At 36.4% G+C, this 72,089-nt stretch overlaps 1 protein-coding gene across 2 annotated transcripts; it reads left to right on the plus strand.

Annotated features, from left to right (window-relative positions):
• Positions 1-706: 706 nt before the first annotated feature.
• On the plus strand, positions 707-49,943 carry LOC138306168 (neuronal acetylcholine receptor subunit alpha-5-like). 2 transcript variants are annotated; one of them, XM_069246562.1, is made up of 7 exons: positions 707-1,623; positions 22,618-22,772; positions 34,932-35,086; positions 35,486-35,940; positions 40,114-40,200; positions 48,269-48,387; positions 48,658-49,943. In XM_069246562.1, exons 1-7 carry the CDS (start codon positions 1,566-1,568, stop codon positions 48,982-48,984), a joined length of 1,356 nt encoding a protein of 451 aa, XP_069102663.1. In that variant the 5' UTR covers positions 707-1,565; the 3' UTR covers positions 48,985-49,943. The 2 variants fall into 2 exon arrangements, with proteins under 2 accessions (XP_069102663.1, XP_069102671.1); XM_069246570.1 differs by lacking the exons at positions 707-1,623; positions 22,618-22,772 and adding an exon at positions 32,294-32,725.
• Positions 49,944-72,089: the final 22,146 nt, after the last annotated feature.

Genomic DNA, 72,089 nt, shown 5'->3' on the forward strand with positions numbered 1-72,089 from the left:
GGAGTAATAGCCGGTTACTTACTGAGCACAACTTATCACCGATAGGTCGGGAGTAATAGCCGGTTACTTACTGAGCACAACTTATCACCGGTAGGTCGGGAGTAATAGCCGGTTACTTACTGAGCACAATTTATTACTGGTAGATCGGGAGTAATAGCCGGTTACTTACTGAGCACAACTTATCACCGGTAGGTCGGGAGTAATAGCCGGTTACTTACTGAGCACAATTTACGGTAGATCGAGTAATAGCCGGTTACTTACTGAGCACAACTTATCACCGATAGGTCGGGAGTAATAGCCGGTTACTTACTGAGCACAACTTATCACCGGTAGGTCGGGAGTAATAGCCGGTTACTTACTGAGCACAATTTATTACTGGTAGATCGGGAGTAATAGCCGGTTACTTACTGAGCACAACTTATCACCAGAAGGTCTGTCTGTCCAATTCCATTGGTTCTAGTAATAGACGCTGTGTGTACTGCAGTCAATTTGTCGATAGTAGCATGCATTATTTCAAATACCTAGACGTATATTCGTTTATAATTTCCATATATATGATACGTAAATAGTTATTTTATAAACACGCTGCAATCAATGTTTGTTCTATCAGAACTTATGTAAATGGTAGCATGGCCCGCCGATCTCTGTGATAGCATTACCAAGCTACGGCATCTCTCCACAGTACTCTAAGGCGGTACTGGAGGCGGAAGTGGACAATCAAGCCTTGTAAACTTACACGGCGTGAATGTTTTTAAACATTCGGACAGATGCCGCCAATTTCAAGACGCCACACGCGCTGCGATCACAGCGGCAGGTACAGATGCTGCTAGAGTGGCGCGAGGGCAGAGGAGGATGTTGGACGAGTGGTTTCTCGTCACGGATGATGTGTGAAGTTTTTCGCCTTTGGTTTAATTTGTCAGAAGTGTTATAATGAAGAGGATGGAACTATTCTCTTTTGTTTTGTTTAATTGATGGGTTACTTACTAGAGAACAGTCATGTTTCTCAGTCTACTCTGTAATAATTTGGATACCAATGATCAGTTTTATTTTTACGCAAAGAGCAATAGAGGGTTTTAAGTGCTTTCAGTTCTAATTTGTTAAAAAAATTAAACGTATTGGCATATATTTACATATCTTACAACAATCTCCAACATGAAACAGGGAAACCATTGAGATCCCCAACGTGAATCATATTGTTCAGGTGCTATATTTAGAAACACGAGACACTCCGGAGTTTCAAGAGGTCTATCGACATCGGACTCTGATGCTGACGACAGCGATTTGTACAGTGACCCGGTCCCAAGTGGCACTCGTGTTTTCACCAATGGAGATCGCCATCATGCTCAACCGGAAGGTCACCATAGATACTGAATCGTAGCCACCAGGGGGCGTTTTTCATGTGACAGAAGCCAGAAGTTACATTAAGAAAGTCGGTGTTACGTGAATTTATAAGGGGCGTTTTTCGTGTTCAAGATGAATTACTTTTGAATCTGGTTATCGGAATGTACAGATAAGTGGAATTACATTTCTCCTCTTATTTACACTAACTTGAAAGTGACAAGACGATGACGTTAATATGTGCCTGGATTGTTATTTTGACAGCGTTAAGCTATGGAACCAGAGGTAAGCTTTGTAAAAATTTTGTTTGAAGATAACTAATAAGGAAATCCAACTTTCATCATCACACCATTTCAGCAATAGGTTTGCCCCTAAGAACGTTCGAAATCAGAGTCATCTGACATACGTTTTTAGTAAGACGGTGTGCCAGGTGATTGTATTAAGACCTATGTGTGTTTGGGGATGTAAATCGGTGTTTGGCTTCTGTCCACCTTTGGCTAGATATCACAACCATCATCAAACGGTATAGGTTCAAACAGCTTTATACATTGGCATGACGCTTTAATTATACTTACGATATATTTATTTATATATCAATAATATTTATAAGACATTCCTAGCTGACAATTATATAAAGGATATATATATGACGGATGGGTGGAACAGCACATAAACATTACGTATTTCTGGGTTAAGGAGGGATCGTACCACAGTTATGATAACCTAGGATATTTATACGAGATCTACACGCCGGTATTTACATAGCAACACACCGTGTAGTAATTATAGAACAATCAATCAAATAATTGATGTTGTTTATATACAGACGTCTCGTGCTGTTTAGCCCTTCTTTGACGGCCTTGGTGCCATAAGCTTAGATAACGTTAGAAGCTCCTCTACACGGTAGTCCTGAAGGGGGCGCCACTTGTTTGGTGTAGGGTTCAGTCACATGCTCTCTTTGGAGGCCAATCAACCGTGGCCACGTGCCGAGGTTCTGTGCATTTTTCTTTGATCTTAAGGGTGTATGTTGCAGAGGTGAGACGTCTATAAAAGTTATTTTTTTTTACGATGTTCACCTTCATTGGAATTTCTACTCTTGCTGAAATTGACATGATCATAGAATGGTGTATATTTAAGTGTTCTTGGTTTTAAGGAGTTCATACATCATTAGTGAAAAGTTCAAATGAGTTTGTTGTATGGGCTGGGAATATCCCTGTGTAAGATGTGTAAGAAGTCTGGCTGGTGGTCCAGTTGTGACAAAAACGAAAGTTACATTCCTAATTCAAATTCCAACGTTTATGTCACCGTAACTTCAAACGCTAGGTTTCTGTAGCTAAGAAATGTTATAGTGTGCGACCACATGCTTTATAATTTTACTTCGAACTTTTAAGAATTCTGACAGAGATTGAACAGTTTTGGAAACTTTGTATTGATTCTAACCAACACTTGTTTATAGAAATACATTAAAGAAGACTGTATGTTTCTTTATAGAAAAACATGAAAATCTTTTTAAATTGGGAAGAAAAATGGTATTTGTTGAGAATAGAATTTGAAAGGAGAAGAGAAGAAATCACTTACTTCACGGAGTATAAAACAAATATGAATGCATAGCATCAGGTAGGCTAGCTTGTAGACTTGATGGGGTTAACCATAGTCTTTGAAATGTCAAAACGGCTTATAACGTCAGGTATGGTACGCAGTAACTGTGATTTCGACATTTAACACCAGTCCATAACTCTGTGAAACTATGCGACATGTTTGGAATAAAACTAGATTGCCAAGTTCGCGCCGACAAAGGTTGGCCTTTAAACAGAATATAACCTAAGAAAACTTTGTAAACTTTTATTTATAGAAAACAGAACTAGAAATGCCGTCACCTATGCACTCTTGAAATTAACGCCTCCCATGGATGTGTTTTATAGCATGACCTTTCCCTGACTGGGCGGGACTGAAACAAGCCAGATACCTACTATAAATACACGTCATGCACCAATCAAACCCGTAAATACTCTAAATTCTGACTTAACATCCCTGTACAGCCACTCAACAACATTCCCATGTCTCTTTTAAAACCCTTTCTTGTAAGAAAGTGTCATAAAACTGCAGAAATTTCTAACGATTTGACTGAACGTGTTTCCTTTAATGTTTTCAATTTCGCCCTTGCAACCAAATGCAGTTTCTGAACAGACAACCTATGTTTTTATACATGGACTCGTGGGTGTTTACTTTCATGGTTTTAGATTTCGTACTTAACAGAAAATAAAGTGTCTCGAATAACACATTTCAATTAACTTTAATGTAGTTATCGGCACCAGTGGTATCTAAACCCAGAATCCTCTGTTACGCGTAAAGGGTGTAATCTCAGAGTCGCTGTCTCTCTTGAAGATGTAGGCATATTCTATCAATCATCAAATGGAGTCGCTTGCATCAAAGTCCCTGCAGAGTTTAATTCAGAAAAAAAAAGAGAAAAAAACTAAAGATTAATTTTATTTCATCTGACATCTATCAATCATCACGTGCGGAGGTAATCTATATTCTCTGGCGGCCCGGGTGATGTGAGTAGTAATGGTAAATATGGCCATGCATCTATATTGTAATTTGAAACGGACCTGATAAATGGCAAATCATCTTCAGACGAACACATTATTATATTTATGAAAGCCGATATAACATGTAAACATTTTATTTGTGTCGGTCAGCATCGATAAGGGAAACATCCGGGTAAGTAGTAAATGATGACGTAATGCTTCTTATGGTAATACAATGGTATAGAGAGGATTTTGTTATAGTTTACGTTCACATAAACTACGAATGGATATGAAGGAAAATTGACGGTCTATATGGAAGTGAAAATGTTCATGAAAACTCATGTATACTACCCCGTAATCGTATACGTATTAAACAATACTCCCATCTTACACGTCATACTGTACCATGTGTTTTTAAAACTACTATATATGTGATCGACATTCAGTATAACATCTTTATTAGGTGGAAGCCTGCATTATAACACCAAATTTTAAGGAATGACAGGAAGTACGAAATTTGACGACTTTTTCGTAACTTCAGAAAAACTACTTGGTTTCCATGGAAATAAAGCTAATCAGGAAAGTTGAAAATAAAACTGAAAATTAAACATTTAATGGTGTTCGTTGACTTGAACATTGAGTTATATTATAATGATAATGATTTCTGACACGTGAACATTTTGTTTTTAAGGTCAGGCTTGTAACTTAATTTACATATTGACTGACATATTAAATAGTACTAACTGTCTGTTCCTAGGAGGAAATCTATCAAACCAATGTACTTCAATATTGACGGCGGTGAAGAGAAGTACAAGCCGGCTAATAGTGTTGACGGATTTGTTTCAAGTTGTGATTTAGGCTCGTCGTGGTTTACAGAACAGGGTGAACTTTGTAGCATCTCCTCTTATAGACAGTAGTCGATATTACACACCATATCTAATTGTCTCTATGTCTCACTAATCTCAAGTTATTGGTTCGCTTCCCGGAAATCTGAAATGTAATTCCACATTTTAAGACAGACAAGCATTAACTTCCCAATATGGTTTGCACCCTCTTTGTCTGACAGTGAGAGACACAACTGGTGAAAGCCAACGTATTTTATTCAATAGTTGCTCCCGAGAATTGTAGAGAAATAAAGTTGTTTACAAACTAGAGGTTGTTAAATTTTCCTTGGGGATTTGTTACGGTACTGTGTACTTGTAGGAAGAATAGTATTGGCTACGATGCTTACAATTACATGTTTTAGTGTCACTTATTGGCCTAATATGAGAAATTTGTAAACCTAGTGAACACGTTTTATTATAGAAAAACACAAACCTCAAGTAAATTGACTTATTACCATGGAAAAATAAAAGTACGTTTTCCCTAAAAGCAACCGTTTTTGTCCCCATCATCATGGAAATTTGGCGCTACCATTCACCATTCTGGCCATTCACGATAAATATATAAGGGACATTTAAGTACTTCCAATATAAAGGACATCAAAATAACATATATAACAATACTGAAAGACAAGGAATTGCTGGACGTTGGTCTCCTTCTGTGTTCTTTATATCATCTAAAAGAACCAGGCAGCATTATAACAAATGATGTCTTCGAAACATAATCAAATCGCTCACAGCTCTCACAGTCTTCTAGACGGCAATGCATTAATTTGGTTTCCGCATAAAAATCGACCAATCATTTTAAATTAAATATTAATGCGTTGACATGATAACAACTTCCAGATTCCAATTGACGGTAATAATTGTTAATCGTTAAATGTTATAAATGACTTTTGAAGAAAGTTGAAATCGCCAAAAAATACAAATAAGATAATCAAAATAAATGAAATGTGGGTTAAGATAAAGAGAATGTAACGGTACTCAGGGGCCATGTTCTCTGCTTCAATATAGCGCATCATATCATACACTGTTTTTAAAAAAGTATAACAAGAGTTTATGTTAATTATTTAGACGATTTGGGATCGAATTCCTTCAAGGATGCAATCGTTTCAATGTACATGACGTGTATAAGGAAAGAGAACATAATGAAAAGTGGAAATCCAAATTTAGCCTTGATAAAAAGAAAATATATATATAAAAAATAGAATTGATACCTATATAACAATAAATCAGAACCATGCTGTCAGGATAAATAAGCGTCCTGACGATACACGTCACACAATCTAGGCCATATTTGGTAATGTAAGCGTTTCATGATATTTTTAACTAGTGTGATCCGATATGGTAATATATTGACAGTATGTTCTTATGATACTAATTATAAGCTGTCAACAGCATGTCTTACGAAGACGTAGTATTCTTACGAAGACGTAGTATTCGTAACAGGCGACTATTTGATGTTATCATTTCTCTGCCATATATCATCCTCGATACTCGAGGGATTATATACAGTAACGACAGTGTTGTATTCTCTTGGATATCAAGGATGGCATGCAAATTGGCGATATTTAATAATGTAACTGTATTCAAATACAACGTCAAAAATAACAAAAATATAAATTTGTAGAACGGCTTGTTTTCTAGACATATTAAGTGTCATTTGTATACAATATTTTCATGTGTAAACATATTTGAGATCTTCCACTTTGTATATTCCTTCTATTTAATCCCCAGTGGGTTAGGGATGACCTCAGGCCCGAGGTCACACAGATGATGCTACAATGACAACGAGACATGGTGTGAGATTATCATATATTGATAAGTGTAGCACTTGTCTAGAAACAGTAATAAAAAGTACAATACTGCAATACTCTTATCAGACTGTATCATGCTTACATAGACACAAACAAATTAATCGTCATATGATGTGGCATATGCGCTGTTGATTTTTGTCATAATTAGAAAATATTATCCTACGCACATTTCTAAACATTCAGGTCTTATTTGTGTTACTGAAAATCACTATTTATTTATTTGTCAGAGTAATTTCAAAAGTATGATTTCCATTGTTTTTCTATATTTGGCACCAAATGAGTTGTATATTTGGTTCTAGTTTATCGGTAAAACTAAGCCTAGCAATACTTGGTTGTAGATTATTTTTGCCAAGATGATATTTGTGTCTTACATAGCGTGCAAATAGTCAATTAAAAAGGTATCGCTGTTGCAACGAAATGACGGGGAAACGAAGAAATATGAAACATAGACAGTTTGTCTGTTGCTATGAACAATAAAAAGAAAAAAAAAAAAAAAAACTTGCATGAATGTCGAATCTTAAGAGTCAAAGTCTTTTATGCCTGAAATTTACTTTTTTGTTTCTGTTTAAGTGGAATACGAGACGTGGATGAGGACGCCATGTTGCTGATACTGTCGGATGACTTGACTTCTCTAAATTGTTTTTACGTGGAACAAAGCTTAAAATACATCTGTACCATTAATTCAATATTCAAAACTAGATGGTAAAATGCTCAATTTTAAAAACAAAAATCTTTTAAATTCATTTTGATGGCAAATATTACGGCGAAATCGATTGAAACATTGAAGTCGATTTTACTTAAAATCTGTTTTAAATAAAATCCATTAAAGCAAAATTGCGAAGATAATTGGTTTGAAGTAACTTTAAACATGCAAATGTAATAGGATTGAAGATCCATATAATACTGTACGAGAACGACTTTTCATATTCTTACATAACACTACATACAAAACACAAGGCAATTCGGCACATATCACCTATCATGTCTATCTTTAATTGTAACTAAAAATGCCATAAAAGAATGGGTTCGTATAGCTTACATCTCTGAAAGTTAATACATTCCTTAATCATTTAAGCATATTAGCTTTTAAATGTGAAGGAAATACTTGTTAAGACTGAAAACACTAAATGCTTCACCAATGAGATTGAGTTTACGAGATTAAACAAATAAAGTGCTGTTAGAGAGAGATTTATTAAGATATTGGAAGATGCATTGGATGTAGTTGCTTAGCTACAATATCTCTGAAGAATATTTGAAGTAGAGATTTGTTTCGCAGCAGACACCATGAGGAGTCTGTGAGTGAACGTGATGATCTCACTCCATTGTAAATCAGAAAGCATCAGAGCTATTAACACTATTAGATTATCAATGTGGACGAATTCATTTTCTAACATACAAATATATGTTATACAAAAGCTACAACTATTAACGAGAAATACTTCAACACAAACATGACAGCTGAACCATCACATTAATCATATACATCGCAACAACACTGAGATAAATGTGCTGGTGATTTCTATATGGAATTACGAATGTATAACTCCTCTGATAATTCTTTATTAGGAAGCCCTTTACCCAAGGAGAGCCGCTTACTATACTTCCGGTCTGACTTAATTAACCTACTACAATATAAACTAAGCTACAGATGATGTAATCGTACTATTCTATATTACAATCCGTCTAGTTTCATTGTACAGTAATGTTCGCAGAAAGGCATTAGGCGTTACATATCGGATGAAGGTACAATACCAATACAGACATGGAAAAGCTAAGCACAATAAAATCAATTACATGTATATCATTTTTACAAACAATAAATGTTCGGCATCTTCCTCGTGATTACTAAACAATTATATTATTGATTATTATCTTCCTCGTGATTACTAAACAATTATATTATTGATTATTACTACTTACTTTATAACAAGTACACAAACATTGACTTTAGAAAACTATCGGTATTTCTGAAAATTGCGGTTGTTGCTGAAAATATATTCAGAACTATTGTAGGTTTTATTTTCAAACTTTTACTTTTAAAAACTGACAACACTTGTCAGCCTATCGAACAATGGGCATTAGCTATCGTGACACCTACTGACTGTTCTCCAATATTTGGGACTCTTTACTGCCTCCAAACACGCCATGGACAATTACGAAATGTATTCGGTCAATTTCATTTTTATTATGGTTCTCATTCCGACAACATATTCCTTACTTATTCCATGCCGATATCGTATCTATTCCCCGGGTCACCAAAGTATATATAAGAATAGTCAAGCATTGATGGCCTTGTTGACACGATGGCCTTGTTGACACGATGGCCTTGTTGACACGATGGCCTTGTCGCCACCTCGTATTGCACCTCGATGGTATGTATTTATAGTAGTCATGGAGACTGATCTACTCGACATGGTGTCGTTTTAATACCAATGGACATGTGGGAAATGTTTAAAGTTCTCGTGGGTATTTTACCGGAATCAATATAACATGGTACTGTTTTATTAACTGTAAATTAACAAAAAAACTGTATGTTTGTCTCCACCACTGACAAATATCATTTTTCTCAATAAAAACAATAGCAGACGAACTAGTATTTTCTTCAGTTACAATAGTTACTTACTTCACAATATTACCACCATTTAAAACGTTGAGCTTCTAATTTTATTTCAAGATAAAAATATCAAAAATAATTACTTGCATCCCGAAAAAGTCCGTGGCACTAATGAAGTACTGATTGTGCATGCACCAAAAGCAAAACAAATTATTTAATTTATTTTTGTGTTAATTAGACATATATATACATGATTAATAACCAATTATTGGTTAAATGATGAGTATCATTTATGCTCTGTCGGTGGTGGAGCATCTTTTACAATACGAAATGTGGAACATTCACATGGACGAAAATTGAAATAATAACATATTTATGGAAACCGCCAGTTTCCTGATAGTCTTCATTTAGGCAAATATTAAAGGTAGTCTTTTACTATTACACTTGTTATTATTTCTAAATACTGAAATAATCCTCTAGTAATATTCTAGTTATATTTGCCCAGCTTGTTATCTGTATTAGACTTTGGCGTCTCTCTTTGTCATTAGATGGCTGGGCCATGGAGATAGTTTTGAACCATATGAAATTTCATTCCGTTTTAGTCGACGTGTATAACAACAATGGTGATATTCCTTTACCGTTGTACTTTAGAAAGCTTTACTATCATTTTAGTTTTTCTTTCAGAAGTTTAGTATATTACAAGCATTTTGTCCTTGACCTGGTACATAACGACAGTAAAGCTTACCGACTTTCAGTGAAGATTTGGTAAGAAAGAAGCGTTTTACCGGTAGTCCCATTTACACCCCAGCTGTGAAAACATCTACTGCCTAAGCCGATACTAATGAACATTTCACAGGTGAATCTCTAGGTGGCATTATCTCACCTAAATGAGGAATTCTCCGGGATGTTAAAAACAGTGAGACAATACCCATACCTAGCTTCTGTCTTAGATCTAACGTAAATCGGCATTCCCCTTTGTGTCAATCACGATTTCCTTGGGGTATGTTTGTTACAGTTTGATCATAATGTTCGTATTGTTACATCAGACAGTTGTAACGTGTCCTGTTGTTATCCAGCGGTACAAAGCATGTATCTGTGCGCCTACGAGTGATATCGAATACAACAACTATGTATTCTCTCTGAGAAAGTTTATAGAAACACATCATAAAGCCCGTATCATTAGGTACAGGGGATGTGACGATTTACCCCATTAACACTATGATATCTTTTAGACCTGATTCCATGGTATACTCTGAATTTCCAATTTAAGTAGTAATCAGTACAACAAAAAAAGTGTATATTTTGTTATTTAACATAGCATCTACGGAGCCGTATCTCTTTGACAATTTGTTATAATAGTGGTTCAATTTTGTGAAAAGTTCCAAAAGAAAAACTTCATAACCTTTGGTCGTTGTATTTGTTGTTATGTTGTACTTCATATCTTGGAACATTGATATGTATACATGTGTCATTATTTCGCAGATGACAATTTATTTTGTTCCACGTTTTGGAAATGTTAACGTAACATGCGTGTTTTATAGAGTCGAATGGCAATAACATTACTTATCTAAGTTCATTTATTGACGACCGAATCTTACGATATTTTAGTAGCACAGTTCTCCACTGGCGTCATCCCATGGGTCGATCTGTTGCATGGAACCTAGGACATTAGTTCCTGTGTTCGAGGTTTAGGGGAGATAGGAAATTCATTTATCATATTGGAAATACGACCATGGACACATGGGTAGTGTAAATATAAACTGAACAGTTTTATCATGGCCGCACGCGGATACCTCATGTTTTTGGAAGTAGCAGGAATTCTGTAGTGCGGTCGACTGTTAGACTTACTTAACACAAGCCAAACATGCAATGATAGTTGATAAGGATTTTAAAATCATAATTAGTTTTGTGGGAAAACACAGCATGCATTTTGTGGTACGTGTAAAACGTTTCCAATATGCCACTGAGAGTAATTCCGCACACTGTTAGACGCGTGCGTTTTAGAAATTAGTTTTGACCTTCAATGCGAAAAGGTCGTTGGTCGGATTTATCTAGGAACATTTTAGCTTTAAGTGAACCGGGTAATTATAGCTGTGCTATTTATCAATGATGTTGATAAATATAGTGTATACATGAAATACAGCGATATGTACAGCATCTTAAAATATTGGTTTCTACTGAGCAAGAAGGGGATTTCATTTCTTTATAAGACGTAATCCTATATATGGATGAGGTTATGATGTTTGATTGAGAATAAACATTGGTTATTGTTGTCCCTTTTGTATGTAGTTATGTATGGGTTAGACATTATTTATATCAGTGATGTTATGTTGGTGGATAAACCGGGGCTCTTTACAGTCAGAATTAAAACTCGTGACTGGTGCAATAATGTTTCATATTTTTGTCATGTCTTTCTGATCTCGTTAAATCAGCATCCTTGATGGCATGTGTGATTACGTCAAAATTTCATTGATTTGAGAAAACAATTCTATCCTTGATAATTGTGTATGGGCAAGATTTGTAATGCACAAGGTGGCGTGCAATGTTATCTCTAAATATATATTAAGCTAATAAATAAACATAAAATGCTTCATCACAACAGTGGCGTCGCCCTGGGGACCAGGATCACGTGAGTAACAGTGCTGTGTAGCTAAGGAACTAAGTGGTCCTTGAACTGTGACCCGGATATGATTAGTAAGATAAGTACTCTCTGGGCACATGTCGCTGCCATCAGTATACATAACTGATTAATGGCTGTCATGCTTATTCATTTTTCTCAAGGTCTGTTTAGTTTTTATGCAAGTCATTTTGCACGGACGTAATCCTATATTTTCCTTGTGGTTCTTGTGTTACGTGACCCCTAACAACCGACTTCACGATGGATCAGAGATAAAATAAATCATTATGTAATGTGGGTAATACCATACTTAACAGTATGTAATCAATAAGGACACCACTTGTTCCACGGAATTCTGTTTGGTTGCTAGCTAGTCATTGTCACTGACAGAGACGTTCTTCTGTTTTCAGCAATGTCTAAATAGAGGAAATATTATAAGTCGATGATTTCCGCTTTCATAATCTATATTTTTATTCAAACATATCAAAACAATTTTATAAAGACTGGTGATTTGGGATGAGAATGCAGTAAGAATAATTTATCAATTTGGTACAGAACCGTGGTATTGAGGTGTGACTAAAGCTATGGTCATTGATTAGAAGAGCCATTTAGCTTTATAAATGTATGTTATTTAAACAAAAGTTTATATTGTTGCACTGTAAAGTTCTTCAGCTAAAGCGGGTTTGTATGTTTGCTAGGTCCATTTCTGTTTTGCCATGGCTACAACCTTTGGAACGTGTTTCATCAGGATCCCCAGTGCTGTCTCTCAAAACAGAAATTTACACCACAAAATTGTCCTGTTGGTACTTTTTTGTATGTGCAATTTACTTACAGAAGATACGGTTATCGGCCGAGTTCTGTCCCGTAAAACCCTAATAAGTTTGTAAGTCCATTAGCATGGCAAGCTTAGCAAGGTAATTCCAGCATGCATTTAGCTTCAGGTGTCATGCTTCCAACAGAAGACAGAAATGTATCCTCTCAATCAGAACAGTCACACCAGTTTCTCAATCTTCAGGACAAATCAACAAAAGCAATGATACCGACAAACCAGTGTTGTGGTGTAATTAACATAGTAACATCCAGGGTCGGTACATGGACGTGACAGGTAGTCGGTGTCATTAACATTAAAAAAAAACCAAAAGGTACTACTTCAAGATCGAAGAGATGCAGATGTGTTAATTATGAAATCTAGACAAAAATAACTTGATATTTGGTGCGTGTCGGTCAAAGGTAGTACACTCTTGCTATATTTAATTACACTAATTGTGGAGTTGTATGCGTCGCCAACTGTCTACACCTACTCTCCTTAATCTTGTTCCTCCTTGATCTTCAGATTCGCTTAATTGCTCTGTATACCAAATTTTATATCAGACACATGTTCGGATGTGACACATTGATGGATGTGTACCGGAGTAAAGTGCTTTGTGGTGAAGTTCTTGCGTGGGTGTTTCATATTGAAGGTGCTCCTGAGTTTATATCATTAAACAATTTCTTCTGCTTTTTTATTGGAAATGTTTTCACCAGTTTTTTTGTTTCCGTTATTCCATCCTTGTCCTGCCTTTACTATAGTTCCCCATGGATTGTATCAAATCCAGGATGACATCTGATTGTTTGACAATAACTGTATTGTCTTTCTATGACCAAAGTCACCATCCGTAATGTCCTTTAGAAATAGACAGACGGTATTGTATAACTGTATGGTCTTTCTATGACCAAAGTCACCATCCGTAATGTCCTTTAGAAATAGACAGACGGTATTGCATAACTGTATGCAGGACTCCGTAGTTACATCGGGAAATAAAATTGGAGCCTAAAGTACATTAATTAAACAAAGATTGCAAAATACCTTTGAGGCAAATCTGTTTTCTTTTTAAATTATTTCGAATTTTCAAGGAAAAATGTCCCTGAGTTAATAAACATTGTTTATGAACTTAAACATCTAGCGGTATCAAGCATAGACTCACTCAGTGTTTCAAAATGCTATCAGAATTCTATCCAAGAGTCACAATGAGATAACATTTTTGTTTTGTCTTACAATGTACTTATCTCCGTAAGTACGACTTAATAGAGCGGAATCACGGCTAATGCTTGTCTATGAACCTTTGTCTAAGTACCGGATGATTCCCCTAACTGACACGAATTATGTCTGAGCTTAGGGGAACCGCTATGTTCAGACTATTTGATTGATTTTAGTGTATTCTAAGGACATAAAATTTTCGTCCTCAGAAATCCTAGAAAAACAGTCGTCGTAGACACAGTTACTTTTAAGTCTGCGGTATTTACGGTTTTAAGTGATCTTCGTTGGAACAGGGTCCTAACATTGACATATTCATGACCAGAGCGGCGTTTGATGATTATTTACCGATTATTATTTCCTTAGTCTGTCAAGAGTATAGATCATATAGATTGGTTACCAGCCTGTGTAAACAGAAAGTAGACACTGATCTGTCTCACCTATAAACATTAATGCAAATTAGGTAATTACCATACATGTGGTGTTCCGAAAGTAAATGTTCAAAAATAGATCAAGCCTTTAATCGTCTACGTAAAACTGGTGTTCTAAAATTGAAATTTATTGGATAGGATAAGTTTATTTAATTGTGGTGTGTGTGAGTGTGATTAGAGCATATCTATTTAAGTTACAAGTAATGCGAGATGAGATGTGCTTTCAATCTAAGTTTGCCGCAGGACGTATGTATATAGTTACAGTTAATTGTCTCAAAGGAAACTCCGTACTTAGCCTCAGAGCAGTAACAAAACCCATTAAACTCGTGCGTCTTACAACACAAATGTCAACCATCAATAACCACGGCATTGCATTACTGTATATGATGCACCTAAAAACTGGGTTTAGTTGATTGCTTGACTTGCATGACGAATCGTCCCCGTCTGCCTGTGGTACAATTACCTGAGAGGTCTTCCAAAGTAGTCTTTAAAGTAAGACATTAATTATAAGTAATTAATGTGTACTATATCGTACAAACCTGAAATATATCTGTAACAAGCGATAACAACATTAAAATCATGTACAAACATCATACGAGGTGTTCGCATTCACAGTGCTAATGAAGTGTAGTACAAATTGCTATATTCTATAATGCTCCGTCATATGATAGAAACACTATGAAATGCTTACCACACTTTTTGGCCAGTTTAGTAGGCGATATGGTTAATTATACAGTAATTCATGACCTATCTGAAATCCTGATTATAGACCAATAATTCAATTTTGCTTGTACCGAGCATTTTCATTGGCTTAAACATTTACTTTATCAGCCCATAAAGGAAAAAATGGCGTCGCCGTTTGTAACGTCGCTTCTGATTGGCTGAGATGACGGCGTAATAATTTCATAGACAAAAGAGTCCCAAAATGAATTTTAAATGTTGAAGAGAATATCTTTAGTAAATTGAATTATAAGGATTAATTTGAATAGATTTTTTATGTTATGGAGATATAACACAAAAATCTGAGTGTACTCTCATCATAAACCGCTTCGCGGTTTATTTAGAGTACACTCAGATTTTTGTGTTATATCTCCATAACATAAAAATCTATTCAAGTTAATCCTTAATTAACTTTAACCTATCTACCAAAGTTGCAATACAGTTGTAACATTAATTTGATGATCCACCTGTTAAAAATCCCCTACAGTAATATTTTACATCATATTAAATATGTAAGAGACTATGCATCATGGCAATGCTAACTCGGTATCTCTGGATCAGCCTATTTGTTCCTGTCAAATTATTGATTTCAAACAGCACTTAATGAAGACGCATCGTGTTTGTGTAATTAAATAGCCAATAATCCCTTGCGCGGCCAATTTAATGCCGAAGCTCTGAACGTCGTTAATTGTGGGGAACAAACTTATTTGTTTTCTCTTCAATCTTCAACTTTTGTCAAGTCTAGAACAGAAGTCATGGACGAATATTAGAGGCCCGATCTTATGTTTTGGTATTATTTGGGGGGTAGGGTGACGGGATGGTAGTGGGGGGGGGGGGGGGTTAGGATGGCGGGATGGTAGTGGGGGGGATAGGGTGGCGGGATGGTATGGTGTGGGGGGTAGGGTGGCGGGATGGTAGTGGGGGGGTAGGGTGGCGGAATGGTAGTGGGGGGTAGGGTGGCGGGATGGTAGGGGGGTAGGGTGGCGGGATGGTAGTGGGGGGTAGGGTGGCGGGATGGTAGTGGGGGGGGGGGTAGGGTGGGGGATGGTAGTGGGGGGGGGGGTAGGGTGGCGGGATGGTAGTGGGGGGGGGTGGAGGGGGGATGGTAGTGGGGGGGTAGGGTGGCGGGTGGTAGTGGCGGATGGTAGTGGGGGGGTAGGGTGGCGGGATGGTAGTGGGGGGAGGGTGGCGGGATGGTAGTGGGGGGTAGGTGGCGGGATGGTAGTGGGGGGTAGGGTGGCGGGATGGTAGTGGGGGGTAGGGTGGCGGGATGGTAGTGGGGGGGTAGGGTGGCGGGATGGTAGTGGGGGGGGGGAGGGTGGCGGGATGGTAGTGGGGGGTAGGGTGGCGGGATGGTAGTGGGGGGTAGGGTGGCGGGATGGTAGTGGGGGGTAGGGTGGCGGGATGGTAGTGGGGGGGTAGGGTGGCGGGATGGTAGTGGGGGGAGAGAGGGGTAAAATTATGATTATTGTTGATAGGATGCAATACGTACTTTAAGGAGAGGTTGATGCTATTAACAGTTATAGTGTTAAGATCGCCATCATCTCCTTTGATCATTTGTGTTTGCGCGAAGGTGATCCGACGTATACCTTCTCGCCTTCAACCTCGAAGTCGCGAATTACAATCCCACTTGTGGCGGATAACCGGTACCGACCATATGCGTGGGTTTTTTCGGTCCACTTGTGGTATAAGTCCTGATATGATACTGGCCGTACGTGGACGTAAAAACTCCGTAAATAATGACTTACATAGCTTGTATACATGTCCTATACAATGAATTGGTATCAAACAATCCCTTGTTTTTCTCCTCATTTTAATCAACAGAAGCAAGTAAACAACTAAAGTCAACAAGTATTAGTGACTGTCCAATGAAGTGTATCTAACCGACACAACCTACACACAATAGTGGGATCATTTATCGTTGGAAACAGAGAAACCAGACATAATAACAGTCTTTGTTTGTTAATAACAGAGTTCCTCACAACACGTTTTAATTGAAGCAGGGTATCCCCAATCTTCCATATATTATCTTATCTTTGGTGGTGTTGTTTGGAGTTAGCACACGTATATGTGATTTTACCGTGTTTGGAGCGGTTTTTAGTTCGCTACTATGTTGAAGCTCTTATATAATATTTACATAAAACCTCGCTATAGAATGTGTTACTGAACACCATCAAACAATGAAAACCGTGTACTGAATTACATGCACAGAGGACTGTCCTGTATTTTGTTCCGTATTGTACTCAGGAAAATATCATGAGTATACTTATCTAGAGTATTTGTGATACAATAGAGACAAGGAGGGGGGGAATGAGTGAGTTCCCATAAACGTTGGTTTAACATATCTTTAATTTGGTGTTGTCACTGGTTTCCGTTGGTTTCCGTTGATTTCCGTTGATTTCCGGCGTATTGCAATGCTGTTAACACTCATCAGACCTATGCATGTCAATCTGCACTCCAACATAGCAGTAAACATCCATTCTACTTTCAAGGTGGTCAAATCACTAGTACTATGCTGCTAGATGAAAAGTATACCAGATTTATCACCAATAGTTTCTACAAACATTTTAGATCTCAAATTTAACAGAATGGTAATATTACTGTCTCAGGTCTATTATGGTCAATGTTTCATGCTGATAATTAAATGAAATTATATTTATGAAATAAATGTAGATTGTACGTGTCATCCATCATCAAGTTTCCCTGCCTCTCACTTCTAACTTTGTCAATTTCTGGTAACGTGTGGTGTGGACCCGTTGATGTAATTACAAGGCCAGTTATAATTAATGAGGGCCACAAGTCTGTACCACCCTAAAGGTCACAGACAGTCCCTAGGGAGGGAGTCCTATAGCCATTCAAGTAGTTCACAGAGAGCAACAGAGCACGCATATTCAATACAAATCGTTTCTCAAGTTTGGGTGTGAGATACTTCAGCAAGCCGACAGGAGTTCTCTGTAGGTTTGGTCAAAAAGCAATTTGTACCAACACGCTATCTTGAAAAACAGTTTGTGACTTCGAGATACATTTAGATAATATCAGATTCATGACAGCGGGTTGTTTGGAAACATCCATGATATATGTTATGAAGTTTCCGATGTGACATCTAAATGTTCTTTTAAGTTGTATGTTGTAAATTGGCTTCGTTTTATTGGCGATACTCACTAAACAGATTTATTTCAATTTGTTAAAATGCAGTATAGAGATAGCATACAAATGTGTAAAATTAACTCCTCGCTTCTCCATTTGTGGTTTTATGATATTTTATCTTTACATTAACGCCCAATGTAAGTTGGCAGGATTACAATCAATTAGAATATTGTAATAGTATTTCTTTAAATGATGCTGATACATTAAAGAGAAGGATAAAATAATAGAGACGAGTTCAACGTTATCTGTTAAGTTATAGAATGGTAACAAGTCCTGAATAGTAGTTTGCAATATACCTTCATGTCTTCCATATCTACCCTTTCTTACTTCATTCACTCACGTATACATTTACTCAACTTTATAAACTACTCGTCACCATAAACGGACATTTACAGAACTATTGTATTCTGTTAGAATTAATATAACTGTTACAACCGGAAACAATACATAAAATCACACATTTTACATGCCCCCAAAATGTTTGATGTTTCTTTGTTTATTGATAAAATTTGTGGTAACTGTAAATGTGTGCTACATGTAAAACTTTTCCTGGCACAGTTGGTATTCCGTAAATTCGGATATTCTGCTGGTTTTCGCCACAATGGGATGGCTTTTCTTTTGTGTGTTTAAAGTCGTTTTCGCGGGCTCTGTGCCGGCGTTTCTCGTATCCTAAGTCTGTTCCCCCAATTCCTTGTTTTTCAAAGCGACAGGAAAATCCCCCGATAACTTATTGATTTATAATCAAAATTAGACATCTTGATCTCTTATGCAACCCTATCAATATTGAAACGATACTGATACGAATGTATTTAAATATGTTCGAGTTTGTTGATATAAAATCCTGAACATGTGTGGTTTCTATCCAGCAAGCCCTGCACAATATATTCACGTTAGTAACCAACAGAATTAATTAATAAAATAAAAAAAATATAAATACCTTTATGAAAGGCAGACAGAGAACATTACGGGAATAGAACTACGTGTACGTGATCTTAGTCCTGTTTATTGTAGGTATTAACATCCCAACTGATGGCGTATTACAGAATAGGACTTTGGAATTTTTTGTAACATCTCAATTCTTTTTGTACATCTAAAATCTCCATTGGATGATTCACTAAGATTTGGATACAATAATGTTCGTGTGTTGGCGATATAGTTAGTGGTTGAATTGAATTGGAGGATTGCATTTTATACGTTTACTTCAGATTGACTATAATTAATACTTGCTGTTACATTGGATCATTACCAAATTTATTTCCGGTAATTTCAATACTTTCTCTGATCAGTCTCATTACTTTTAGTATAAAAATTAATCAGACTATTTCTACAAAAGCTATAGACAATGTAAATCCAAATGTCGAATACAGTAGAGGACAATGCATGTCGGTTAGATGGAAAGAAGAAAATATACATTTAGACATGGATAAATTAAATGAATGCAGTGAAATGATAGATGAAGAACTTAATGTTGACTTTAACAGCCAAAATGTGGTAAACGAATGTGTAAATAACATATGTCACATAATCAATGATTGTACTTTACCGTTCTGTGAGTGTAGAGAAAACCCTGTTCGTAATACGGTAAATAGAAAGTTTTCTAACTCAACAGAGGACAAACCATGGGTTACTCCTCAATGCAAACACCTTTATAAAGAATACCGGAAAGCTTTGTCAAACTTTAATAAAGACAAATCTGATGAAACGCACCTCAGACTATTAACTGCTAAGCGTAATTATAAAAAAAATTATAGTCCTGGTCACAATCTTGCATAGTTCCGATTTTCAAGAAAGGATGTGTTAACGAGACAAACAATTATCGAGGTATATCTATTGTAAGTTGTTTCGGTAAATTATTTACTACTATTTTGAATAATAGAATTATGAAATGGGAGAAAGAAAACAGTATTTTAACAGATGCACAATTTGGATTCAGAAGGGGGTCTTCAACTTTAGACGCCATATTCGTATTACAAACTTTAATTAATAAGAAACTAAGAAATAAGGAAAGACTTTATTGTTGTTTTACAGATTTTCGAAAAGCATTCGATTTTATTGATAGAGGAAAGTTATGGAGTAAACTGATTAATTATGGAATTAGGGGAAAGTTTTTAAAAATCATATTTTCATTATACGAAAATGTTAAAGCCTGTGTAAAACTCGATGGCCATTTGAGTCAATGCTTCCCGAACAGAACCGGACTCTTACAAGGAGAAATATTGTCACCTGTACTTTACTCAATGTATGTTAATGATTTTGAAATGAGTTTTATTAATGATAATTGTCCTAATATTGAACTACAAATGCTTAATTTGTTCCTATTAATGTATGCTGACGACACGGTCCTATTTGCCAATAGTCCAGAAGGTTTGCAATGCATGTTAAATTCATTATTAGATTATTCTAGACGCTGGAACCTGGAGGTTAATGTCGAAAAAACGAAAATTATTGTTTTTAGAAACGGTGGTCACTTACGAAGTAATGAATCATGGAAATATGACAACATGAATGTAGAAATTGTTGACACGTTCAAATACTTAGGTATGCTTTTTAATTACAACGGCAAATTTACAAAAACACAGAAACATCTTGCAGAACAAGGTAAAAAGGCATTATTTGCATTAGCATCTTCCTTTAAAAATCATTGTTTGAATGTTGAAACATATTGTTCAGTTTTTTATTCACATGTAAGTAGTATTCTATGTTATGCAGCCGAAATTTGGGGACTACACAAAGCACCAGATATAGAAAGGGTACACTTGAATTTTTGTAAGAGAATTCTAAAAGTTAGAAAATCTACAAGTAATGATTTAGTATATTGTGAACTAGGTCGCTTACCTATGTATGTAGTTAGAAAACTAAGAGTGTTTAAATATTGGTTAAAGCTCAGGAATACGGATAACTTGATTGTGAAAACTTGTTTCGATGATCGCGTGAACGAAAATGACGAGTGGATAAGTAATATTAAGAATGAATTAGCATTATTAGGTCTCGGTTATATGGTTGACACTTACATTCCTGACAACGTTGCTTTTCAAATAATAAAACAGAGACTAGTTGATAGCACTAAGCAAAACATCTTAGCAAAAATATCTGCCTCACCAAAAGGTTCATTATACCAACACTTGATAAACAATCATTGTGTCCAATTTTATGTACGTTAATCTATTGAGGTCAAATACAAACATGTAATAACCAAATTTAGATTATCATGTCACAACTTAAATATTGAGGTTGGTAGACACCATAACATTTTACGTAGAAATAGAATATGTATTAAGTGTAACCTAAGAGATGTAGAAGATGAATTTCATTTTATTCTGATGTGTCCTTTTTATAATGATTTAAGGTTGAAATACATAAAAAAATACTATTATAAAAGACCATCTGTTTTCAAATTAATACAGCTCCTAAGTATTAATAATGTAAGAGAATTATCCAATCTAGGTAAATATCTATATTTAGCATGCAAAAGGAGGAATTGAAAGCCTTATTAATATATATTTAGTATATAACAAATGTAATATATATATATAAGTGTCCTTGTTAATTATCTTTCATTTATTAGATTTGAGTTTGAAATCTGTCAACTGTCTCGCATTGAATTCATAATATATTATTTTACTATATGAATATTATTATTACTATTATGCTAACAGCTAATGGTTGGAAAGACTAAAAGCCATGTTTGTTTGCTTTCTCTGACTTGATCGATGTCTAGGTCTATGCTAAAATAACACTTGTGATATAGGGAAAACACATTTTGCATCCCACGATCCGACCCCGGGCTCACCGCCACGTGGTTGTAGGAAGTGTAGACCCCCAACTGTGTCTGCGGGAGGTGGTGAAGCAGCGAAAGGTCAGAGGTCAAACTCGTGAAGGATTGTTTTCCTTGTAGATTAACCGTATCCATTCCGGTCCGACAATCCGAACAATGTTCTAACCGTGCCTCTCATACGCGGATGAACATGTAGGGAGTATTAATAACATCATCGTGTTTCGTGCTGTGGTTTAAGACAATATTTTGCTTATTCAAACTGACAATATACAGACAGCATTCAATATGGCAGACCATAATGTTGATCATTCCTTCCAAGTCCAGTTTGATATTGATATTTACATACCCTTGGAAACTGCTACGAAATTAAACAATCAAACAATGAGACAAGTAAGGAAGTAAATTTTAATACCACAAACTGAATAACAGCAAAAACAGCCAACCAAAAATGATGCAGACGTGAAATTCTCAAAGAATAATTAGTATACACAAAATGGCAAAAACGAATTGCAATAAAACATTGTTTTTAAGATGTCATCTGTGCCTTTGTGCTTCACTTACAACGGGCAGTCAGTAAAAACACGGTGCATTTGGAATATATTGTGCTTAGAATTAAAACATTTTGATCAATCTAAAATTGTTGAACTTTGTGATAGTTACGAAGTTGATATTGTAGCAAAGTTAATGTCGAACTTTGCTGTGATTGTGTATGGATATAGAATGAACTTCGACATTAACTGTTACAATGCCTAACTTTGGTAATTGATGAAGTAACATCTACCTTTCTGTCCTCAGGTATTGTGTTGCCGAACTACACGTTCGTTAATGAAGAAGAGCGCCTAATCACCGACCTTCTCGCCAAATACGACAAACGTATCCGTCCAGTGAACGCCACTTCAAGGATGATAATAGTGGCCGTCGGGCTAGCCATCACGGACGTCGTCGATTTGGTAAGTCTCGGGGGTCGGGGTGTTGGGGGCTAGCCATCACGGACGTCGTCGACCTGGTAAGTTCCGGGTGTTGGGGTGTTGGGGGGCTAGCCATCACGGACGTCGTCGACCTGGTAAGTCCCGGGGGTCGGGGTGTTGGGGGGGCTAGCCATCACGGACGTCGTCGACCTGGTAAGTCCCGGGGGTCGGGGTGTTGGGGGCTAGCCATCACGGACGTCGTCGACCTGGTAAGTCCCCGGGGTCGGGGTGTTGGGGGCTAGCCATCACGGACGTCGTCGATCTGGTAAGTCCCGGGAGTCGGGGTGTGGGAGGCAAGCCATCACGGACGTCGTCGACCTGGTAAGTCCCGGGGGTCGGGGTGTTGGGGGCTAGTCATCACGGACGTCGTCGACCTGGTAAGTCCCGGGGGTCGGGGTGTTGGGGGCTAGCCATCACGGACGTCGTCGACCTGGTAAGTCCCGGGGGTCGGGATGTTGGGGGGCTAGCCATCACGGACGTCGTCGACCTGGTAAGTCCCGGGTGTCGGGGTGTTGGGGGGCTAGCCATCACGGACGTCGTCGACCTGGTAAGTCCCGGGGGTCGGGGTGTTGGGGGCTAGCCATCACGGACGTCGTCGACCTGGTAAGTCCCGGGGGTCGGGGTGTTGGGGGCTAGCCATCACGGACGTCGTCGACCTGGTAAGTCCCCGGGGTCGGGGTGTTGGGGGCTAGCCATCACGGACGTCGTCGATCTGGTAAGTCCCGGGAGTTGGGGTGTGGGAGGCAAGCCATCACGGACGTCGTCGACCTGGTAAGTCCCGGGGGTCGGGGTGTTGGGGGGCTAGTCATCACGGACGTCGTCAACCTGGTAAGTCCCGGGGGTCGGGGTGTTGGGGGCTAGCCATCACGGACGTCGTCGACCTAGTAAGTCCCGGGGGTCGGGGTGTTGGGGGCTAGCCATCACGGACGTCGTCGACCTGGTAAGTCCCGGGGTCGGGGTGTTGGGGGCTAGCCATCACGGACGTCGTCGACCTGGTAAGTCCCGGGGTCGGGGTGTGGGAGGCTAGCCATCACGGACGTTGTCGACCTGGTAAGTCCCGGGGTCGGGGTGTTGGGGGCTAGCCATCACGGACGTCGTCGACCTGGTAAGTCCCGGGGGTCGGGGTGTGGGAGGCAAGCCATCACGGACGTCGTCGACCTGGTAAATCCCGGGGGTCGGGGGTGTTGGAGGCTAGCCATCACGGACGTCGTCGACCTGGTAAGTCCCGGGGGTCGGGATGTTGGGGGCTAGCCATCACGGACGTCGACGACCTGGTAAGTTCCGGGGGTCGGGGTGTTGGGGGCTAGCCATCACGGACGTCGTCGACCTGGTAAGTCCCGGGGGTCGGGGTGTTGGAGGCTAGCCATCACGGACGTCGTCGACCTGGTAAGTCCCGGGGTTCGGGGTATTGGGGGCTAGCCATCACGGACGTCGTCGACCTGGTAAGTCCCGGAGTCGGGTTGCTGGGGGCTAGCCATCACGGACGTCGTCGACCTGGTAAGTCCCGGGGGTCGGGATGTTGGGGGCTAGCCATCACGGACGTCGTCGACCTGGTAAGTCCCGGGGTCGGGGTGTGGGAGGCTAGCCATCACGGACGTCGTCGACCTGGTAAGTCCCGGGGGTCGGGGCGTGGGAGGCTAGCCATCACGGACGTCGTCGACCTGGTAAGTCCCGGGGGTCGGGGTGTTGGGAGCTAGCCATCACGGACGTCGTCGACCTGTTAAGTCCCGGGGGTCGGGGTGTTGGGGGCTAGCCATCACGGACGTCGTTGATCTGGTAAGTCCCGGGGGTCGGGGTGTGTGTGTGTGTGGGGGGGCTAGCCATCACGGACGTCGTCGACCTGGTAAGTCCCGGGGGTCGGGGTTTTGGGGAATAGTCATCAAGATCGACGTTAACCTGGGGGTCCTTAGGGTCAAGCAATCACTGATAGTGTTAGCCTAGATTTTTTTCGGTTTTATCATTACTAATATCGTTGACTGTGAAAGTCCGATCCAGGAGTTGATCTAGCCATCCCAGATGTTGCTTTTAAAACTTCTAAAACTTCTTTCTTGTTTCGAGTTTTGTGGGTTTTTGAGATGTCTTACATGGACTTATCATTTTGTTTTATGCAATAAAATTTATTGAAAGAAAAACATGACCAGTGTCATTGCAAACTCCCACTGAGATACACGTAGGTGTCTCTGATATCGAGGATAATTGCTGGACTGGACTTCAGAATCTTTCGTATTGTCAAAAGAGATATGTTGTTGTCGGGCTCAGTTTAAGGTTAATTGAAGGTTAATAGCTAATGAGGCATAGAAATAAATAATATTAAATAGAAAATAAACTAAACAAGAATCTATCATAATAATCAAAGTTATTGAACCCTTCGAATTATTTCTTTTGTCGATTTCGGGGTCTGCTACCTGTGTGAAACTTAAATATGAATTCCTGAAGACAATATGCATGTATACCTCATATCAATTATATTATATAATTAACATGAAAAACAGTGTTAACTTGTCCTTTAACTGGATGACCAAGTTTATATGCTCCGGTTCAGCAGGAAATCTAAGGGATAACCTACGTTACAATGGATGTGGTAACAGGATGTTCATTTCTCTTTGGTATGCACCAAAGAGGCACCAAAGAGAAAGACATATTGATATATTTGTATAATCATTTTATGGAATGCATATACAGTTCATTTTACGGCCACGTTTTGTTGCATATGATAATGAATTGGATTGTAAATTGTAGTTTTAAATTCAAGAAATGAAATGATATAATTTTTATTCTGTGGTATTACGGAAAATTATTAGGTTATGAAATGTTAAATTATGATGTATAAAGCATGAGAAAATACCATGTTATCTAGACATGCCTGACTGATAGAAAGTATCTGTACCTCGGAGTGTGTTCATGCTTCGTCAATAGCACGATCCGTGACAGTCCCGCTGTGCCTCTGACAACCCAGTGGAACGCTCAACTGTAAAACCAGATTCCTTATCTGGAAAATATAGATTTATAGGCCATAAAGCAGTGAAAATATCATTTGTAGCTTGTCAAAAATAACTTTAACACACGCGTTATGTGTTTTGGTATACAACATAAATGACGATTGTATAAACCAAACATAATTATCAGCAGTTATTTGAAATAGAGTGGTAAACTACACTGATTACAGTCTGATACAACTTCCAACGCCCAAAGAGCATGTTACTCAAAAACGAACTTCTGAATCAGGAACACAGGAATGAGTTATAGAGTTACTATTCTGAATTACTGTAAATTATCCTTATTGCGACCCGTTTATATGCAAACTTATCAAAGAAAGCCTTTGGAGATATTTTTAAAAAATCAATAGTAAATATTTTCAGTATATGCGTTTATCAAAATTTATCAGAATTTTAGATGAGTATGTCTAAAAGCATACCGCGAGCCTTCACACAAGTTTAGTGTGATATTTCCCACATGGCTCACAGGATATGATAGAGGGCGTTCGACGTCGCAGCCAGATCCTAGCTTAAAAGATACCAATAGATTTACACAGTTATTCAAAAATAAAAAGATAAAAATAAGCCGGTTTAACATTTCACAATATTTCGTACTGAATTTCATTTGTAACGTTTTACTGAAACATTTTTCGACTGTTTTATACATGACAATTGAGTTTTTCATATTGGACTACGTACATGCTTAAACTTTTGCGTATCGTATTCCATCCTTACATGTTTCTACACTCATGGACACTTTTTTCATTTTTTCAAAAGTAAGATAAACATTTAATGAGAATAAGTGATAGCAGATTTCTTTTCTATCAAAACATGCCGACGCGTGATTTAACGATTTTATGGCTGTTGAATGTATTAAACGATAAAGCATGTAATGTTTGAGCTAAGTTGACATTCCTGTCCGTGCGCCCTGCTGATCATAATGTCAGACGCCAGTAAGGAGCACGTGCTGCACGTGTTTTATAGTACCTCTGGTCAATGTCACAAGTTATATGTGTTATCTATATAGGTAAGAACATCACTACTCCGACCTGTCGACGGTTTTATATGTAAACATGACATTTTCCCCAATAATCGTGACATTAAGTGTATTTACAAGACGGATTCAGAGATATTGTGAAATGCTGTGGACTCCAGCTTATCTGTCTGTTATAGACTTAAGGTTGCAATGACTGTGTATGAAGTTTATCGATATTTCGTTTGGGTTGAAAGCTTTTTTTGGCATTGAATTCTTTTTGAAACAATCCTTTAATAACAATGAACTCTATGATGATTGCTTTGTTTAGCCAGTTTTAAGATGAACCTATCTCGATAACTTTATACTGCTGATTGATGTTGCCATTGATATGATTATAATTCTTAAGTTCTTCGAGTCTGCTGGCCTTATTCATTATCACGCAACATTGTTAAACTTCCAATAGGTTTGGGTTTATTGTCCTATTAACAGCCAGGGTCATATAAGGGCATGTTTTTTTGGTGGAGACCGCCTTCCAATAGGACCCGTCGTCCGTTTGAAATCGTTTATAGTATTGTTGTTCTTTTTCAAGTTGCTATTAATTCATTTCAAAATCCAAAATGAATCATATTAAATTCTGTAAACATAACATGAAAAAGAGAGAGAAAGAACACAGAAAAGAACCAAAAGTGTGTGATATACCAAACATCAAACACTGTCTCTTGTTTATTGTCATGGTTACTACATTTTGTTCGAGATAAATAATTTGCGATCTGTTAACTATCTTTTGTACGATAAAATAAGTGAGGCATTTAAGTTGTTTATATTGGTTACTATTTCTTTTCGGAACGTGTCGGCTTTCCGAATTGACTGAGTGTCTGCACGGAAAATTCCGTATATGTGGCCTTGGTGGTATATGTCATCATCCTACAACAAAGTATGGCAGGCGATTTGCAAGTCATAGAAAGCTATTGATTCTGAAATAAGAATGTGACAGCAATTATTTGAGGACAAGTCGACATATTGATAACTCGAACAAGCGCCCCTATTAGTTTCCGGTTCCTGCGTGTCAAAGTCACGTAACCGTTTGAATTGCGTGACAAAAAAGCATAGACATTCCATGTAATTTTTATTTAAAAAAGGAGATAAAAAGATGTATGTTGATATGTGAACTTTGGTAAACATATCATCCTTGCTGCATTCATGTAATTTTAATATGATGCTGAAAGCCTAGCAATGTAGCTGGTGTTACTGTCCATTATTCTCTAGTGATAGTCTCTCTGACCACAGTGTAATTGGTACAAAGGTCAATTCCTCGTGGCCATCATGCCGGAGTAATGAACAGCTGTATTAGTGCCAAACCGTTAATGGAAACGCATGTCTCTTGGCCTTTTTAATCAACTCCTTGACCACTTTGGTGCCAAACATGTGCGTGATACGGCGCCTCGTTATGGCCTTTTGTCGGACATTTATCGAGTAACGTGTTTCCAAATCAAGTTTTTAAATTAATGTGCCATCTCACTGACGCCACTTATCTTGATCTCTTGTTTCTGCTGTAAATGTTAAATAGCACGCAACTAAGCTTGTTCTTATTTAGACACTAGTGTATTGTACATAGTTGTGGCTGATAAAACAAATGTTTTATGAAGGTTATATTTATCTCTCGAAAAAATTGAACCAAGCCGGTTCTTTGACATTGGAACATTTGAATATCGTATAAGAAGACCTTTAAAGCATTACTTCATGTCAATATGACTAAAATTTGTTTCTACCTGACGGACCTTGACAACAATTCATAGCTTTTATAAAAGACGACGGAGAATCGTATATGACGTATCTAATAGAGGTAATTGTCGCCATAACCGTTCTGTGTCAGGATGACATCCCCAAGACTAGTCCGATTATATTGGTCTGGACGACCGGGGCCAGAGTGACACCCACGGGATGTATCCCTTGGTAAATTGAAGCATGAAATACTACGAACACATTGACCCCCTGGGTACAGAAAGGCTTTGCTATTCTTCTGGTACTTTCTTGACAAAAATCGATTGGCCAGAAGCCAGTGGACAGTGCGGTAATAAGATAGGACACTTCTAGTTACCGTAAGTTGTCTAGACCAGTTGTTAGCGTATTGTTAACGCTTTTTAATGATACTGCAGAATTTCTTATCATCGACTGGCAAACCACATGAGTTATGTTGTTGAAACGTCAATTGTGTTTTTATGTTGGAGCCACAGTTATTCAGATAGGCACATATATGTATACAGTGTATATATATCAATATAGTGTTACTATCACTGACGTTATATCCACCCCTGGAACACATTATAACAAAATTTGAGGCAACAGATGACACAGGTTATTTGATTAAAGTAATTGTATAACGGTATATTGTGAGTTGACTGTGTTTCTTTGAAGTTCTGTAATTATCAAAGGAAGGATCTGCAGACCTCCTTCATTTGTACTATGAGATAGTTCAGGGATGGACTTAACGTCAGTGATAGTAACCCCTGGAGGATCGGGGATGGAAGATTTAAGGTCAATGGAAAGAAAACACAAGGAAAACTATCATAATTTTATGAGCTTCTATTATTACATTTTTTCGCAGTGTAATATACGGTAAACATAAAAGCGATATACTTCACTCCAGTGATATTTTGATATTTGATATTTTTACTTGCTTCTGACCAATCGGAATGCAGCATTGACAGTGAAAATATAATTTTGATTGTTATGTCATTAGTTTGTTATCGATTTGTATAGAAATATGACGTTATGCTCATAAAAATACAACGTACCGGTAATAACCGCAAGGACAAAGTGTAAAATACAATGGCGGAATAACCTATGGCGGAACTATAGTGATGGTCTTTGTAAATGGAAGCGAGAAAACAAACGTAATAAATAGAATATTCCTTGTTTTCTTGATGAATACCAGTAACTCGTGAAAATTTCAAAGTTTCCACTTCATTCGATGAAATATAACTGGTATTCATCAAGAAACAAGGAATGTAATCAAAATCCAGACTTATCTGGAAAATTTCAACAAAATAAAGAAAATTAACAAAGAATACCGTTAAGGACATTAATGTTGTAGACTTGCAAGTTTTAACTGCCCAGAAATGATATATGAACATTTGGAGTAAGTAAGGGGAGTCATAAGGTTTGTCTTAGAAAGATCCGGTAAAGGATTAGTAGAAATAGGTTAAAGTATTTTTTTGGCTCTTTTCATGTAAATTTAACCTAAAAATGTCCCCTGAAATTAACCTGTATTTATCTGAAGACATTATGCCTGTGTAAAGATGCGATGGGAAGAGTCCTTTACATCGATGGTCACAATTTGAAAGTAAAGATCATATAACCTTAATTTCCTAGACTACAGAGTAGAACATCACCTAAAGGTTATCGCAGCACTTCTAAAAATCTGTAAATAGTACATCATTGCAATGATTATTAAGTGCTGCAGCATCATAGATGTGATTGAAACTACCAATCTAAATTAAACCCGTAACCAAAGCAGAAACTACTTTAAGGACACACGGCAAGGAGCGCGTGCTATGGAGATGTTATATGTAGTATGACAGGTTTCGGGAACACCATATTGAACGTGCTGTTGATGGATACATCTGATGTGGCACAACGATACGTGGAGCGTGGGTAGTTAGAGCTATGAATTATATGCGGTTTATCTGAAAGTGACATCGTTTCCAGTGAAATGAAACAGCACGCGGCAGTTAATTGGTAAAGACACGCACTTTACTGAGAAACAGTCTTAATTGGTAAACATTATAATGGTAAATTAACACGCTCATAATGATAAAGTTCGGTTTTAGCTGCACTAAAATAAAGATATCAACAATTCTAAAGTCGGAAACGCATTCTTCGACATGTAGTATTAAAATATTCTAAATTACTTATTATACGCCCGAACAACTTTGCCATGCATTACTACACCTTTACTTTACATTAATACACTATTATCACACTATTGCACATCGCTGGAAGTTAGATAAGAATACCGTTTCAATAAATCTAACATTTGACAATATAATCCTTTAGATATACTTAAACTCTTTCTTCTTTCCAAGAGAGGAAAAAACCACAGTCGCTGTTAAGCGGAACACCTACTAATGACGTAAGTAATGACGTAAGTAATGACATAAGTAAAGGCGGAAATAATGACGTAAGTAATGACGTAAGTAATGACGTAAGTAATGGCGGAAATTATGACGTAAGTAATTGTGTAAATTAGATAGATGCCCAATAAGTTGCGTTGTCAGAAAATGAACAAAAACTGCTTGAGAACAGCAAAGCTCGCCTCATGCAGCCATTAAAGACCTAAGAGATTATCATGCAAGAATAAGTATACTTATTGGGCCAATTGAATTCTCAAAATCCAGTGTTTTACCCCTAAAATGAAAGCCCCTATTCATAGCACATAAATCCTTAGGACCTTTGTAAACCAAGGCAGAAACCAATGTCATTTCTAAAGTAAAATACAAATTGGCAACTAACCCATCTTGAAATTTTCAAAACTGTAATTTTTCATCCTTAAAACATTTGTCCATACCAAAGACAAGACTTACAAATCTATATTTATTTAATTAATGTAGAAACCAATATCAGTTGTGATGGATAACAATTTTTCCACACTTACACAAAAAACCTTGACCAGGTAATTTTGACCTCTTGAAATCCTCAAAATCAAGCTATCTCTTCCTTAAAATGATAGTTCATACCCATCAGAACACTAATCCTAACTTAATGATGTCATCAATGTCAATTGATATAGATAACAGTTTTTTCAACACTTACACCAAAACCTTAACCTGGGACGCCGACAGCATTGTGATTCCATAAGTCCCCCTCTTCTCAAGAGGCGAGCTAAAAAAATATATATAATTAACATATTTACGCATTGGTCAATGCATACCCATATTGAAAGAGGTTCGATTATGTGAAGGAACACGTGTTGTATATAGATAACATAATCGATAGATGATTATGTGAGTCCAACATTTGTTCTAGTAGATTGATGCGTGTCAACGCGGGTTTCCGCACCAACGATATAACCGGTTATTACATGTATAAGGAATTCAATAGAAATTGTCTTATGTTCGAATCTTCTTTATTTTGTCAGGGATGACGTGCCGTGTTAGCCCTGTATCAGTCTCTTTCAACAGAACACTGTAATAATAGTTTCTCGCCCTCTCTACTCCATCTCGTGTCTTGCGACAAGACGGAAACGATCCCACAGGAAATATCGTTTTTCTCGTGGGTTTACGAGAATACAGCTGGGCATGCAGAGCTCTGTAATTGACTTTCGGTAAAACATAACCTATTCTAATAATGTTTTATTTGCCATTTATGAAAATGGAAAATTATACTGCTGAAACATGGAATGCCTGTATTTGCTAAATAAGATGTAATAATCAACAAATATAAAGTTAACGTTCAATTGATTTATGATGTGTTCCTTAAATGTAGTCCGAATGATTCTGACTATCTATCCGCTTTTTATATACTGACGTGGGCGGATGATAGTCAGAAGTCCGTGCTCTTTCAAAACGCCAAAAGTCAGCGACCCTCACCAGGGTCGCTAGTTTTTCAATGTTTTCTCTTTTCAGGTTTCATGTGATTTTTTGACAATTGCATAGTTCGATAGAAAAATTATTTTTACACTACCTTGACATGTTGAAAAAAGTAAATTATATCTCTCAGCGTGCAACTTGTGGTATTTCTTTGAGACTTCTCAAATTTCCCGGCTAGATCGTCCATATTGGTTGAAGTTATCACGTGATTAAAATCTCGCCGGAAGTCAAGGGAAGCCGTTGATTTTTAACCTTCATTTTCTGACGTCACTCAAATTCTCGCGAGATTGGTTTTGGCAGCCATATACAAACAACGTGCTGAAAATGACGAAGTCCGAAGAAACTGGAGGAAATGCATTTGTTAATAGTCGTTTACACATATAATTGATATGGAAGGTAGTGTAAAAATGATTTTTCTATCGAACTATGCAATTGTCAAAAAAATCACATGAAACCTGAAAAGAGAAAACATTGAAAAACTAGCGACCCTGGTGAGGGTCGCTGACTTTTGGCGTTTTGAAAGAGCACGGACTTCTGACTATCATCCGCCCACGTCAGTATATAAAAAGCGGATAGATAGTCAGAATCATTCGGACTACCTTAAATGGTGCAGACCAACCTGTTTCATGTTACGATTTTAATGAGAATGTAATTAGACTTGGTTTTATCATTTCCCTTAATCAACATTGACAAAAGAATGCGACATTAAACATGGGATGCCCCTGAGAGGTGGCCATTATAGGAGACTGTATGATGGGGGACATTTATGAATGAGGCATGTCAATATTAAATAGAACTGGGTTACACATGGCGTGATCACCTAGCATCTGTTGTATTACGTGTGTCTCAGAGAAAAAAAAACCTCAACAACATTAAATGTTCGAGAGACAGTTAATTATGATGCAGCACAAAACTTACAAATTAAAATTACATTTAGAATCCTTTCTATGTAGAATTGTCAAGCTGTAAATAATGGTTTTTAAAAACGCCTAGGACATCTCGTAACATACCGAGACGCACGTCTAGGACATCTCGTAACATACCGAGGCGCACGTCTAGGACATCTCGTAACATACCGAGGCGCACGTCTAGGACATCTCGTAACATACCGAGGCGCACGTCTAGGACATCTCGTAACATACAGAGGCGCACGTCTAGGACACCTCGTAACATACCGAGGCGCACGTCTAGGACATCTCGTAACATACCGAGGCGCACGTCTAGGACATCTCGTAACATACCGAGGCGCACGTTATCACATGATTGGGTACTTATGTAATAGACTGTGCTTACCTCGACATGTCCCCTTTCTAATGATGTAATAATGGTAACATTTCACATTCTACCTTTTTGGTTCTGTACGTGGCCGTTTAAAGTCTTCATTACAAACGAAAATAGCTCACGTTACGATATGTACCACTGTCAGTCATGCTTCCTATCACATTACCATTCTATAGTATGATTTCATGCTTCTTTCTATAAATATGAAAAAAATCATTCAACAAACCTCATGATGATATCTAGTTTAAACAGAGATTTCCTTCATAAGTTTGAGTATGTAGGCATGTTGGCTGTTGGCTAAATGAAAGGCCGCAGATAGTCCTATGTAAACACATTAGTTCTGATGCAATTTAACCACGTTTAGAAAATCCACATCGACAAATAATAACGATATATGGGAGATTAAATAATAGACTTGCATTATGTGATTTACTCAAATCACTTAATTAATTGTTCTCGTGATAATTTTAGCACGAGGCTTTACCTTAAAACTCTCTAAGAGATTAGATATTTTTGTCGAACTTATTTCCTCTAACTTATTCTAAAATAAGATAAAAAACGCACAAAAATGAAAACTCTGAACAAATCACCCTGTATTCATTTATATAGATTGAATTAAGTGTTTAAAACTTGTGAATAATAGAGAATTGTGAACAAAGCAACAATCGGTTATAGATACTTTCTGAAGGAAGTCCATATCCCCTGTTCTACTTTATCTATAGTTTAGAAACGAGCTTCCTATTTCTACAGTGATTAGGATTTAGAGACAAACACGGAAGAGATCTACCGGGAACCGTTATCTTCGTCATACGAAAACATTCCAAATATACATTGGTCTCCAAAGGGATACAGACACTTTCATGTGGATAGAAATGGTTGTATCAATCGATATCGATCCTTCTATTCTCCGGATACAATTTATCTTGAAAAATGGCTTTTGCCACAAGATGGTGCTTCATTCATATAAATGATCACTGATCAAAGGTTTTCTCCATGTGTCAGGGGATTCCCAATCCAGGAAATTTTGTGGTGGAGCTCTGTTCGAAAAATGTTTCAAAATGTGTGTCCTTCGTTTGTATCTCATAAAACAAGCCTATTAATCCTGCGGGGTATGTTACATTGCTTGCACATAACTCTCCGTGCCATTGTACCTAGTTTGATTTCAATCACGTTGACAAACGCATTTAAGGATTTGCCGAGTAAGGTATTTAGTGAAGGAACTGCGTCGCATTTGTTAGGAACATGTATTTGTTAGTGTAAAGTTAACTCCCTTGATACTGAGTACACCCATGTCCTTCATTAAATGACATTTCCATTCCAGCACGAGAAGGAAGAAGTGTTTGAGACGGGCGCCCTCTTAAGGGAGATGTGGGAAGACATGCGCTTCCGGTGGGAACCATCTAAATACAGAGGAATAGCCACCATACATATTCCGGCGGCCAGCGTCTGGAAACCGGATGTAGTTCTGCTTAATAAGTACGGCAACCTCAGATTCAGTATTTCATAAAATTAAACAACAATAGTCTGTATAGACTATTAAATAACAAACTCTTTCTGTCAGTTTCCTGAAATAAGAATGAAAAGATAAGCATTTGTGGCAGGTCTTATTTGAATAATTCTTAGAAAATATTGCTTGTCTTTTTAGTTGTAAGTAATAGTTCTATCCAGAAAAGTCTACTGAGGATAATTTTATAACTCTCATTGACAGATGTAAATATACCTTTTTACTAGTCAGAGTAGAGTTTGTTTATATAGCCTAAAAGCCACATATGCATTGCGATACATTAACACATAATCTCTTTTACAATTAAAAAAATCCATTGATTTGCATATAGCAAAAGAAGCACTGAAATGAACATGTTTTTTCCTTTGCAGTGCCGACACGGACGTGGAAACGTTTGATCCCTTGGTTGTGGTTTTCCATACGGGAACTGTAATATACATCCCTAAGGTCCGTCTACGGGCCAAATGTCCCATGGATATGACGAAGTTTCCCATGGACAGACAAACGTGTAGGATACAGTTCGGATCATGGACCTATGACGTCACTCACGTCAACATCACGCATTTCACATCTGAGGAAAATGGCCTCGATATTCGTGACGCACGACCAAGTAAAGAATGGAAAATTGTGACTACTACAACTAAAAGAATTGATCACAAAAACGATTTTGGGAACGAAATTTATCCATTGATGGAATATTCGTTTATTCTTCAGAGGAATTCCGTGTATTACACACAGGTTTTCATACTTCCGGCTGTTCTATTGGCTGTCCTCGTTCCCTTCACATTTCTACTTCCGCCAGAATCAAGGGAAAGAATCACATTAGGTTGGTTGGAATATCATTTTGTTCTATTTGTCTAGATTAAAAACGGCTTCTTAAAAATGGTTGCAAGCCAATTATTATTATATTTAGTATTTTATTAAAATAGAAACCCAAAGAAAAAATGGAACATTTATCAAAGTGTTGAATAGTCTTATACTTAATTTTCTCTTTGTTTCTGGCTTTCTGATTGGCCTATTCATTTTTTTCATTCCGCGATGAAAAAAAAATAAAATCCGAGAATGGCGCGGAAACCCGACATTATCGTGACGTCACAATAGAAACACTGACGTTGCGTATTGATTTGGTAAAAATAATCCATTTAAAAAAAATCAATGGAATCGTGCGTGTAAACGTATTTCATTTTATAAAGTAGCCTGGAAAATTAATTATAAGCATTGAAGTCACTATTTTTTAATATCATTAGGTTATGAAATAGATTTTGTTTCATAACCCGATGAAATTAAAAAAATAGTGACTTCAATGCTTAAATAATTAATTTTTCTTTATTTCTGGCTTTCTGATTGGTCTATTTATTTTTTGCATTCCACGATGAAAAAATATCCAGGAATGGCGCGGAAATCCGACGTTAACGTGACGTCGCAATAGAAATATTTACGTTGCGTATTTGGCAAAAATAATCCGTTGAAAATCAATGGAATCGTACGAGTAAACGTATTTCATTTTATAAAGTGGTCTGGAAAATTAATTATAAGCATTGAAGTCATTATTTTTTTTATTTCATCTGGGTATGGGTTTGCAAAGAAAATAATTACTTTCATACCCCGATGAAATTAAAAGAATAGTGACTTCAATGCTTAATTGAAATGAAGATGTACTGAGAAATGATATGTAAAACAAGAAGGATCGTCCCAACCTTTTGGGTTGTAATCAAAGAAGACTACTACTAGTATCATCATACCGTTATTAGGGCAAATAGCAACTTCGACTCGTCGTTGCACATTAATGTAGGTAATCAACCCTAGTTTGTTATTATTCTATTATACTGTAGAAGAGGATAAAGTGTATTTGTGATGAAAACTTACGGACTATAAGATGACCTACACCATTGTGTAAAGGTGGTGGTGCTCGGCCATGTTTTGTGATGATTACTTACGGACTATAAGATAACCTACACCATTGTGTAAAGGTGGTGGTGCTCGGCCATGTTTTGTGATGATAACTTACGGACTATAAGATAACCTACACCATTGTGTAAAGGTGGTGGTGCTCGGCCATGTTTTGTGATGATAACTTACGGACTATAAGATAACCTACACCATTGTGTAAAGGTGGTGGTGCTCGGCCATGTTTTGTGATGATAACTTACGGACTATAAGATAACCTACACCATTGTGTAAAGGTGGTGGTGCTCGGCCATGTTTTGTGATGATAACTTACGGACTATAAGATAACCTACACCATTGTGTAAAGGTGGTGGTGCTCGGCCATGTTTTGTGATGATAACTTACGGACTATAAGATAACCTACACCATTGTGTAAAGGTGGTGGTGCTCGGCCATGTTTTGTGATGATAACTTACGGACTATAAGATAACCTACACCATTGTGTAAAGGTGGTGGTGCTCGGCCATGTTTTGTGATGATAACTTACGGACTATAAGATAACCTACACCATTGTGTAAAGGTGGTGGTGCTCGGCCATGTTTTGTGATGATAACCATTGTGTAAAGGTGGTGGTGCTCGGCCATGTTTGTCACTTGGTTTTAATGTTATGAACTCATTCACACACATCTAGTGCTATACCGTTAAACAACTATTGTGGTAATGTCGTCTGCTAAATGACTAACGGTTTGGTGTACAGCATCAGACATGTTCTAACCACAAAGAAGGATTAGTTACAATGTTATTGTACAATGTCGAGTAATTAAGGAGTTACAGCAAGACCTGTAATTATTTTTCATTTAGAGTTAAATCGGTCTGCTGTTTATAGCATGTAATTTGTAACAAGAAGACAAACATCTCCTAATGTCCGTATCAGTTATGTTTATATTTGTTATCCTACATAACGATGTAATTAACTTTGTCGATAATGTTTTAATAACATGTCGTAATGAACTTGAAATCACATCCTTATATCTTCCCAGTAAATTTTGCATCAGTTAATGATTCTCTGTTATGTATTTCATGTTATAAGATTGAGTTAAGATAGAACTTAATAAGCTTATCGAGCCCATTTCATCGAAGTAAATAGTTTCGATTTCGAATACTTAGACGACGTTTCCCATCAAAACATTTGTACATCAGTTTATGAGGTTATGTTCAAGGAAATCAAACAGTCCATACGAATGTCTAAATTCGTATGATATACGAAAAATTACCGAATTTAAGTGTTTTCCGCAAATAATCTACAAATAATATCTCTCTTTAAGTCATGATTTTTAATGTTTTCCTTTCTACTGCCTTAAAATCAATATCAACTGAAACTATAAACGTTTGCCTCAGCAAACGAACTTAAATTCTCAATTTTTACGTAAATCCACAAAAACCCATGACTTCTGCAGGCCCCTACATGATTCAACGTTCAGTCCTATTTTCTTGGAGAGAAAATTCACGCTAATTCAATTTGTACATTAAAAAGTATGCTACTTCTATATATTGTGTTCTATTCCAGCCTAGGTGTGTGGCCTTAAAATACTGCTGATAGCATTTTGTTTGTTTCAGACTCAGTGTTACCATGGTATTTTGTTTGTTTCAGGCTCAGTGTTACCATGGTACTTTGTTTGTTTCAGGCTCAGTGTTACCATGGTATTTTGTTTGTGTCAGACTTAGTGTTACCTTGGTATTTTGTTTGTTTCAGGCTCAGTGTTACCGTGGTATTTTGTTTGTGTCAAACTCAGTGTTACCATGGTATTTTGTTTGTGTCAAACTCAGTGTTACCATGGTATTTTGTTTGTGTCAGACTCAGTGTTACCATGGTACTTTGTTTGTGTCAGACTCAGTGTTACCATGGTATTTTGTTTGTGTCAGACTCAGTGTTACCATGGTATTTTGTTTGTTTCAGGCTCAGTGTTATAATCGTATTTTGTTTGTTTCAGGCTCAGTGTTACCATTGTATTTTTTTTTTGTCAAACTCAGTGTTACCATAGTATTTTGTTTGTGTCAGACTCAGTGTTACCATGGTATTTTGTTTGTTTCAGGCTCAGTGTTACCATGGTATTTTGTTTGTTTCAGACTCAGTGTTACCATGATATTTTGTTTGTGTCATACTTAGTGTTACCTTGGTATTTTATTTGTGTCAGACTCAGTGTTACCATGGTATTTTGTTTGTTTCAGGCTCAGTGTTACCATGGTATTTTGTTTGTTTCATGCTCAGTGTTACCATGGTATTTTGTTTGTGTCAGACTCAGTGTTACCATGGTATTTTGTTTGTGTCAGACTCAGTGTTACCATGGTATTTTGTTTGTGTCAAACTCAGTGTTACCATGGTATTTTGTTTATGTCAGACTCAGTGTTACCATGGTATTTTGTTTGTGTCAGACTTAGTGTTACCTTGGTATTTTATTTGTGTCAGACTCAGTGTTACCATGGTATTTTGTTTGTTTCAGGCTCAGTGTTACCATGGTATTTTGTTTGTTTCAGGCTCAGTGTTACCATGGTATTTTGTTTGTTTCAGGCTCAGTGTTACCTTGGTATTTTGTTTGTGTCAGACTTAGTGTTACCATGGTATTTTGTTTGTGTCAGACTCAGTGTTACCATGGTATTTTGTTTGTTTCAGGCTCAGTGTTACCATGGTATTTTGTTTGTGTCAGACTCAGTGTTACCATGGTATTTTGTTTGTGTCAGACTCAGTGTTACCATGGTATTTTGTTTGTGTCAGACTCAGTGTTACCATGGTATTTTGTTTGTGTCAGACTCAGTGTTACCATGGTATTTTGTTTGTGTCAGACTCAGTGTTACCATGGTATTTTGTTTGTGTCAGACTCAGTGTTACCATGGTATTTTGTTTGTGTCAGACTCAGTGTTACCATGGTATTTTGTTTGTTTCATGCTCAGTGTAACCATGGTATTTTGTTTGTGTCAGACTCAGTGTTACCATGGTATTTTGTTTGTGTCAGACTCAGTGTTACCATGGTATTTTGTTTGTGTCAGACTCAGTGTTACCTAGTATTTTGTTTGTGTCAGACTCAGTGTTACCATGGTATTGTTTTTGTTTCAGGATCGGTGTTACTACTCTGTATCGTGGTGTTGCTGATGATGCTTCAGCAGTTCCTCCCTGACTCACACCCAAACATTCCTACTATTGGTAAGTTTGTCTTAACACCTGATTATTCCTTTTGTACAATTTGTAAATAGGTAATTCAGCAAAACACATTCTCCCAGTCATACCGGATGTCTATAGAGTGTGCGGTATACCCATATTAGATTTCTATAGAGTGTGCGGTATACCCATATCAGATTCCAAGGGAGTGTGCGGTATACCCATACCGGATTTCTATAGAGTGTGCGGCATACCCATACCGGATTTCTATACAGTGTGCGGTATACCAATACCGGATTTCTATAGAGTGTGCGGTATACCCATACCGGATTTCTATAGAGTGTGCGGTATACCCATACCGGATTTCTATAGAGTGTGCGGTATACCCATACCGGATGTCTATAGACTGTGCAGTATACCCATATCAGATTTCTATAGAGTGTGCGGTATACCCATATAAGATTTCTATAGAGTGTGCGGTATACCCATACCGGATTTTTATAGAGTGTGTGGTATACCCATACCGGATTTCTATAGAGTGTGCGGTATACCCATATCAGATTTCTATACCCATACCGGATTTCTATACAGTGTGCGGTATACCCATACCGGATTTCTGTACAGTGTGTGGTATCCTCATACCGGCTTGCCATAGAGTGTGATTTAAAATGGTTGTTTTGATAAGAAGATGCTTTTCAGCCAATAGCATACATTGAAGAATGTTATACTATAGTGCTGTTTTGGTCTGTTCTACAAGATCACAATGTGTATAGCGGAGAGCGATCGAAGATAATGGCTGGATAATGACAAGGTCACAGCGAACTACTTTTATTAGAAGAGACTTATTTAGTGTATTAATCATGTATTCATTTTACGCTTAATTAAATTGTCCCTTTTAATTGATGCTATTGAAATTGTAATTGCAACATAAAATACCTTAAAGCATCGAAAACTGCTGAAAACATGTATTCGATGAAGGTCTAAAAGTTTCCAATTGAGCAAGCCATGAAAGGCATGCAATGAATATACCTTACACTGTTTATCTCAGTACATAGCTATGAGTTTTCCAAGTAAAGTTTAAAAAGATGGCTGAATAATTACCATGTTGTGGAAAGATCATTAATTAGAAACCTCCACAGAAAGAAAAAATGCAAAACATATAGCCATTTCGTGTTCCTAAAGAAACCTTTAAATTCCGTCTGGTTAAACCGCACCAGGCTAAATATAACTTTGTAGACCTGGATAAATCAATTTTTTCACTTTAAAAAAATCTGGAGTCTTGCCTAGAGTCTCTTGTCTGGAAGACAAATGCTTGTACAATGAGACAACAATGCCAGTCAGTCCACTTACCCAAAGATTGTCCATACCATGCAGTAAAACTCTTTATTCTGACCTTAGAACTATTCAGCTGACCCCATGCTACTATAAGTACAGTGTTAAGAGTGAAACCAGTATCCATAAAAGATGTCTGTTGAAAAGGCTACAATAACACGATGAAACCTTCAAAGCCACGCATCATCACTGGGCCCGGGTGTAGATTCCGAGTCATCACAATAATGTACCTGATGACAAGTAAATAGCTCTGCAGCGAGGTATATCTGGGGCAAGAGTAGGCAAACAATGAGGGAGGATAATGCTTTTTAACTGACAGTAAAACACACCGTATAGACTAGGCATCTACCCTTGTGGGTAGGTATTGATTGTGACGTGTGTAACGTCAGAGAGAAAACCATGTGAATTTCGGCCACAGAATAATGACGTCATAATGATGCCTACACTCAAGGGTGGTAACTCTGTAATATGCAAAGACGGAATGATAATACACTAAAAACAGCACAATGTAATTTTATGTATATATTATTTCATAAAATCAAGAAGAAATTCGTCCCATGTTATCTAATAAATAGCATTGCCAATGAACTGTTCCATAGGGAATGGTATCTATGGTAAACGGTAGGGTATATCGAATGGTGAAGAGTAACATTAATAGTAAGTGAAAAAGCATGTTTCAATGTGACTCGAGTTGAGCGTGACATTAATGCGATGTAACAAGGTGTCAAATAGGGTTAGTTATAGCCTACCAAATGTTTATCAATCGATAACGCAACAGTAGAATTGTCGGGAGAGTAGTCTACTGCAAAACACATTTCTCAGCAAGTCTAATCGTATCATACAATAAAACCCAAATAAATATTAATGATAGAATCTAAACAGATAAAGTATTAACTTGTTAGGGGAACATTCCCAAATGTCCTATAACTTCTGCTTTATTTTGTGTTTCATTTGTCTTCTCTGCTTTCATGTACACAGTAACTTCTGAATGTAATGTGTCCTTGATACAGAAAATGCAGATTTAAGTTCCTCAGATAGTGTCTAGATAACCTGGTATCCTACGTGCTCGTCCATTGTACACATCACGCTAGCTGCTTCCAGTTTCCGTCAATGTTGGGATAACTAAGCTGGGTTTCAACTCTCCTTAATTTATTGAAATAGCTTCTCATCCAGGGACTATTATTTGATGTTATTTTATAAGCAAAGCTACTGTATATCAGACTTATATTAGAATTTGGGGAATGTGTAAAGTATAGCCCTGTAGGACAGTGCGTCTTGCCTACTGTGAACATTGTCATGTTACCTTTGAAGTATGAATTGTATATACGACATGTAGGTGCATCATGATAAAATTGAAATATAATTACTCCACAGGGAGCATTACTGTAAAAGCATGCCATATATTCGTGGCACAAGGGTGTCGGTATTGCAATTTCAAGTGAGTGGGTCGCTTCAGGGAGAAACCTTATCAAAATCGACTTAGTAAGCTCTCGGCACAACTCGGAAATCAAATTAGACTTGAAATGAAAGCTAGGTGTTGAATAATGGTTTATATGACAGACGTGGTGCTGCAACGTTTTCTGAATACATATGTACTAATTTTCTGTGGGAGAGATGTCATTTTAATCCTGTTTTATTTCTATATCATTAACGTCGTCTACATTGAAAGCACCAATCGATTGTCTAACATTGAAAGCGTCATTCCTGTGTCTAACATTGAAAGCACCAATCGATTGTCTAACATTGAAAGCGTCATTCGTGTGTCTAACATTGAAAGCGTCATTCTTGTGTCTAACATTGAAAGCGTCATTCGTGTGTCTAACATTGAAAGCGTGATTCGTGTGTCTAACATGGAAAGCGTCAATTGATTGTTTAACGTTAAAAACGTCAATCAATTATCTTAAAAGCAATCAATTATCTTAAAAGCCATTATTAAATCAAACCATACATTCTTCTGTAATTGTGACATCACATTGTGATGGTATCTATCCATGGTGTAATACAAACAACAAAGAGTTTTGTTTTATTTGTTTTTATATTAGGGGTGCAGTCTCAGTTTCTTACTTGATTGAAATAATTCGCTTTGGTTTTTATTTGTACAAAAAGGCTTGGTGACGCTGAAGAAAGTCTCAAATGAAATACATTTGTTGTATGTATATAAACTTAAATGAACATACTAAACCACTAGTAGTACAACCTTCACTGAAGCCACTGACTATCTTTACAGTGTCCTTTACTATACTTGTAAACGTTACAGATTTTGTTTTATTTCCCACATCCAGTTACTACACGTAAACGTTACAGATTTTGTTTTATTCCCACAGCCAGTTACTAAACGTAAACGTAATAGATTTTGTTTTATTTCCCACAGCCAGTTACTACATGTTAACGTTATAGATTTTGTTTTATTTCCCACAGCCAGTTACTACATGTTAACAATATAGATTTTGTTTTATTTCCCACAGCCAGTTACTACATGTTAACGTTATAGAGTTTGTTTTATTTCCCACAGCCAGTTACTACACGTAAACGTAATAGATTTTGTTTTATTTCCCACAGCCAGTTACTACACGTAAACGTTACAGATTTTGTTTTATTCCCACAGCCAGTTACTAAACGTAAACGTAATAGATTTTGTTTTATTTCCCACAGCCAGTTACTACATGTTAACGTTATAGATTTTGTTTTATTTCCCACAGCCAGTTACTACATGTTAACAATATAGATTTTGTTTTATTTCCCACAGCCAGTTACTACATGTTAACGTTATAGATTTTGTTTTATTCCCATAGCTACGTTACTACACGTAAACGTTATAGATTTTGTTTTATTTCCCACAGCCAGTTACTACACGTAAACGTAATAGATTTTGTTTTATTTCCCACAGCCAGTTACTACACGTAAACGTAATAGATTTTGTTTTATTTCCCACAGCCAGTTACTACATGTTAACGTAATAGATTTTGTTTTATTTCCCACAGCCAGTTACTACATGTTAACGTTATAGATTTTGTTTTATTTCCCACAGCCAGTTACTACATGTTAACGTAATAGATTTTGTTTTATTTCCCACAGCCAGTTACTACATGTTAACGTAATAGATTTTGTTTTATTTCCCACAGCCAGTTACTACATGTTAACGTAATAGATTTTGTTTTATTTCCCACATCCAGTTACTACATGTAAACGTAATAGATTTTGTTTTATTTCCCACAGCTAGTTATTACATGTTTACGTTAAAGATTTTGTTTTATTTTCAACAGCCAGTTACTACATGTTAACGTAATAGATTTTGTTTTATTTCCCACAGCCATTACTACATGTTAACGTAATAGATTTTGTTTTATTTCCCACAGCCAGTTACTTAAGTAAACGTAATAGATTTTGTTTTATTTCCACAGCCATCCAGTTAATAATTTGTTTTCACAGTATAGTATAATTTTGTTTTATTTCCACACATATAGTTCTACATGTTAACGTAATAGATTTTGTTTTATTTCCCACAGCCAGTTACTACATGTTAACGTTATAGATTTTGTTTTATTTCCCACAGCCAGTTACTACATGTAAACGTAATAGATTTTGTTTTATTTCCCACAGCCAGTTACTACATGTAAACGTTATAGATTTTGTTTTATTTCCCACAGCCAGTTACTACATGTAAACGTAATAGATTTTGTTTTATTTCCCACAGCCAGTTACTACATGTTAACGTAATAGATTTTGTTTTATTTCCCACAGCCAGTTACTACATGTTAACGTAATAGATTTTGTTTTATTTCCCACAGCCAGTTACTACATGTTAACGTTATAGATTTTGTTTTATTTTCAACAGCCAGTTTACATGTACGTACATTTGTTAACGTAATAGATTTTGTTTTATTTCCCACAGCCAGTTACTACATGTTAACGTAATAGATTTGTTTTATTTCCCACAGCCAGTTACTACATGTTAACGTAATAGATTTTGTTTTATTTTCCACAGCCAGTTACTACACCTAAACGTTATAGATTTTGTTTTATTTCCCACAGCCAGTTACTACACCTCAACGTAATAGATTTTGTTTTATTTCCCACAGCCAGTCACTTCGAGTAAACGTAATAGATTTTGTTTAATTTCCCACAGCCACTAACTACATGTTAACGTAATAGATTTTGTTTTATTTCCCACAGCCAGTTACTTTAAGTAAACGTAATAGATTTTGTTTTATTTCCAACAGCCAGTTACTACATGTTCACGTAATATATTTTGTTTTATTTCCCACATATAGTTCTACATGTTAACGTAATAGATTTTGTTTTATTTCCCACAGCCAGTTACAACACGTAAACGTAATAGAATTTATTTTATTTCCCACAGCCAGTTACTACACCTAAACGTAATAGATTTTGTTTTATTTCCCACAGCCAGTTACTACACGTAAACGTTATAGATTTTGTTTTATTTCCCACAGCCAGTAACTACACGTAAACGTAATTGATTTTGTTTTATTTCCCACAGCCAGTTACTACACGTAAACGTAATAGATTTTGTTTTATTTCCCACAGCCAGTTACTACACGTAAACGTTATAGATTTTGTTTTATTTCCCACAGCCAGTTACTACATGTTAACGTTATAGATTTTGTTTTATTTCCCACAGCCAGTTACTACAAGTAAACGTAATAGATTTTGTTTTATTTCCCACAGCCAGTTACTACATGTTAACGTAATAGATTTTGTTTTATTTCCCACAGCCAGTTACTAAATGTTAACGTTATAGATTTTGTTTTATTTCCCACATCCAGTTACTACATGTTAACGTTATAGATTTTGTTTTATTTCCCACAGCCAGTTACTACACGTAAACGTAATAGATTTTGTTTTATTTCCCACAGCCAGTTACTACACGTAAACGTTATAGATTTTGTTTTATTTCCCACAGCCAGTTACTAAACGTAAACGTAATAGATTTTGTTTTATTTCCCACAGCCAGTTACTACACGTAAACGTAATAGATTTTGTTTTATTTCCCACAGCCAGTTACTACACGTAAACGTAATAGATTTTGTTTTATTTCCCACAGCCAGTTACTACACGTAAACGTATAGATTTTGTTTTATTTCCCACAGCCAGTTACTACATGTTAACGTTATAGATTTTGTTTTATTTCCCACAGCCAGTTACTACACGTAAACGTAATAGATTTTGTTTTATTTCCCACAGCCATTACTAATTAACTATAGATTTGTTTATTTCACAGCCAGTTATACAGTTACGTAATAGATTTTGTTTTATTTCCCACAGCCAGTTACTACATGTAAACGTAATAGATTTTGTTTTATTTCCCACAGCCAGTTACTACATGTTAACGTAATAGATTTTGTTTTTTTTCCCACAGCCAGTTACTACATGTTAACGTAATAGATTTTGTTTTATTTCCCACAGCCAGTTACTACACGTAAACGTAATAGATTTTGTTTTATTTCCCACAGCCAGTTACTACATGTTAACGTAATAGATTTTGTTTTTATTTCCCACAGCCAGTTACTACATGTTAACGTAATAGATTTTGTTTTATTTCCCACAGCCAGTTACTACATGTAAACGTAATAGATTTTGTTTTATTTCCCACAGCCAGTTACTACATGTTAACGTAATAGATTTTGTTTTATTTCCCACAGCCAGTTACTACAGTAAACGTAATAGATTTTGTTTTATTTCCCACAGCCAGTTACTACATGTTAACGTAATAGATTTTGTTTTATTTCCCACAGCCAGTTACTACATGTTAACGTAATAGATTTTGTTTTATTTCCCACAGCCAGTTACTAACATGTTAACGTAATAGATTTTGTTTTATTTCCCACAGCCATTACTACAGTTAACGTAATAGATTTTGTTTTATTTCCACAGCCAGTTACACACGTAAACGTATAGATTTGTTTTATTTCCCACAGCCAGTTACTACATTAAACGTAATAATTTGTTTTATTTCCACAGCCAGTTACTACATGTTAACGTTATAGATTTTGTTTTATTTCCCACAGCCAGTTACTACATGTTAACGTTATAGATTTTGTTTTATTTCCCACAGCCAGTTACTACACGTAAACGTATAGATTTTGTTTTATTTCCCACAGCCAGTTACTACACGTTAAACGTAATAGATTTTGTTTTATTTCCCACAGCCAGTTACTACATGTAAACGTTATAGATTTTGTTTTATTTCCCACAGCCAGTTACTACATGTTAACTTATAGATTTTGTTTTATTTCCCACAGCCAGTTACTACATGTTAACGTAATAGATTTTGTTTTATTTCCCACAGCCAGTTACTAATGTTAACGTTATAGATTTTGTTTTATTTCCCACAGCCAGTTACAACATGTTAACGTAATAGATTTTGTTTTATTTCCCACAGCCAGTTACTACATGTTAACGTAATAGATTTTGTTTTATTTCCCACAGCCAGTTACTACATGTTAACGTAATAGATTTTGTTTTATTTCCCACAGCCAGTTACTACATGTTAACGTAATAGATTTTGTTTTATTTCCCACAGCCAGTTACTACATGTTAACGTAATAGATTTTGTTTTATTTCCCACAGCCAGTTTACAACATGTTAACGTAATAGATTTTGTTTTATTTCCCACAGCCAGTTACTACATGTTAACGTAATAGATTTTGTTTTTATTTCCCACAGCCAGTTACTACATGTTAACGTAATAGATTTTGTTTTATTTCTCACAGCCAGTTACTACATGTAAATGTAATAGATTTTGTTTTATTTCCCACAGCCAGTTACTACATTGTGACGATCATCTGGATCACGCTGTCACTGCTGACCTCCATCTTTATAATCAACATACAATCCCGGGGGCCTAGGAAGAAAAAGGTCCCCACATATCTCCGACAGGTAAAGCACGACATCACTGAAAAAATGTGTCAACTGCTGTGAAAATCTTGTAAACTTTTGTGAACAACCAAAATGTGATGATCAGCTATTTGTTGCAATAAAGAAAACCGCGACTGCTATGTAATGGAGCTTTTTGGCACATATGATAAGTATTTCTCTATGTTGTGAACTTTTAGCAATTTCACCTTATGTATTGTCCGTCCACAAATTTCAATATTGATTACGATTATTTGATGATGGTATGATGTGACATTTTGTTTATGTTGACAGCTCTTTCTGCGAGGACTGAAGAGGGTGGTATGTTTGGGCGATGACACGTACTACCCATTGGATGAACTAGAGACTGTATCCATGCGCGGACTCGACCGAACTATGGACGGAATCGTTCGACAGGAAAATATTACGCAGACAAAAATGGAGCGTGACGTAGAGGAAATATTACGTCATCTACACACGCTTACGATAAGAAGCACCGTCCTGGAAGCGAGACATGAGATCAGAAACGAATGGCACCAGGTGGCGCTCGTCCTTGACCGCATATTCTTCTTCTTGTTTATTTTGACATTCCTTCTTTACACATTTGTGCTCCTCGCTTGAAATGAGATGTTTAGAGAGTCAGAGACGAGACTGTCTGAAAATAAATGTTAGAGACATGACGGGCCTGAGATTGAAAGTCGGAGAAAAGACAATCTGACAGCCATAGCTAACAAAAGGCAGTCTGAGATATCGTGTATGAAATATGGCGCCATTTCCAAACATTATGACATTGGGGAATTTATCTTCCAATGTTGCGGATTTCGTTGAAATGTTATATAACAACGATGTCTGCGCACTGCGAACATAAGATGACCGCCTGGGCAGATGTCAAACGGAAATGTCTGTTGGGAAATAGAGATGTAGATAATAAGACAACTGACTAGTCGTTCATTAGTGTTTAATGTATAGTGAACGTTGTGCAATATATGGCTGATAGATTTGTCAGAGGCGAGGGAATGCACTAACGGATTGTATACTGAAAACAAAAGTTATCAGTTAGGTCTGTAATAGGAGGAAGTGAATACAATCAAAACATTGTCGCAAGTACAATCCATTTTTGTTATGTTATAGTCCAATTGCAGTACTAATTATATAATATAGTCGAACTATGCTATTCTATACTTTGATAGCAAAAGATCAGGTTAAGTCAACCATAATGTCAGGCGTTCGTGAAATGTATTTATATTATAAACTCCGACATGCTGTCAACAATAACATAAGTAAGAAATACTCGGCTCCTATCGGAAATACCTGGTAGTTCAGGGTAAATCACTATCTCTTTATCTCCGATATAACGGGGTTCGATTGCATTCAATGCTATGACATGCATTCGATATATCGGGTAAATTGTTTAAATATTTCATTTAATCTATAAGGTTTTGTATTTCTTTTTGTATAATGATATGAACTAATTGTACATAAAACGATAGACTAATTTGTAAATATTGTTACAAAAACATTGAAAGCGTTGTGTTTTTGTGAAAAGTTCGATATATCAAATGTATGAAAATATCATTTCATTTGCTTGTCTTTATTTATTTGCACAAACTTACCATTCGCTGATTATTTAGCTTACATATAGTGTAAAGTGACGCGACCCAAATTGGAACACTTTATACATATATTTTGAAAATAGAGAGATTGAAGCATGCCCGCTCTAGTCCCGTGTTACAGCAGGTTCGAGTACGCAAAATGGAACACCTCCTAAATAAGGTTTGATTAAAAAATGTATAGACATAATAAATAAAATGTTTGAATTCACTTAAGGAAAGCTCAAACATTTTTTTAGTTTATTTATGTCACATATCTGTCAAAAATATCCCATTATGCATTTGTTTATCTTTTTAAATTAATGGTGATTTTAGGGTTGTCGCACGACTTCGTTTCCCGGATTTCTTTTCACAATTTCATTATTTTCGTTATTAAATACAGATAATAAGCAACTGGAAAGAAAAGGACATCTAAACATGTCATAGTTACTATTCAGCACCTTAAGTTTTGTTCAGGACAGTTATAGTTAGTTTTGATTGTAAACGGAACTTTCTGGATCACATATTTTAAAAGTGTCTCATTTTGGGTAGCGTCACGTTAGGTATTATAGAATATCACAATGGTAAACTAGATAGCATACTTCCCTTGGACAATATGGATGGTAAACTAGATAGCATACTTCCCTTGGACAATATGGATGGTAAACTAGATAGCATACTTCCCTTGGACAATATGGATGGTAAACTAGATAGCATACTTCCCTTGGACAATATGGATGGTAAACTAGATAGCATACTTCCCTTGGACAATATGGATGGTAAACTAGATAGCATACTTCCCTTGGACAACTTGGACAATATGGATGGTAAACTAGATATTATAGACAATAGAGTTACCACTTCACACCACGTTGAAAGTTATACATTAAACATGCGTTGTATTAGAATCAATGCTCTCAAGGACAGTCGTGGCACCTGTAGTATGTCTTTTTTATAATACGTTCACACCATGCCATTAACTGAAGAAATGTTACTGCACAATACAACTCTGAAATCGTCTTGGAAGATAAACAGAAGATAAAACAAATAGATTTGTCTGTTGGGAACATCAGTAAAATGACGTATCGATTTAACAAAAGATGATGTAGAAAATCTGAAATTTTATCACAGTTTTACACGCAACAGGGAGCGATTCACCTTACAAAATATATAGTCATTCGTGACTTTACCAAAGCAACAGTACCAGGCTAAAAATATTCACTAAAAGTAAATATGTAACTCAAAGTCATTATTAGAACTACAATACATACAGACATGGTTGGATAGGTAACCAACCAATTTCTTAATATTTTCATTTCAATTACAAACCCCATATGTAGTCTAACCATACACAGATGACGTTGTTCAGTGCGTTATTACATATATATATATATATATATATATATATTAGCGTTGAAATGTTGTCAATTATGAGAGAATAAATGCCAAATTGACAACGGCAATTCAACACGTAGCGCGCTTCATTGAATTTGCCTTTGTCAAGATCTCATTAATTCCCCCATAATTGCAAACTGAAAACAGTCGAAGGATCATCATTTCGACCTTAACACTTCCCATAGTCTTCATCAAAATAAGGCCATAAAGGATGTGTCTGAGTAAAGTGTTGCCATGTAATATGCGTATACGTTCAAGAAAGTATTTATACGTTTTGCTGTTTGAAACAATACCAAAATTCATAAAAAAGTTCTCCAAAATGTAGTGGTTTTTTTTTAAATGGCAAGTTTATTTTACAGCCTCGCGCAATAACATTGTCTCACAATCAGATAAGTATATTCCACCAGAATTTTGGTGTCTAAATGAAGGAGTGTTAAAATCTAAAGTAAAAAGACAAATAATCTCTGATATAAAAAAATTATTGCATTGTACTTCCCATATCAGAATTCGGTTTCAGTGAATTTCTCGAAGTTTTGCTACATTTCTTCGCTTTCGTAAGTAGGGAATATTTTATGAGTTTCACATTAACAGCCAGTTTAGTATACTCAAATGCCACCCCCATATAAACTGTCGATTGACATAAAAGAAAGAAGTTATAGATCTCGTCATTTTATTTCAATGTGTATGAAATACACAAGTTACTTCCACCCCCATAAATTGTTAACCTATAATTCCATCATGTATTTGAACTTTATCTTCGGTGTGACTGGCATTTTAACCTGCTATAAAGTGTCTTCAGTGACTCTTTCCTTTAAGTTTAATCTGCGCCATTACGTCAGCCAATCAGATTCGTTGTTACAAACGATTTGACATCATGAAATGATAATAAATTTGTTTAAGTCAATGAAAATGTTTGTTACTATATTGTTGAAACACATAAAATTCTAGACAGTCACCGTATTTTTGTCGTTAAATTACATGTTAAGTGTAGGGTGTTAATCTCCCTTCCCCAGAGATACTCTCATTACAACCGATTCCAGACATGTGTTATCCGAGAAAATACTATCCGTGCTGTTAGTCAACCATATATCATCATCATCATCATCATCATCATCATCATCATCATTCTTTTAACAAATAATCCTCGATACAAGTACAAATGAATGAATTTTGTACCCATATGACCAATGATTGATACAAAGTGTAAATTTCAATAGTGATTTACTATGGGAGAAGCATAAACCAGGCTTAATCAAATTTACTACTTTAAACATAAATATATATCGTCTTTTTTAAACATTGGGTCGATATATTTCAGGGAAATTCATTTTCATATATTTCATCAATAGGGGGCATGTTGTCGCCGGGAAATAATGTAAACTTTACCTAAAAAAACAAATCTTTTAAAAAGGATCAGAGTGGGAATTCCCAGACTAAAACCAAATCTTTAAAAAGGATCAAAATGGGAATTCCTAGACTAAAACCAAATCTTTAAAAAGGATTAGTGTGGGAATTCCTAGACTAAAAACAAATCTTTAAAAAGGATTAGAGTGGGAGTTCCTAGACTAAAACCAAATCTTTAAAAAGGATTAGTGTGGGAATTCCTTGAATAAAACCAAATCTTTAAAAAGGATCAAAGTGGGAATTCCCAGACTAAAACCAAATTTTTAAAAAGGATCAGAGTGGGAACTCCTAGACTAAAACCAAATCTTTAAAAGGGACCAGAATGTTAATTCCTAGACTAAAACCACATCTTTATTAAGGATTAGAGTGGGAATTCCTAGACTAAAACCAAATCTTTAAAAATGATCAGAGTGGGAATTCCTAGACTAAAACCAAATCTTTAAAAAGATCAGAGTGGGAATTCCCAGACTAAAACAAAATCTTTAAAAAGGATCAAAGTGGGAATTCCTAGACTTAAACCAAATCTTTAAAAATGATCAGAGTGGGAATTCCTAGACTAAAACCAAATCTTTCAAAAGATCAGAGTGGGAATTCCCAGACTAAAACCAAATCTTTAAAAAGGATCAAAGTGGGAATTCCTAGACTAAAACCAAATCTTTAAAAAGGATTAGTGTGGGAATTCCTAGACTAAAACCAAATCTTTAAAAAGGATTAGTGTGGGAATTCCTAGACTAAAACCAAATCTTTAAAAAGGATCAGAGTGGGAATTCCTAGACTAAAACCAAATCTTTAAAAGGGATTAGTGTGGGAATTCCTAGACTAAAACCAAATCTTTAAAAAGGATCAGAGTGGGAATTCCTAGACTAAAACCAAATCTTTAAAAGGGATTAGTGTGGGAATTCCTAGACTAAAACCAAATCTTTAAAAAGGGTTAGAGCGAGAATTCCTAGACTAAAATTAAATCTTTATAAAGGATCAGAGTGGGAATTCCCAGACTTACAAGTGTTCGTTCGGAGGCGATAACTCCAGTACCTGTAATATTATAACATAGTTAATATTGTAACGACCTACTGAACCTTGAACACGACACTATGTAGGGAAATCGACATTCATTTCAATTATTACAAACTTCAAACCGTAAATCATGTTCATCAAAATAAGTCTATTGTTGGAACAAGTACGATTCAATTCATTGATGAAAATTCCGAGACAGAAATTGATTGTGTCTAGTGCTCAGACCTGGAATGATACTCAGCCTCATGCATATGGATATATTCCCTAGGAAATATATGTGTTGTTTTTTAACGTCAGTAGCATACATAGTGAGAAGTATTTGATAAACACTGGATTAGTTTGCGTGATATAGAACGGTTCTCATTATTCCTTTACTACATAAAATACACAGACCAATTATATGTAAAGTAACATGTGATTATATAATAAAACCAAAGAGTTTTAATAGCAATCTTTGTTAAACCATATTATTTCTGGTGGCATATTTTAATATTGTCATTTAAAGGAACTAAAATTCAGCTTCTCCCGAGTATCCTCTCACATTATCGTAAGTGAGTCACTGTTCTTTGTTCTGATATTTATAGATACATAAAATCGGAGATTGTCAAGATGTTTTTTGTCTTCAATAAAACACGAAAGTTATAGTAATACATCCAAAATAAAAAAATGAACAATGGAAATTCGTTCAGAGAATAATAAATGCCCGAACAAATAGAATAGAGTGAAATATTTGTATACTTTAAGGAGAACAAACCAGAGATTTAAAAAAATTGAAACAAAAATTGGTTGAGGGAGTGATTGATGGAACCCAATCACTAATGTAGTTGTTTAATCTCCTGTGACCGCAGCATTTCCACTCATTTTCTTGTATTTTTTATGAAGATATAAAATGTGTAAAGAAACATTGGGGTTCTCTATCAACGTTTTGAGATATTTGAGCTTGAAATATAACATCTGTGCAAATTTGCTAACCAAAAATAGAAAAAAATCATAAAATTTATTTTTATTCTGTAATATTTGGATGAATCTAGTCTCAATCCCGTTGATTTGTTTCTGATCTCATCTGAAAAAGTACTGTTTATTGTTTCAATACGATTGTAACGCATTTTAAAATTTATTCTAACGAGTTATGAAGTGTCAGATTATCATTATCATTATTAATATTGACAAAGCGTTTTCTACACACATGTATCATAAATACCTTTCTCGATACTCCAGGGTTACTATAACTGACGTTATATAAAGTGGAGGCAACAGAACAGAACAGGTAATTTAGTGCTTTGATGTACATCAAAAGAGCCGTATAACGGTACACTGTAGTTGACTGTGTGGCTTTGTCTTCAAATGAAATCTTTGCAGACCTGTGATTGGTTCAGAATTTTTTCTCTTGAGCTGCTTTCAGTTTTACTATGAGATAGTCCAGGGGTGTTTAGTAACCCCTGGAGTATCGAGAATGCATGAATATAATTTTCAACACATATTTATTGCAAAAAAACATTATTGGTTTCCCAACATCGATCAGCAACATGGGTATGAGAATTAGTTACAGTTAATATAATTATGGACACACCAGAGTGTCCTAACACCATTTTTAGACTTTTAGAGGTCTAGATCTCTAAAACGTCTAAACATGGTCTTAGGGCACTCATACAAGATGTAACTAATTCTCATATCTCTACACGCGATTAGCCATATCCACCAAAATAGAACATTAAAAATTATGAATAAATAATAGTAATTTCGTTTTTACATAAGTTCTGTTACTTTGGCACCTTATAGAGACTTCAGCCATGTCTTTTTATTGGTAGATTATCAATCTAGTCACTTGCCGAAATTTCACGCAATAAAATAATGATAATTTTTCATTCGTTTTGCCAAAGTTAAAACAGATATAAGAAAATAACATATCTAACTATAGAAATGCAGGGCGCTTGCCTCTTTTTTGATACTTGACGTGATTGGCGTATGGAGGAAGATGCATTGAGTTTAGTTAACACGTTCAAGATAAATCTTGATTCTGAAGATCGGCAGATTGAAAGACAATATGTAATAATAAACATTCTCGTGTTTATCATTTGTTTCAAATTAAATTATGGTGGCATCATGTCTGTGCGCACGCCACAATTCTGTATCATAATGATAGCATTTTGTGAGTTGATTGTTTACATCTTTTACATGTAAATTAAGTAGAAGAAAACTATACCGGGGTAATTATGTTGACATGGACAAAACAAGGTAACGTTACAGGCCAGACTCATCGATCACGTGATCACAGACTAACGAAGTCCCGTATCGGTCATCTATAACATGCACGAGCGCCAAACGTGCACATGCATCACGCGCAGTAAATAGCCGTAATCTGGTTGACATTGATAGCGCCCTCAGACCAGACATCGGCCAGACCAGACATGGAGATAATTTTTTATCGATGGAGACGAATAAAATCGATTTTATCTACAAACCGGACCAAATTTCGAAAAAAATTTGGATAGACGCTATTGTGATTGCATGTATCGTGGTGAATTATGTGTCTTAGATAAGAAATACACATTTTATATAAAAACAATTAATTTTATCTAAATAAACGATTTGTTTTGGTCTAAGAATATACAGCTTTTATACGATTAAGTACAAAGGGATAATAAATGGAATATATACAAGTTGTATATATACATTTTAAATTCTATGAAATATTCTAAAATATTTTGTGAAATTGATACGAAATGTAACGTTGTTTATTTTTTCCTAGATAATTTACTTCTTTGTCAGTTCCACCTACTGTTTATTATGACACGTATATATATATATATACATGTATAGCACATGTAGGACATATATTGATAATCGTGTGTTGGAATATTGTTCGAAGTTAAGTTGTAGCAAGGGTATTTAGTCCAATACCCTCCCTACAAAGTATTGGTTACAAGTGTATTTAGTCCGATAGCCTCCCTACAAAGTATTGGTTACAAGAGTATTTAGTCCGATAGCCTCCCTACAAAGTATTGGTTACAAGAGTATTTAGTCCGATACCCTCCCTACAAAGTATTGGTTACAAGGGTATTTAGTCCGATACCCTCCCTACAAAGTATTGGTTACAAGGGTATTTAGTCCGATAGCCTCCCTACAAAGTATTGGTTACAAGGGTATTTAGTCCGATAGCCTCCCTACAAAGTATTGGTTACAAGGGTATTTAGTCCGATACCCTCCCTACAAAGTATTGGTTACAAGGGTATTTAGTCCGATACCCTCCCTACAAAGTATTGGTTACAAGGGTATTTAGTCCGATACCCTCCCTACAAAGTATTGGGTACAAGGGTATTTAGTCCGATACCCTCCCTACAAAGTATTGGTTACAAGGGTATTTAGTCCGATACCCTCCCTACAAAGTATTGGTTGAATACCCTTGGCGTTGACGTTGCATTGTTTTCTGAAATATTTCTTGTCTCTCTATATCGGGATATTTTTATATAACTTTATAATACCGATTCCTTCGTGAAAACCTGTTGAAAAGAAAAGGTAAAAATATATTGGAATGAAATACGCTATATTTTCCAGTGAAAATTTGATGCTACAGATATAAAATTACGTTAATTACAACGTATCTTTTGTGTCAAAGTAAAAACTATTGCATAAAAAGAACATAGGAATTTAGATTTGTGTAATATGATTTTTGATTATCTTTGAAATAATAAAGACGCCGGAACAGCCTGAATTTATGTTTGTCTTGGAGCCAACAAGAGCAGTGTAACTTGACATTAAGATGTAAAAGTACATATCTACTTTACGAACTCATAGAGATAATCATTTATATTACCGATATACGCCATAGAAAGATCAGTAACCTAGTCAAAGAACATTTACCTAATATAATTAATTAATTGATCATAGTATTACATAGTAAATGGAGTGCTCGGATCTTTCAATTAGACATTTTTACTTTATAATTATCTCTAAAAATAAAATAAAAAAAAAAATAAAAAACAGGTACACAATTTATACCAGACATGTATGCGGTTTGGGTTTGTCATAAACATAACATTCACAAGATGATGATAAATAATAATAGTAAAGATAATCTGTATATATGAAAATAAGAATTGATATTAATATGACTAACACAAACAAAAACATGGCAGACTGCCACTTTGCAGTGCCTACCTAGAGCGTCATAAAGTCGTAGTTGGATAACCCAACCTCCCAATTTTAGAAGTTTTAGAAAGCCAGGAAACGAACCGAGTATACCCTACGCCAGCCGATTAGGGGGCGAATTTAGACAGAGCTCGACCGTGCGACAAGGCAACGGGAACCCCAGCATGTGAAATGTGTGCTAAGCGGGACACAGAAACTGGACAGATCTGCCGAATGTCAGCGATCGATGTTCAGACGTGTCACCAGGACACACGCTCCAACAATGTAAGGGACGAGAGATGGTTATATACCCTTCAATCTATCGCCGCATGAAATCAAGGTATAGAAAAGTGATATAATAATATTTTTCTTTCGATGTTTGCTCAAAAGCTATTAAACTAAGCGTTCTGTTTCCTATCCATTGACTTTAAAATATAATTAAGATAAATCTAGACTATGATTGTTTGAAAAAATTGTATAGGCGTAATTCAATTATTCTTTGAAAATCTAATAATTTTCAATTATCTCCCTTTAAAAGCATCTCGCAATCTTCTTATTTTACAGATACATTGAGATGATTTAACCTCAAATCAATCCAGATAATACCGATTATTCTATTGTTTAAATGATGTATAAAACATTGATTAATACCGTGCATTTGCTCCTATAGGGTATCAATACGATAGAATGAGACATATAGGACTCCTTATTGTTTACTTCAAGCCAAGATGGAAATAGTCGGAGTTAGAGTTACCTCGCTTTACTCACGCATCAAAGCTGTTGACCTCTGGACGTGCTCCTTTTATAGTTACTTCCCTTGATGCACACTAGCCTTATTATTTTACTGAAATGCGATGAGAAAGCCTTCATGCGTGTAATCTTACGAACATCTTACGTTAATTCAAAACGAAACGATTCTATTTGCATGCGCGAATCACTTCTAAACTAAATTTTTACCTGAACTAAATTTTGTATTTTAACGTACTTACAAGTAGCCTACAAGTACATATGTACAATTAATTTTAGCAGAGATTTAGATATCATCTCTGATTTTAGTAACTAGATGCTTACATTATTTCTTTAGAACAAACTTTATGTAACATTTTTTCTAAAAAATTCCCAACATTATCTCTGTTTTTTAATCACACACATTCAGAGAGAATCCGGCATGTACATATGTGTCTTGGTTATACTCCCAAATACTCCTTATGCACACTTTAACTGATAAACAAGAAAAGGTAATGGGTTGGAAAGACATACATAAATTATGTATGAAGTCTCAGAAAAAAATCTTCAATATGATGATAAAAAACACACACACCCACACCCACACTCACACCCACCCACACACACACAAAAGAATGTCCAGTGAAAGGCAATGATTTCATACTCATAAATATTTCAAGTACTTGCAGAAACATATATACATATATGTATGTATGTTTCTTATACATGTAAACCTCAAATTTTCTGACGAAAATTTATTCAAAATACGTAATTTTATGACATATTCGTGATATGGGCACTAGTTGGATATTGCGACCGTGTAAGATACATATGTCTTTGCTTTCTTACTAAATCTGGGTTTCTGATTGATCGATTCTTTTTTTCATACCACTATATTTACATTCTGAGTGTTTCGCCACTATATGATTCAACCATCTGACGAAAACAAACATTTGCCTATGAAAACACTATGAATACAACGATTCTCGTGCATCGATCAGCTGATTTCAAACACCACGCCAGTTTTAGCCTATATCAATAAAAAAATGGTCCCCGCAATATTTTAATGTATAGTTTTTAATGTGTTGTTTCTTGATATATAATCAACTATGGTTTAATATAATAAGTCAATCGAATCTTATTTTAACTATATTTCCTGTTTATCGTCATTTCCAAAAAAAAGGTCGACTGGAAGGCGGAAGCTTGAAAACGCGACGTTGTGGAACGACTTTGTCATCCAGCTGTTCCACAAATCTCGTTTCTCGTTGTATATGGATGTCATATTTTAAGATATAATATAATTACCTTTGAATAATTTTTATTTTCGTAAATTATTCTAATGTAAATATATGGATTGAATGTATCTTTCTAATTTTCATATCGGCTATGAATAGCAGAAGCTATCTTAATGAAAATTAGAAAAATACATTCAATCCATATATTTACATTAGAATAATCTATGAAAATAAAACCGCGCTCCTCGGAAGATATGTAGATAGCTTCTGCTATTCATAGCCGATTTGAAAATTAGAAAAATACATTCAATCCCTATGAAAAACTCGACGTTATCGTGACGTCACAATAAAAAAAATGTTCCTTGTGAAAATCAATGCTCCGCGGATTCACACAGTTTGCAAACAATATTCTATGGTAACATGTTTTTGCTTATACATTTTGAAATTTAAATCACGCTATATTTCTTAAATGGCAGTAAAAAGTCTGTATTTGTAACTTATGTATGACGCCATCGTCATCTGTTCTAAAATCTCCTATTTTGCCTTTGCATATTATAGAGTTAGCTCCCTTTCGGATAGGTATTCATTGTGACGTCAATATTTTGTGAGCGCAATTCACGTCGTTTTTCCAGAAAAGTATGACGTTACGCTCGTAAACACATGACGTCACAATCAATACCTACCCGCAAGGGCGGATATAGAGGATCTTACATGAGTGACTAATGACTATGTGATATGGGAGTTATCAAACGAGTTCAATAATTTGATAGACCACTAGTCTTTAGGAGATTGGCATGTCAAATTATTTAACGAGTTTGATAAATTTCAAATCACATAGTCACGAGTGTAAGATTTATCACATAACTTTGTTTGATAGAAATAAAAGCAAAATTTTAAATTTCGTCTCCATATAAAACAGTATAAATCCGACTCGGATGTGACGTTTCATTACACATGTGTCTTACGATATTTATGCCATGGCCGTACAACATGGCTGGACGGGCCAGTTATGTGACCAACTTAATGTAATATGCAAAAACGGAATAATCACTTTGTTGTACAATCGTCTGAACTCAAGTATAGCATCGTGTGTCCTCCTATGATCTATACTTAATCACTGTTTAAATAATGTTATGTACTGTATATGACCATAGAATTTATATAATTTAAGAGGAAATCCGGAAAATGTTAATTTCTTATTTTAGTATGTACGTTTAGGTTCCAATCGGAACACCTCGCCCACTTCTTCGAACATAGGCTCGGACCTAACTGTATGAATACACATGAAAATGATGTATTTTGTGATCCGCCGGACAATGACCAAATTACCACTACCTGTAGGACTATATCATAGAGGGTTACCTCGCTTGTGAAACACAGCGTTATTTTTGTCTGCTTCAAATCTCTATATGTACCACAAAGAAGAACTTAAAACAAACTCCCTGATTTATACTATCTAAATTTGTGTTTTACAAGACGTATGAGATATATTTATTGGAATGAACATGAATGCTCGAACAAGAAACTATGAAATGTTTTAGAAGATTTATCCAACGGTAACCTTTTATGAATGGAATATATGACTTTATACATTATATTTCTTTGAAGAATGTTCATTTTATACCATTAAAACCGCCGACCAATGGTATTTTTTTCTATATTATAAAAAACAGGAGCGGACGAATCAAGTTTTTTGCAGTTTCAAAAGTTACATACTTTACACCATTACCGTCATTGAAAAGTTTGAGCTTCTAATTTTACTTCAAAATAAAAAATGTCAAAAATAATTAATTGCTTTCCAAAAAAGTCCATAGCACTATGTCCTATATGGAATAAAGTACTGATCACGCATGCACCATTTAGTAAAATATACTATTTTACATATTTTTGTGTTAGTAAGACATACATTTACATGAGTAAACACCATTTTTTTCAAATGATGAGTATCGTTTATTCTCTGTCGGCGATGGAGCATCTTAAAACACATTTGTACCGAAATATCCATTTATTTGTGTGGTGACTGTTCCAACTTGAAGACCAGATAAGATACATTTTTTCATATGAAAACGATATAGACAATAATCTAATTTGTTTACATGCTTCATCCGTGATTCTGGTCGCGTGGCATTATCAGTTCAATTGATATATCATTAAAAATTTAATTCTCCATAGTTAAAACTTTTATTCCTCGAATAAGAGATACAGAAAATGAGATATAAATACAATGTATATATATATATATATATATACACGTGAACATATATACAATCAAGGAAACATTATCGTAATTATTACAAACTCCTCTTCCGATTTTACTTATCAGCCATTATAATCATACATGTACAAACAAATTTACTAATACTGCAGCTATTAATATACCGCTTATTTCATTAGTTTGTAACCATGGTTTTAAAGAAGTTCATAGAATATTCAAAACCTTTTGAATTATATCCTTAATCATCATTTTAATAATACGTAAAGATAAAACAATTACATGTTACAAGGCATTCACTTTTAACAAAATTGGTGATGTCCATTAAAAACACATTTTGAGTCCGATATCGCTGTTTGAAGTAGCCACATGTACCCCATTCCTAGCATTAATGTACCATAAAGACGCTAATTGATTACCACTTCGTGTTTGGTTTTAGCTTTGTGTGGCTAAGTCATATTAAATTTAGAAATATACCCGTCTCTTATATCCCTACGGCCCAATAGTCCGAAGGCCAGTTAGTCCTAAGGCCCGTTAGTCCGAAGGTCCGATAGTCCCAGAACAGATAATGTGTCTGGAATTTATGCGAACACGGTACTCAAAATAAGACAAAATACTTTGTAGTTAACTTGCTTAGATATAAGAGACACGGAAAATGCTATTGAAAAACGAAATGTAGCGAATTTTAAAAATTGCGAAAATGATCATAATCTTGAAATACGTAAACGTTTATGATGTTAAAGAGTATATACATGTACATTGCAATCACGTTTAACATTTTCCGAGAAAGTAATATTATGGAACAATTTTCATCATTTAAATAAATCAAAGAAAGGGGGAATGAGACGAAAATAAAAGTCGTTAGTCGTTAAATTGTACAATATAGCGACGTACAGTAACTTTCAAGAGCGGGACGCGTGGCAGAACGGACTTGTGTGTAAAAAAAAACAACAAAAAAACACACACACACACACACACACACAAAAACCAAACATACCGGCCCCTCCTTAAATCAAAAAGGTTATCTATATATGTTGCAATTGATGGTTCACAAGATCAATTGCATTTATGATTTAACTTTTTTTTTCTTATTTTACATTAACTCATCTTCGTTACCACAAGAAATTCGAAGACATTACAACTATCGGACACTATATTCAAAGTAGGGATACGTAATGAAAAAAACCTTTTTATAGCATATTTTCTCTACCATTACTCCTAGGGTAGATTTTTTAAAGAGACTGTGCAAAAATTTGATTAATTTGTTCACAGGATCCCCTCCAATATGCTAAATTATCATACTACCGCTAGATAAAATTCAATTCTAGACATTTAGATATATACTTTTAGATGGTATAAGTTTGAAATATTGAACGTAAACGGTTGAAAAATGAATAAACAACAAAGTCGTAAAATGTTTCTTGAATTTTAATTTTTACATCGATGACTCTAAATAACGGAACTGTTTTCACTGGGACCTTTTGAATCAAGGCCTGCTGTTTGACCGTACACCGCCCAAAAGAGAGCGACTGAGTCGTTATCAAAAATGAGGCAATTAATCAAATTTCTAGTTGTAATCTATATACAAAATCAAAGATACCATCATCTATAACTCATGTACAGTAGATATAGATGCAGTCGAGGAATAAATACCTCTTATAGCCAACTGATTGCGTTGAAGCGTGCTACCATGGGCGCCGCCATTTTTTCCGAAAGTAGTTCAAAATGGTTACTACTTAGGTCCGAGTCTAGTTTCGGAGAAAATGACGAGGTGATCCGATTGGTTTAGGTTCAGGAGATTCCGGATCCGATTTAGGGATTAGAAAGAACGAAGATGGGGAATAAAACACGGTGAACTGGAACCAGACGAATTTGTATTATATTATTCCTCTCACACGATAAGCCAAGCAACAAAGCGACACGATGCATGGTGGAGAATCGAATCAACACGGGATGATATTTTAATGAACTGTATTATATAATTCACATCAAATTTCGATCGAGTGTCTACAGGATAATCACTGACAGTTTCGCGCCACGATTGAGAAGGGTTTCGCGCCCCTGGAGAGAGTTGACGATGGCCAGTACCGACCCATTTCAGGTGAACTGTGATAAAACTCTCCGCCCAGGGTGGCAATATCATTCGATGATGACTTTGGCCCTTTTTCATCAACTAATGTGAGGACCGTTCTTTTTACAAGTGATTCACAACCAGATCGCGAGGATCGTAGACATAACATGCCTCCATCGTTGTTCCCCATCCAGATCCCAAAATTTCACGGATACCCAAATGAGGATGCCGAAAAATTCTTACGTGACTTCGAAGCATACATGACGGTGCAAGGAGTTAACACATCTTCAGAATATAACATTCGAAAAATGGTCAGTGCCTTTTCGTTACAACTCACAGGACCAGCTTACACGTGGTTTCAAGGACTGGACCGACTATGCACAGCATCTTGGAATACGTTGAAATTAAAATTCCATTCTATGTAAATGTATATCAGATCTGCCCCTTCAAATGTATACGTGGAGACCCGGGTTTTTAATGACTTAAATCTGTCTCCAGGGATGTGCCTAGAGGACTTTTATTCATCCATACTTAAAGTGGGGACCAAGCTCAGTAAGTCACCTATGGACATGTTGGCAAAATTTACGGATGGATTACCTGCTACGCTTCAATTTTTTTTGTGAATTCTAGTCAACCACGTACCCTCGAGGACAGTAAAGATAGGGTGTTACCCCAAAATAAATGCAACAGAATTTTTTCTTTGTTTTACATACAGATCTGACTTTGTTTTATACAAGCAAAAAAGTCGCCACAAATAAAAATTTGGGAAAGTGTTTTTCTTGACCCCCAAAAAATCAGAAAAATAAGGATATTTGCATAATTTGCCAACTTTGAAGCCAAATATAAACTTACATGGTTATCATTAGATACTAGAAAGTTACTGTATGGCAAGAACGTTATAAGGACAGCACATATTGCCAAAAACATAAGTTGAAATCAACACAGGGAAAAAGTATGACAACATGAAAATTGCATAATTATGTCCTTGTAACAGCCAAATGTGCTTTTACTGGATTGTTAAGATAAAAAATTGTTATTATCAACAATACAATTGATACTCATTTTGGTGGAATCTTTTTAAATAAAACTTGTTGATTAAAGGCTTTAAAAGTAAAACATTTTACTTTCACTACCTGAGATAACATGGTTGCTCAAAGTTGGTCTTTTGGCCTTTTCCAACGATATTTTGAAGTCCAAATTACATATTATGTCTTTTTTATTCAAATTATTCAGTTAGTACCGTTGCAAGTGTTTAGATAGTTATCAATTCAGATTCTATGTAGGCTATACTCACCTAAAAGAGACAACTATATCAAGATATCCCAAATAAAAAAGGCGTGAGGTCGACCAAATCCTCATTTAGTGCCAATTTGACTAAACTTCTCTAATTGGCTAAGTCCTTAAGTTGAAATATCAAAAATGTGAATATCTATTTTGTGACTAATCATATTGCAAAATCCTTTGGCAGATATTACCACCATAATGGAGCGTTCTTCATAAAGTGGGATTAAAGTTTCTTTTTGATCAAATATTTGAACAGGACAGTTTTTCATTTTTCCATAATAGAACCAGATGGGGGTTACATAATTTTCAATGAGATAAAGGAATAAAATTAAAGTGCGATTTCAATTTTATAGCTGAAAATCATCACAGTTCTGATTTATTTACTGGCAAAATTTTAAGACAAACGAATAAAGCATATTCGAAAAAATAAGATTTTTGTATCGCAGATTTATGGACTTCGACATATTTTGGTATTCAGCCAAATTAACGTGATAGGAAGTTATTACTACTAAATAAGATGTGGACATTTATACCGTCTTTATAACAAATGATCAAAATAACAAGTACAAAATATACAAAAAAGGATATAACATTTGGAAGCATTTGCTTTTTTATTTTCCGAAATATTAACTACCAAAATGGGTGTTTTGCCAAAAATCTAAGTATAACAACGCTTCAAATTGGCACGATCAGTCAACTTGACAGGATAAATTTAGTTTTTTTTTCTAGCTAATGTATTATCGATCATGCATTAATATCAATGAAAAAGTAACCATATAAGACATAAAACATCAACTGATATTGTTCAGGGTAAGTTTTTATAAATATTTGCATCTAAAAAGAACAAAAACGGTAATGTTGGCTAAATTCAAAAGGTTTTAAGCCGTTTTCATCCTTCTTTATTTCTTTGACTGGAATTATTGTATCATTTCAACTTATTTGTACTAACCTAATGTTTGTCTTACTGCATACCCGATTTCATATTTCAAGTATTGCAAACATAGCAGATATTGTACTTTAAAAGTGGTCAAAAGTGTGATTTCTTTATATTTTCATATTTTTCGGGTTTTGAAAAAACGACTTTCCGAACTTCTGATTTTTGGCGACTTTTTTCATGGTCTAATACTAACACCCTCCAATTCCAAAAGCAGAAAACAAGTTCTGTTGCAATTATCCCAGGCCTTACCAACACCTGTCAATGCATGCGCAGTGAAGAGGGTACCAGAGGCGTGTGTTACTCCAGACATACAGACCAAACTAGACATGCTAGAGAAGAAATTATCAGACTTAGAGATGTCAAACAGAGCTCAGTCTCAACCAAAACCTGATGTTTGTAATCACAGGCCTAGGTCAAACCAGATCACTTGTTTTAAATGTCAAGGTCAAGACCATGCAAAAAGAAACTGTTATTGGGCTGAGATGACCGACAGTCAGCCAGACACTATGTGTCAGTTGTACATGTGTCAACAGTATGGACATGCAGCGTCAGATTGTATCACTCTTCACCATCCACCAACTGGGCCATCTACCGGTGACGGAGAAACTCGGGGAGATCCATCAACACCTTAACAATACTCGGGAAACTTCTACAGCCCCGGCGCTCACCGACGCGGACGTCTAGGGAGGGGCAAGCCACAGTAGCGCGTCGTCGTAATAACAGTGCTCCCAATCGTTTGGACCAGGCACGTGTTTATAATAGTACAGACAGTGATGATGATTCTGATAGAGAAACTAACTATAATGTGAATTTCGAACAGCAGGTCAATCATGTACACAATACTGATAATACATGTTCTAGTGAATGTAATACTACTGATAGTGAATGTGAAGATGTGCAGGTTGAGAAATCTCAATTTTTATTTTTACCTGTGAAAATACAACATGTACATAACAATGCCCTACTCAACAGTGGTAGTTCGATAAATTTAATGTCGAAACAGTTATTTGACTCATTACCACAGTCTTGTTGTAGCAACCTGTCAAATGTAAATAATAGTGTTGAATGTATTACTGTAGCTGATGACCAGAAAGTTCAGATTTTAGGTACATCTAAGGTCAAGGTCAAGGTCAACACTAAATATGGTAAACACAGAATATTTGTGTATGTTCTTCAAAATACATCCCACCACTGATCTTAGGTACTAGTTATCTGAGGTCTAAGGGAGTAGTATTAAACTTCAACAATCAGACTATTGCCAGTAGTACTTTCTCAATAAGATGTAAGAATATTGTACAGCTAAGTCCAAACTCAGAATCATTCATTTTTGGAAAGTTACCAAGCTCTGTGCCAGTCGGTACTCAAGGGTTAAGTACAACCAGCAAATGTTTGTCACAATTAGATTGTTTATCAGCTAGAGCTGTGGTTACTGTACATAATGTGAATAGAATTCCTGTGAAAATTATTAATTTAACATCGAATGTTATTACTTTACCAAGGAACGCTGTAATTGCCAAGTTTGAATTTTTGAACAATGATTTTGTCACACACAGACATTTTGATCAGACATTTTCCTTTCAATGTAACAATGCAAAGGTAGGGGTTACCTCCCCTTATTTCTCAAATAGTAACAAAGGAAATGATGTGACAACAAACCCACTTGATTTTTCAACAAATAGCGGTACCGGTGTTAAGGGTAAGGTTGTCTCCTCTGATTTTTGTAACAAAGGGAATTTGAGAGTTACCTCCCCTGTACCAGACCAAAACATTGGAGTTCAACAAAATACTAATAGGGTTCAAGAAAATGATACCTTTACTAGATTTTTGAAAAAATTTGACATTGAAAATATAGGTAGTCATTTGTCAGAGTCTGAGAAGAATAATTTATGTCATATCTTGTATAAGAACAAGGATATATTTGTAACAACTGAAAATCCATCTTTAGGTTTTACTGATGTTGTACAACACCATCAAAGACCATATCGTTTAAACCCTGATAAGCGTGAGGTACTTAGACACCAGCTACAGGAATAACTCAGTCAGGGTATTATTGCACCTGTAAGTGCTGCAGAAGAGATTCCTATTACTAGTCCTATTATACTTGAGGAAAAAACTAGCTAGTCATATCGCACCAGGTTCAAAGGAATCTAGCTTATCTCAGTATCGGTTTTGTTGCGACTTTCGTTACCTGAACTCACAAACACAACAGTTTAAGTATGACCATACCAGACCTACAGGAGCTGATAGAATCCTAACTATATCACTTCAATAGATCTCAGTTCTGGATTCTTTCAAATGGGCTTTGCGGACAACTCGTCTAAATACACAGCATTCAACACCTGTTTTGGTTCTTACAATTTTTTACGGCTCCCCATGGGTCTTAATACAGCTCCACATTCATTCCAATTACTTATGGACAGAGTCCTTCACGGATTGACATTCAACGTGGCGCTATGTTATTTAGATGATGTGATCATTTGTTCGGAAACTTTCGAACACATGACATATCTACAACGCGTCTTTGACAGATTTCAAGGAGCTGGTCTGAAACTTGGACCTAACAAGTGTAAGTTTGCTCAGCCATAGTGTTTATTTTTAGGCCATGTTATTTCCAAATCAGTCATACGCGCGCCCTCTGATCGTGTGACTGCCATTAGGAACTACAGTGTACCAAAATCAACCAAATCACTTAAGCGATTCCTTGGACTGATTGGCTGGTTCAGAGAGTTTATTCCTGGGTTTGCATCTATAGCTGACCCCCTCTTTTTCCTTCTGAAGAAGGATTTGAGATATCGCTGGACAGAAGTTCATCAACGCGCGTTCGAGACATTGAAGGACTTGCTCATCAAATCTTCTGCTCTCGCTTATCCGCGTTTCGATATTGAATTTCGTATTTCTGTGGACACTTCCAGTAGAGGAATAGGTTACATGTTATATCAGAACCACCCTACAGCAAACAACCCTCAAGGTGAACCAAAGATGGTGTGGTTTGGCTCTAAAAGCTTGTCCAGGTATCAGAGATCATATGGACCTACGAAACTCGAACTGTTGGGTGTCACTACAGCGGTACTCGATTGTGCCTCGTATATTCGTGGATCTCATTTTACAATCGAGTGTGACCACCAGGCTCTCAAACCATTATTTCAAAAGAAACTTAAAGGCACTATTTATGACAGATGGCTAGCTATCCTTCAGGAGTTCAACTTTTACATTGAATATAAGCGTGCGTCGGAAATGTGTGTGCCGGATGCCTTATCCAGAGAACCAGAGGATAGGGAAATCCCTACTGAATCTTTTAGTAGCACTGAGGAAGCGGATCATCTTTTTCCCTATGTCGAGGAAGTCAAGGGAAATATAAACTTTATTGGTGAACACCCATTCCATAACGTACAGATCTCCGATCAGGAGGTGAACAATGTTCAAATGTTACACCAGGTTCCAGTGTCGTTGATGGAACTTGATGATGGCTATGATACTGATACGGATGAGGATACCCTTTTTGTTCCACGTTGTGGTGAAAGGAAAGGACGGTTGCGTGCCCCAAAGTATACACCGGTTAAATTATCTCCCCTTCCTAAAGTCTCCCTCAAGGAGATTGAGAATACTGATGCTATTGTCAAGGACAATTCGGAACCTCATGATCAGTTGACATCTCCACACAACGAAGAATACATGCTCACAACATCCGAGACTGATCATGACAAACATACACCACCAATGGAGGTCGGTACTTTCTGACTACTGATCTTGACAGTTCATTTGCGGGATCTGAGAATTATGTTGTGTCAACTGATATGGATAATTCCGGAGATAGATGTCAAAGATATTATATGGTAACTACTGACATCGGTAGTAATAGAAACTCGGATGGTCTGGTGTCTGACAATGTATTACATTCTGGTCATAGCGACGAGAATGAATTTCTTACTGCATATGTTGATGATAATCGTCGGGATTGGGATGACTCTCTCTCATCTGTCATGTTTGCTATAAATTTAAGCGTGAACTCTAGCTTAGGGTATGCTCCATACGAAATAGTCTTTGGACACCGCCCAAAGTATCAACTGGCCCTACCCGAAGGGCTGATCAAGACCGTTCTTGACTTATATCATTGATTCACCTCTCGGAGCGCATGGTGGTATTACTGACACTTTTGATCGCATTAAAGAACATTACTTCTTTCCACGGATGTCGGTCATCGTCAGTGATTATGTCAAGTCTTGTCTGTCAACGCAGGGCTCATACTAAAGCACCAGTTACAGCATACCCACAATCATGTCGTCCATTTCAGGTCTGGCAGATTGATTTATTAGGGCCCTTGCCCATAACATACAAGGGGAACGCTACGTGTTCACAGCTACGGACATGTTTAGTAAATTCCAATACGCAAAGGCTATACCAACCAAGAACGCGATGACAGTTTCTACGGGTTTTGCTAGATCTCTTTACACAGTATGGAGTGGCTGACACCGTTCTTAGTGATCAAGGGTCAGAGTTCATTGCCAAAGTCACTAAAGAGGTTTGTTTCTAAACTTGGAGTTGACCAACAGTTTACACCAAGCTTCACTCATCATTGTTTAGGAGCATGCGAACGGATACATAAATCCAATCCAATCCATTGAGGAACGTCTTACTGCATATGTTGATGATAATCGTCGGGATTGGGATGACTCTCATCTGTCATGTTTGCTATAAATTTAAGCATGCTCTAAGCATAGGGTTGCTCCATACGAAATAGTCTTTGGACACCGCCCAAAGTTCCCACTTACTCTCACACCTGGTTCAGAAGTTGGTGAACTTGTCCCTGGGAAATCCTACATGACACAGTTTCTCAAGAAGCTTCAGGTTATCCAGGATCAAGTACGACATACTGTGGAGAAATCTTAACAGAAAATGCTCGAACGAGCAATCCTTACACTAAACCACTCGATTTAACCAAGGGAGAATGTGTTCATGGAGAATAATACTTGAGCTATGTTGGACAGAAATTGCAAAATCGCTATGTTGGACCCCTAGTCGTGGATTGTGTTCATTCTGATCATAGAGTCCTTCTACGCGACCCTGCAACAGCCAAGTGTCAAAAACAACCGGTACATGTAAATAGATTGAAGCTGACCTTTGTTGGGAACCAACTCCATCTCCATACCTCCTACCAACTGTTGTGACACACCAAGGAACATCATGCAGCGAAAGAGCTAGTCAAACCGAGGACGCTCAGAGTACTTTCCAAGGTTCTTCACATAAAGACCACCCACGGTTTCATGATGCTTCATCGGAGATCCCTATACGGCTGCCACCAGTCACTGCAACTACTCCTGAAGAGGACTCTGAATCATCGAATGTTGAATCTCCGGTAACAATTCATTGTATGGCTGATCCAAATGGTCCATCTGTTCGTCCCAAATGAACTTGTGGCAAACAGTTACGATATTGTGATGGCTCAAATCGTGCAACAAGTACCGTTACCTCTGAATCTGACAGTGCTAAATATTACAAAATTTAACGTGTTTTGGCACAACGGGGTTTGGAACCAAACGTTCGTTACTTAGTTCACTTCGCAGGTGAACCAGCCCAAAATGCCTTATGGATAGACAAAGCCGATTTAAACCGCAAAACGCGTCAACAAGTTATGAGAAAACCGCCACCTGTCTTAGATAATTAGAATATTGATTACATGTTAGGATGATCTGAAATTCCTTGTTACTTAGACTTTCAAATCATACTTATCTGG

Source organism: Argopecten irradians, chromosome 1, assembly GCF_041381155.1.
Source record: "Argopecten irradians isolate NY chromosome 1, Ai_NY, whole genome shotgun sequence".
Classification (NCBI taxonomy): domain Eukaryota; kingdom Metazoa; phylum Mollusca; class Bivalvia; order Pectinida; family Pectinidae; genus Argopecten; species Argopecten irradians.

Bases quoted from the DNA above. Each gene is read 5' to 3' on its own strand.
- LOC138306168 (XM_069246562.1), top strand. From the start codon at position 1,566: ATGACGTTAATATGTGCCTGGATTGTTATTTTGACAGCGTTAAGCTAT. The intron at 1,624-22,617 runs GTAAGCTTTGTA...TTCTGTCCTCAG, and splicing joins GTTAAGCTATGGAACCAGAG to GTATTGTGTTGCCGAACTAC. The intron at 22,773-34,931 runs GTAAGTCTCGGG...TTTCCATTCCAG, and splicing joins TCACGGACGTCGTCGATTTG to CACGAGAAGGAAGAAGTGTT.